The sequence below is a fragment of the Henckelia pumila genome, unplaced genomic scaffold, assembly GCF_033568475.1.
Source record: "Henckelia pumila isolate YLH828 unplaced genomic scaffold, ASM3356847v2 CTG_461:::fragment_3, whole genome shotgun sequence".
Taxonomy (NCBI): domain Eukaryota; kingdom Viridiplantae; phylum Streptophyta; class Magnoliopsida; order Lamiales; family Gesneriaceae; genus Henckelia; species Henckelia pumila.
This window is the reverse complement of record NW_027331831.1, coordinates 12737989-12810077: the sequence shown is the minus strand read 5'-3', so window position 1 is coordinate 12810077 and position 72089 is coordinate 12737989. Positions and strand designations below refer to the sequence as shown.

Genomic DNA, 72089 nt, shown 5'->3' with positions numbered 1-72089 from the left:
GTATTCGAATACATAATCAGCACTAGCTCAAGAACATATATAACCAATAATACTTGAATCCCATCTTCACATAAAAATTCAAAGTATTATAAAACTTAAGAAAACTTACACCAAAACGAAGCTCTCGAACAGGTGATCGCGAATATATGTTCAAATCTGAATTCTGACGGACGGACGTCGAAAAATCGGAGTTTGAAAAGCTTGAAAAAGGCGTGAATGGGGTTTATGAAATATATTGCTTTGCTGGTTCTAACTCACGTGAATGTAGTGGAAAAGAGAGTCAAAAAGATATATATAAGCCTATTTGTAATTTAATACCTGAATTCTTCAGTAATTGCAAATCAGCCCTCGGCCAATCTTTTTAATTCAATTTCAATCCTAAATAATTTAAGAATATTAGAATTTAAATCTAAACTAAAAAATTTTTAAATTAAATATTCTCGGATTAAAATTATAAAGATAAATTGCATTCTAGCCCTTGAAACTTTGATATTTGCAAAACAGTCCTTTCTCGAGTTTCACCTTCTCATAAAATCCTTTTTAATTCACGAAACTCGGAATTTAAATCTTAAATTCCAAAATATTCAATTCAAATCTTTAATCTTTTTTAAGAATCCCGGAATTTAAATCTCAAAATCTTTAAATTCTCAAATTAAATATTCTCAACTCGAAAATTAAATCTCTAATTTCCATAAATTATCCAATTGATATTTTTCAATATTCGGAATTTAAATCTCAAATTCCGTAATTCATAACTTAATATTTTCAAAGCCTTACAATTCGTCCCCTCTAAGGAATGATTTTGTCCTCGAAATCGCATTCACTCTTACTAATAAATCTCGTCAGTGTAAAGCTGACTGAAATAGTACTTACTTCAATTCTGTAAGTTCTGGATACCCTTTTCTGATATCTTTTCGTATTCTTTATTCTGATCGATTCTGATCATTTCTTCAATCATTTTGTAATCACCAAGCTATCTTACATCTAAGCTGCTTTTCATTGTGATCAAAATATGTATTGATCATTCTGATCAGTTCGAATCTTATTAACCTCACCTGATTGAAGTTCACAGGTAAATTTTTAGCTGAAGTAATTCTTACTTCAATCATACAACTCTGAATCTCTAATCTCTCATCTGAATCTACCTCTGCAAATTCTTCCTTAACGTTTGCGTCTATTCTATTGTCCTTAGTTAGCTGACCGAAATTTGATTTATCTCTGAGCTATTTCTCTTTCAGATTCAGTATCTATTTCAGATGCTTGAAGTAACTCAGGCTCTTATCAAATTCTACTTCTGCTGACTAAAGTACATCGGAAGAATCTAACTGATTCTTTAGAGTAGACACATAGATCACATCTGTTCTCTCTATAAATTCTGGAAGGACTATATCTTTCAATGAACTCATTAACTGTATTGAAAATCTCATACAGTAAAATTCAGCTTTTGTGACGACTTGTTTCTTTTTCCTATATTGTTATATGCTTGGCAAAAAACATATATCAAGTCTACTCTGTCATGCTGATTATCATTTCTGTGGGGACCTTGGGTTGATAATCTCATCTTAGGGTAATTAACAATTAATACACAATTAATCATGTATTTAAAAGAATACTCAAACCAAATAATTTTTTTTTAAATCCTGTACCTCGCTCGATCGGTTAAATCCTACCGATCGAGCGAGAAGAAAATCTCTCTTCTCGGGTCTGAGCATATTTTGATCTTGCTCGATCGATCAAATCCTGCCGATCGAGCGAGCAAGAAAAATCAAGTTTCTATTTAAGAAAAACAAGCTTCGCTCGATCGGTCAAATCCTGCCGATCGAGCGGGCTTCATTTCCAGAAAAACACAGCAGCTTCCTCTTGCTGTCAAAACCTGATACCATGGCAAGATCTTCACTATAAGTCAATTTCAAACCTGTTATAAAAGCTGAGAACATGAACATATACATATAACCAAGTTCAAGCATAATATACTAGCTTTTACAACCACTTCTAGATCACAAACTAATTAAAAGCATGATATTACACAACTTGTTCAAAAGTTCTACCAACATATCATGCTAAATTATTCTATCATGCTTGCCAAACTTCTAAGTACATCTACAACCCGAGTCTCACGTGCTAGACTCTCTCCCAGCTGTCAATGACGTCGATGACTAGCTTCTGCCCCATCTGTTGTCATGCACACATACAAAACAAGACAACAGCCGGATAAACTCCGGTGAGAAATCATTCTCAGTATAATCGACATATATATAAAGCGTTAACAAAATCATATCAACTCTATTCATACTCGACTCAAAATAGAGTAAATAATGCATATATCGATTAAGAATTGATTCATAAAACGTCACTGCCATCAAGATTCGTAACCGATCTTGACATGGATATCCATCTATCGTAGCCATCCAGGCTAGAAAATAAGGTTAACCGCAACCTTGGCATAGAATCAATTCAATATACTATCATATCGACTCAAACTCAAAGATCCACTACCTGAGATGGATCAAAAACATCAAACATAAATCAAAACATATCAAGTATGTGGTTTTTGCGGGCCAACTCAAGAATAGTCGTTCTTGAGTTTCAAAGTCCCTAACTCGCGATGTCGTCATTATACCTTCGAATATCTTGGTTCTGAATTCTTCAATCTGAAATATTACAATCAAAATACTCATATCAAACTTCATTCAAGCTTATTATATCAGAAATGAATCAAAACCATCAATATATCGTCAATCAATCTCATTTCAAACCTCAACTTTTTCTTATTCGATTCAACTCGGCGTCTTGTATCGTTAGCCTTCCAACTCAACTGAAACTGAAGAATAAAAATGCTATAACATTTATAACAACTAGATAAAGACTTCAGCTCAAACATAGGCTATCAAAACAGCTTCAAAACACGATTCGACGGCGTAGCGATTGAAAATCGGTAATCGACAAAATACGACATCAATTTTATCTTCAAAACCATTCATACGTGCATCTAACTCAATAAATCATCATCCAAATCAACCTAACATCAGCTATAAACTTCGAATCATAACTGAATTCAAGATTAAGAACAAATAGGATAAACTCTTTGATCCGGTTTCGAATATAGAATTGCATATACGTCGATAAACATGATCAAGAACTCAGAATCTGATACCTGTCAACTACTGATTTTGAAATCCATATAAAACAACACAAAAATTACACGAGATCGAAGCCCTCGTCAAAAGGATTCCAAAACACTTCTCGAAATTGAAATCGTACAATCGGATCAAAAGTTACGACAATTTGAAAATCAACGTTTCAAAGAAAATGGAAGAAGATCTCGGCTTCTTTTCAATTTTCTGAAAGTATATGCATATCACACGTATGCATGCTGATGAAGCAAATAATAATCCGATAACTTCAAGCCAATTCGCAATTTAGCCCCTCAATTCTTCAATATTTGCAATTTGGTCCTCGACCCTTATTTTAATTCAATTTCAATCCTAATTAATTTAAGAATATTAGAATTTAAATCAAAACTTTAAATATTCCCAAATTAAATATACTCGGATTAAAATTAAATTATCTCGGATTATATTAAATAATCCTGGATTAAATAAAATAATCCCGGGCCTTACATTTTTCCCCCACTAAGACATGAGTTCGTGCTCGAATTCATAAGAAGTATAGATATGCAGTCTGTATACTCATAAGAATAAAGAATAATAGAAAACTGAATAAGAGCTCACATCAGTGGAATAGATAAGAAAATCTCTGTCTCATGTCATCTTTAACTTCTCACGTCGCTTCTTTAACTCCGTGTCCATTGAATCTTCACCAATGGAATGGTCTTCGTCCGGAGTTGCTTTGTCTTCCTATCGAGAATCTGAATAGGTTGCTCGAAGTAGCTAAGAGTGCCATCCAACTCAGCTTCATCAGATCGAATCTCATGAGATGCATCAGATATATACTTCCTTAACATCGATACATGAAAGACATCATGTATTCCAGATAAAGACATAGGAAGAGCGAGTCAATAAGCTAGATTGCCTATCTTCTCGAGAATCTCGTACGGCCCAATATATCGCGGAGATAACTTTCCTCGTTTGCCAAATCGGATTGTGCCCCTGAACGGTGAATTCTTCAGAAACAATCTATCTCCCTGATCAAAAGATAATGGCAGTCGTCGTACATTCGCATATCTGGTTTGTCTGTGCTGTGCTGCGCTGTTCTCATTCTTTGTTGTATAAGCTTCACTTTCTCAGTCATCAGTCTGATCAAATCTGGACCTAATTTAGGTACCTCAAAAACATCATCCCAATACAGTGGCGATCGGCACTTCTTCCCATATAACGCTTCAAATGGAGCCATCTCGATACTCGTCTGATAACTATTGTTATAAGAAAATTCCACGAGTGGTATAGAATCTTGCCATGTAGTACCAAAATCAAGTACTACAGCTCTCAACATATCCTCAAGCGTCTGAATAGTTCGTTCAGATTGATCGTCAGTTTGAGGATGGTAAGCAGTACTTAAATGTAAGCGCGTACCTAGAGCTTCCTTTAGGCTATGCCAAAAGTGCGAAGTGAATCTCGGATCTCGGTCAGAAACTATTGACTTTGGCACACCGTGTAGTCTTACCACTTCTCGAATATAGAGATCTGCCATTTGATCATGACGATAAGTCATTCGGTAAGGAATAAATCATGCAGATTTTGTCAATATTTCGATGATCACCCAAACAGCATCGCATCCTCGAGATGATCGTGGCAATTTCGTCACAAAATCCATGGAAATGTGGTCCCATTTCCATTCAAGAATCGATAAACTCTGTAATAGGCCACCTGGTTTCTTTCTTTCAGCCTTCACCTGTTGGCAATTCAAACATTTGGATACAAATTCAGTCACGTCAGACTTCATTTGTTTCCACCAGTACTGATTCTTCAAAGTCGTTGTACATCTTTCTGCCTCCAGGGCGAACACTGAAGCGACTACAATGGGCTTCTTTCAAAATATTCTGTCTCAAGTCTGCAATATTGGGAACAACTATTCGATTATTCACATACAAGATATCATCGTCACTAACCTTGTACTCAGACTGATGTCCTGATCGGATCATTTCAATTGATTTCTATACATTCTGATCGGATTTTTGCGCTTCTTTGATACAAATTAGCAATTCTGGCTCAGCACTGATTGCATATACTCTCATCCTCCTTCTATCTGTCTCAAATATATACCCAGAAATACAACAATCCTCAATCAAATTAGATACACCTACCGTAGACAAGGATAGAGCACACACCTTTCTACTCAGGGCATCCGCTGCTACATTAGATTTCCCTGGATAGTATTTGATTTCACAATCAAAATCCTTCAATAAATCAAGTCATCGTCGTTGTCTCATATTCAATTCGGATTGTGAGAACAGATACTTTAGACTTTTGTGATCAGAAAATATTTCAAACTTCTCGCCGTATAAGTAATTTCTTCAGATCTTCAATGCAAAGACGATTGCAGCCAATTCAAGATCATGAATCAGATACCTGACTTCATGTGGTTTCAGTTGTCGAGAAGCATAAGCTACAACATGTCCTTTCTGCATTAAAATACATCCCAAACCCTGGTGAGAAGCATCACAATATACAACAAAATCACCAGTACATGTAGGGATTTTCAAAACCAGTGATGTAGTCAATCTCTTCTTTAGTTCGATAAAACTCCTTTCACACGCCTCAGACCAAATAAATGGTGAATTCTTCTATGTAAGCTGTGTAATAGGCTTCGTTGTCGATGAAAAATCTCGAATGAATCGACGGTAATAACCAGCTAAGCCCATAAAACTTTGAATTTCTGGCACAGATGTCGGTCTCTGCCAACTAATCACAGCTTCAACCTTACTTAGAACAACTGAAATGTCATCTCCTGAAATTATATGACCAAGAAAAACAACTCTTTGCAACCAAAATTCACATTTGGATAACTTGGCATACAATTTCTCTTCTCTTAATGTTCTCAATACATGTTCACACAGATTCTTAGAGTATATCAAAATATCATCGATAAAGATAATCACAAAGTCGTCTAAATATCTTTGAAATACTCTATTCATCAATCTCATAAAAACTGCTGGTGCATTCGTTAGACCAAAAGGCATGACTATGAATTCATAATGGCCATACCTGGTTCTAAATGCAGTCTTAGGGATATATTCATCTCTTACCCTCAGTTGATGATAGCCGGATCGCAAATCAATCTTTGAATATACTGACGAACCCTACAATTGATCAAATAAATCATCGATACGAGGTAAAGGATAACTATTCTTTACCGTTGCTTTGTTCAATTGCCGGTAGTCAATACATAATCTCATCGATCCGTCCTTCTTTCTTACAAATAATACTGGAGCACCCCATGGGGATACACTCGGTCTGATATATCCTTTGGCCAACAAATCTTCAAGTTGATCTTTCAGTTCTTTCAGTTCAATCGGTGCCATTCGGTACGGTGCTTTCGATATCGGCTGTGTACCTGGCATCAATTCAATACCGAAATCTACCTCTCTGAATGGTGGCAATCCCGGAATCTCGTCTGGGAATACATCGGCAAACTCATTTACCACTGGCAGATCAGTCAATTTTGGACTAGTCTTCAGTACATCAACTGCATAGATAAGAAATCCAGAATTTTAGATCTAGCACCCTTACCATAAAATTTCCATTCGTCAGCCATCACTGGTCTGAACCTCGCTATCTTCTGAAAACAGTCAACTGTTGCTCTGTACTTGGTTAACATATCAATACCTATTATACAGTCAAAATCAGACAAACCAAGAACGATACAGTCAAGCTCAACTTCATTACCTTCGTACTGTAGTACACAGTTTCTAACAGACTTCACTGATATTATACATTTTCCCAACGGTGAAGATATAGACACTACAGTAGTTAATGACTCAACATGCAATGAATACAATTAACAAATTGTTCAGAAACGAAGGTATGCGACGCACCAGTATCAAATAAGACATAGGCAGGATAACCATAAAGAGAACAGTTACCTGCAATCACATCGTCCGGTGCCGCTTGTGCTTGCTCCTCTGTCAATGCAAACACTCGTGCTTGTTGCCTCGGAGGTTGATTCACCGTCTGACCTCCTCCTCTACTCTGTGCTGCAGTCTGTGGTTGGAAAGAGTGTACTGAAGTTACTTGTCTATCAGTCTGAGCTACTGGTCTAGACGATCCAGTACCCTGAGCACCTTCAGAACCTCGTTGTGGACAGACTCTCGCAAAGTGTTCCATCTTGTTGCAAATATGACAACTTCCAAATACACCTCGGCATTGTTCATTGGTATGTAGACCACCACACTTGGTGCAATAAACAACTGACCTCTGTCCAGCTCTAGACTGTCGGGAACTATCTGAACTAGAAGAGCTACTACCACCTGATCTCTTGAACTGTTTGCTCTTACCCTTGAAGAAACTTTTCTTTCCACTGCTGCTACCTCCAGCTTCAAATCGAGGTGGCTGTGGAATCTGTGGCTGTTCTTGTGGTTGCTTCATAGGTTGGGGAACAAACTGAGCTCCTCTTTGTTTCAGTATTCCTGCTTCTGCACCCTTTGCACGATTCAGAGCATCGGCAAAGGTATTTGGTCTTCCCAAATTTACAAGAGTAAACACGTCAGGATTCAAGACATTTATAAATTGATCGTCTTGAGCTTCGTCACTGACAGCAACATATAGAGCAAACTTCATCAAACTCGTAAATTTTGCAACATAATCTTCGATATTCATTTGGCCCTGTTGCAAACTTGCGAATTCCGCTCCCTTGTCCTTCCGATAAGACACAGGAAAGAAACGCTGATAGAAAGAAGTTTTAAATACAACCCAAGTAATAATAGTACCTCGGTTTTCAAATGCTTTCTTTGTCGTTACCCACCAATTCTTCGCAAGGCCATGTAGTTGATGGATTACCAATCTCACTCGTCGTTCATCCGCATAATCAAGTGACTCAAATAACTATTCGATATCCTCCAGCCAATTCTCACAATCAACAGAGTTCTCAGTCCCTTGCAGTGTCGGTGGTTTGAAGGACTGAAATCGCTTCAAAAGCTTCTCCATCGGATTGGCATCACCAAACAGATCAACAGAAGTACTACTCTGTCCATGTTCAGTTGCTGTCACTGGGACCTGTGCAGCATTTTTCTGTTCTGGTTCATTCTCTGCCAATGTCTGTCTAACTCTCGGTGCTGGTCGGGGAGGCATATCTGATAAACAAACAGATTAGTGCACAGTTCATCATATCATAACACATTTCTGTTTTAGTTCCTCCTCTGATTAGCACAATTATGCCTTCTCAATAGATCGAGTTCTGATTCATACTCTTCAATCAGATAATCAGATAGCATGTAATTCAAAACATTGTACGGCATATTCTTCGCAAATTATCACAGCATCATGTGACAATTTAACATTTGTAATCAATGAATCATATACCATACAAGTATGAAAGCAATAAATAAATCAGAATAGATGACTCGATCTACCCCGCTCATTTATTCTCAGTCCGAGAAACTTATCGCTCTGATACCACCTGTTGTGGGTACCTCGAGTTGATAATCTCATCTTAGGGCAATTAACGATTAATACACAATTAATCATGTATTTAAAAGAATACTCAAACCAAATAATTTTTTTTTAAAATCCTGTGTCTCGCTCGATCGGTTAAATCCTACCGATCGAGCGAGAAGAAAAATCTCTCTTCTCGGGTCTGAGTATATTTTGGTCTCGCTCGATCGGTCAAGTCCTGCCGATCGAGCGAGCAAGAAAAATCAAGTTTCTGTTTAAGAAAAACAGGCCTCGCTCGATCGGTCAAATCCTGCCGATCGAGCGGGCTTCATTTCCAGAAAAACACAGCAGCTTCCTCTTGCTGTCAAAACCTGATACCATGGCAAGATCTTCACTATAAGTCAATTTCAAACCTGTTATAAAAGCTGAGAACATGAACATATACATATAACCAAGTTCAAGCATAATATACTAGCTTTTACAACCACTTCTAGATCACAAACTAATTAAAAGCATGAGATTACACAACTTGTTCAAAAGTTCTTCCAACATATCATGCTAAAGTATTCTATCATGCTTGCCAAACTTCTAAGTACATCTACAACCCGAGTCCTCACGTGCTAGACTCTCTCCTAGCTGTCAATGACGTCGATGACTAGCTTATGCCCCATCTGTTGGCATGCACACATACAAAACAAGACAACAACCGGATAAACTCCTGTGAGAAATCATTCTCAGTATAATCGACATATATATAAAGCGTTAACGAAATCATATCAACTCTATTAATACTCGACTCAAAAATAGAATAAATAACGCATATATCGATTAAGAATTGATTCATAAAATGTCACTGCCATCAAGATTCATAACCGATCTTGACATGGATATCCATCTATCGTAGCCATCCCGGCTAGAAAATAAGGTTAACCGCAACCTTGGCATAGAATCAATTCAATATACTATCATATCAACTCAAACTCAAAGATCCACTACCTGAGATGGATTGAAAACATCAAACATAAATCAAAACATATCAAGTATGTGGTTTTTGCGGGCCAACTCAAGAATAGTCGTTCTTGAGTTTCAAAGTCCCTAACTCGCGATGTCGTCATTATACCTTCGAATATCTCGGTTCTGAATTCTTCAATCTAAAATATTACAATCAAAATACTCATATCAAACTTCATTCAAGCTTATTATATCAGAAACGAATCAAAACCTTCAATATATCGTCAATCAATCTCATTTCAAAACTCAACTTTTTCTTATTCGATTCAACTCGGCGTATTGTATCGTTAGCCTTCCAACTCAACTGAAACTGAAGAATAAAAATGCTATAACATTCATAACAACTAGATAAAGACTTCAACTCAAACATAGGCTATCAAAATAGCTTCAAAACACGATTCGACGGCATAGCAATTGAAAATCGATAACCGACAAAATATCGACATCAATTCTATCTTCAAAACCATTCATACGTGCATCTAACTCAATAAATCATCATCCAAATCAACCTAATATCAGCTATAAACTTCGAATCATAACTGAATTCAAGATTAAGAACAAATATGATAAACTCTTCGATCTGGTTTCGAATATAGAATTGCATATACGTCGATAAACATGATCAAGAACTCAGAATCTGATACCTGTCAACTACTGATTTCAAAATCCATATAAAACAACACAAAACTTACATGCGATTGAATCCCTCGTCAAAAGGATTCCAAAACACTTTTCAGAATTGAAATCGGACAATCGGATCAAAAGTTACGACAATTTGAAAATCAACGTTTCAAAGAAAATGGAAGAAGATCTCGACTTCTTTTCAATTTTCTGAAAGTATATGCATATCACACGTATGCATGCTGATGAAGCAAATAATAATCCGATAACTTCAAGCCAATTCGCAATTTAGCCCCTCAATTCTTTAATATTTGCAATTTGGTCCTCGACTCTTATTTTAATTAAATTTCAATCCTAATTAATTTAAGAATATTAGAATTTAAATCAAAACTCTAAATATTCCTAAATTAAATATACTCGGATTAAAATTAAATTATCTCGAATTATATTAAATAATCCTGGATTAAATAAAATAATCCCGGGCCTTACAATTTCGAAACCTGTATGTATCATACACTGTTCGCCTTTCATTTTGTACACATCAATCTTCACATTTTCTGTCTTTCCTCAAATCACATCTGATTTGATATTTGATACTTCAGATATACTATCTCAACACAAGAACTTTGATTTTCTTCTCATCTACTAATCAACACACTATCTCTATATCTGTCAGATAGCTGTCACATGAATCATATTAATCAAGTGGAAAAATCAATCAGCTGGTACCGAATCAGGTACTAGAGTTCTGAGTCTCTCCTTGAAATCTGGATAGTCACCTCAAACAATCCATCGATCAGAGGATGATATAATGCAATCACATACAACCAACCACTCAGAATCACAATCTCTAAAAAAAATCTAAAGTTTCCATCTCAACAATAGATTTCAATAATTTCCGTCTTTTCAAACATCTCTGTCTTCCAAATTATATTTGTATTACCTCAAATACAACATATTCAAAAAGTTGTCGAACTCTATCTCAATTCACATCGCAAACTCGTGACAATTTAAATAGTTTCGAATTCCAAATCGTTCGAAAAATGTTCTTAGTTCGATTCTGAAGTAGCTAAATTGTAACATAAACCACTTGATCTCTTCTTTTCCATTTCTTCCATTGGAAATTTGGATATCGAAAATTCAATTATGTCATCTCTGCTTCTATTTTCTTTCATCAATAATGATTTCCAAAGTAGTTCATACATTTTTAAACAACTAGATGGATATTAAATCTGCTGTAGTGTGCCTCTTTCAAACGCTGATATTCTATATCTAGAATATCTGGCATAATCCAACGACTATTTACTACAAAATCCATCAATTCTGGTCTGTCGTCTTCAATTTATATCTTGATCTGGCATTCTCTATTGGATTCAAATTTCTTTCAGCTCAATTCTATCTGTCTTCTATCATCTTTACGCAATTCTATCTCATTATCAATTGAAAATTTCTGATTGAGAATGCCTTTGTCTGAAAAATTCAAGTCAGAACACATAGAAATATGTCATCAAATACTCATGTGTCCAACATATTCTCTCTTCCTGTTTCCCAAGTACTGACAAATCATCTAATCAACCCATAAATTCAGATGATACTCTAATATTTCTATCAGTTACGAGCCAACAAACTCAATTATGCTGAAATAACCATTGAAGGATCAATAATTCTCGAAATCAAAAGAAATAAATCAAGATTGAGAAAATCCCTCAATCAAGGTCATCCAAAATCAAATCTTCTGGATAACAAACTCTGCTAAGTGAAAACAACTCACTTGCATCTCATAACTCAGAACGAGTGAATCAACTCAGGCTCTATGAATAAGCAATGAGAGCCAATCAATATCAAATATTTCAAGAATCATATTTCCAATCTAATGTAATAACTTCAGCATAATCAAAGAAAAGACTCAACTGTAACTGATTTCCTTATCAACATTTATTCTATAAACTCTCAATCGCAATATCCACTTCAAAATCTTATCACTTATCTATTGTAGTCCAGTTCACAACTTAATCTAAAGTCGACAATTGCCTCTGGAACATATTTACAAATTCTTACCATTGGTATAACTACCAATTTTGGTTTAGTTCTAATGCACAGAATATCCTTATTTCGAAACTTTTCTGTAGTCACATACAGAAATAAAAGAAATCTGAATTCTAGATTCCATACCATATCATCATATTCATATGCACTTTTCTATTTTTATTAACCCAGCTTAATCATTTCAGAGAATCAATCTCCTGTTATTCTATACTTGAGTAGTGCATCATCATCTATCATGCAAACATCAATAAATAATCCCAAGTACAAACAAAATTCATGTTCAATCATATCTCTTCAAAACTGTAGCTCAATTCGTCACTCAAACTCACAGAGTCTCCCTTCTTATACAGAGATCATAACATGAAAAAGCTTTCAGTTATCAATATATATCGCTTGCACCAATAACATAAACAGGTTAACTAAAAAAAATAATCTGTTACCTGCAATCTCATTCTCAGGTGCAATTTTATGTCTGATCATCTGTATGCCTCTGAGATTAATCTTCATTCTGATTTCCTCTTAATTTGCTTCGATTAAAACACATTCTAGCAACATGTGTCATTTGCTTGCATCAATTACATCTTTCTGAATTTTTTTTTGTACTGATTGCTAGGATATCTCCCTCTACAATGAGTACAAAAAACAACAGCACACTCTGCATTCTGACCTAACTAATTTGTTTCGGTCCACTAGAGCTAAATGACTACTCCCATAACTCTTAAACTGTTGACTCTTAAGCTAAGGTTAATCTTTGCTGCTACTGCCACTATCTCTGATCTCAAATCTACTATGTTGTGGGAACTGTGGCTGAGGTTGTGAGTATCTCACATCCTGTGGCATGTCTAATTTTCTTTCTACGTCAGAAAACTAGCTTTAACCTTCTTGGCCCTGTCTATGGCTTCCATAAAATCTTTGGTTGCCATCATCTACTCAAACATAAATCTCCGGGTTCAGGTCTTTCATACACAACTCAACTTGAGTTTCTTCATTATCAACTACTCAAGGGACACATAACAACAAACTTGAGGATCTAATACCATATTCCTCAATAATCAAACATCTAATTAGCATATTTTGTTTTCTTGGCATATTCTATTCCCATATCTTTCCTATCTAAGACGGGAATAAATCGATGATAAAACAAATCTGTTCTCAACATAAGCCAAATAAATAACACACCTCGGCTCTCAACAAATTTATTCGTAAAAATCCCCCAGCTTTTTGCCAAATCTTGAAGTTGGAATGCAATCATCCCGAGTCTATGTTCATCTGAATATTTCAACGACTCAACAAATGATCAAGCTCCAAAAACCAACTTCTACATGCATTGGTATCATCTGTACCTTTCATAGTTGGCGGATGGTATGTCTGGAATCTCTTCAATACTACCTTCATCAAGGTATGCATAACATTCTTTCATTCATTCATAACAATTCTACTCAGTCTGAGACGCTTTCTTCATCTGAAGATTACTGTTCTGCTCTATCTGGGGTACTTTACCTTACTCGAAACAAAGCACTGTTCTGGGATGCTTACTTCACCCGGGGAAACCTTATAACAAAATCTATAAGAATTTAAAAAAAATCATAATTCAGTAAGACAGACATTTCTTTCAATAGTAATCATACTCGCATGCAATTCATCAAATCAAAGAAAGCATTAATCATGCAATACTATAAATGTATACGACTCAATCTACCCCGCTCACTCATATCTATCTTGGTCCAAGAGCAAACCACTGCTCTGATACCACATGTTGTGGGGCCTCGGGTTGCTAATCTCAAACTAGGGCAATAATTAGAAGCTTAAATAAAACATACAAGATTATTCAAGCAACTAATTTTTTTTAAAAAAACCGAGCAGATCTCGCTCGATCGGCTGAACATCGCCGATCGAGCGAGCAAAAAATGGCAACTCACTGTTTTGATCAAAAATGGCCTCGCTCAATCGGTGCAACTCTGCCGATCGAGCGAGCCAGCATCTGCTCGAAACTCTGCAGTTAAGCTCTTGATGTTGCTATAAAAAATATACAAGTCCAAGCATAAAATCAAGTCAGAAATATCATATAACCATGAACTAAATATTAGACATTATGTAAGGCCCAGAAATATTAAGTTATTAATTATGGAATGAGAGATTTTAATTTTGTATTTGGGAAAATATTAATTGAAGGATTTATGAAAATTAGAGATTTAATTTTCGAGTTAAAAATATTTAATTTGAGAATTTACGGATATTGAGATTTAAATTCCGAGATTTTTAAATTAAAAGATTGAAATAATTGAATTGAATATTTATGAGATTTAATATTTAATTTCAGAGTTTTGGGAATTAAAGAGGATGTAATTAGAAGATGAAACTCAAACAGGGACTGATTTGCAAATATCGAAGTTGCAAGGGCTAAAGTGCAATTGTTCTTTTAATTTTAATTCAAAAATATTAATTTTAGAATTTTTAGAGTTTAGATTTAATTTTAATATTCTTAAATTATTTAAGATTAAAATTGAATTAAATGATTGGCCGATAACTAAATCGCACTTAATGAAGAGTTGAGGGGCCAAAGTGAAATTTTCTTTTCAAGTGGGAAATCACACATGTGTGCTGTACATATATATGTGGAATTGAAGTATGATTCATCAAAATTCAGCAGCAAAAGTCGAGACCTTCACTACATTTCAGATTTCTAGCTTTCTTCTTCATTTTGCAAATTAGATATCTTTTGACCCGGCTAACTGATTTTAATTCCGAGCTTTGTTCCAGAATCCTTGCGACGAGGGCTAAAGATTGATGTGAGTATCTTGTTGATCCAACTGGTTTCAAAATTATGGTGGGAGAAATCAAAATTCAAGCATGACTTAGTGTTCTTAAGCTTATATATCTTGTTTATTCGAAACCTGATCGAAGAACGGATATCGTTTGCAACTCTTATGATTTCCAGCATATAATTCGAATTGTATAGCCTCGGATTATGTTGATAGTTGATGATGTTTTTTCTGATTTAAGATGTATTTTGAGTTGTAGTTGAATGATAGAATTGTTAGATTGAGTTTCGGTTACCGAATTTGTACCGTTACACCGCCGGTTCAAGAATTTGTTAGAAGTTTGATTGAACTGTGCTATATATGAGTTCTTGCTGATATAAATGGCTTGTGAACACTATATTTCAGATTAGAAGTGAAGGCCATCGAGCTCGAGAATTCAGAAATCAAACCGTGATAGAATTGAACAAGTTTTGAAGTTAATTCTTTGAAGCTTGAAGGATGAATTGAAGAGATTATGATACGAGAAGATTTGATAGAGTATCCAGAGTTGGAGTGCTTTACGAATCGAGATAAACAGGTATAATGGACATCGATTGAAAAGGGTTATGAAACTCAAGAACGGTGATTCTTGAGTTATCCCGACAAAAATCACATACGTGTTGTTTGTATGTTATTGCTTTCGAATTTGAATTGTTGATCCATCACAGGTAGTGAATCTTTAAATTATAATTGATGTTATATTGATGTCGTATCGGAGATGAACTATCAAATATGGATCCATCCAAGGTTCAGATGTGAATCTTGAGGCCTTGAGCAGCTTTAAAACCTTTATCCAAGATTAGATACGACTCTTGAGTACCTTGAGAGGCTTTAAATCTCAAAGCCAAGATTGTGCACAAATATTGAGGCCTAGAACGGCTTTAAATCTCAACAAACGAAGTTAGTTTACGAATTATGCAAGTTATCTCTTTATATCTTGAAATTGATATATGTGATCTTGCATGTATATGTCTTTTATACTGATAATCCTATTCTCACCGTAGTTATCTGGCTATTGTTTTGTTTGTATGTGTGCATTACAATAGGAAGGGCTGGATTGAGTCCAATACAACCCTGAGAGAAGATGATCGAGAGAGAAAAGTGCGGACTCGGGCTTGTAGCAGAAACGATGAAATTTAGAAACTTATCAAGCATGTTGAATTCCTTGTTTAGCTTACTCTTTTGATGAATTGTAAACTATTATATGGATGTAGGAAGTACTTGTAAACATGTTTGGAACTTGATTTGTATGTCAATACATGTTTTGAATTTGAATAACATGGAATAGAGGAGTTTGGAGGATCAGAAAAGACATGGCATAAAACAGAGCTGTTTCTGCACAGAGCAGTGCCCGAGCTGCATTTTATTGCAGTCCGAGCGCAGCCTCGTGCTCAGGGTTCTATTTTGGAAATTTGAGGGAGCGCTCGAGCGATGCTTTTTGACCGCTCGAGCGCACCCCTCATTGAATAAAAATAATAATTTGTTTTTGATTACTTCTGATCCATGACTCATTAATTATGTTTATTTATTAATTGCCCTAAGCATGAGTTAGCAACCCGAGACCTCACACATCATAACAAGCATCTCTACAACATCAAGTAGTCCAAAAGATATCAAAAAAAGCTAGACTACCTAAGATTCAACATGTACTTTAATCTCAATACAACATTGTTTTCTAACATGTTTGTCAATATCAAAAGTACAATGATTCTGCTACAACAACCCAAGTTCCACGTCTAAGTCTCTCTCTCGAGCTACCCATATCAGTTCTGGTCAGCTCCTGCCCTACCTGTTGCCATGCACACATACAAAACAAGACAACATCCAAAAATATCCTGTGAGAATATAATTCCCAATATAAAAGACATATACATAACAGTTCATATCAATTCAATTCTAAATACTTCGAATCAAAGCTTCGAATCAATACTTCAAATCAATAGATTTATATAGCGCGCTTTAAAGAAGAATTGATTCATAATAAATCACTGCCATCAATATTCTTATACGATCTTGACATGGATATCCATCTATCATAGTCACATCTGACTCGAAAATAAGATCATCTCTGACCTTGGTAAAAGAATCAATTCAATTTTTTTCATATCATATATAACTCAAATAAAGATCCATTACCTGAGATGGATTGACAACATCAAATTCTAAATCAAAAATAAAGAGTAACAAGTATGTAGTTTATCGGGACAACTCAAGAAGTTTCATTCTTGAGTTTCAAACCCCTGACTCTCGATGTCGTCTTATAATTTTTAATCGTTCAGTCGTGGTTGAGATGCTCCAAATCTGTACAATCAACACAACAAACTCCTCAATCAAAATCTGTTTACACTCTTCTCAATCTTTAAGGCTAACAAGTCACAACCCTTATTCTTTCGTCAATCGGTTTCGAAGTTGGTCTTCTTAACTTGAAATCCCCTGTTTTCAATCTGAAAACACAACATATATATCCAAGAATATCAGCAAGAACTCAAGCAATATCCAGCTCAATCAATCTAGACTCAAACACTTGCCAATTCTTGACTCGACGGCATAACGGTTAAAATTCGGCAACCGTAACTCATTTCGATCAACTCTATCATTCAAATAAATTTATATCCAATTCATATCTATCTCATATCACATCTAGGGGTGGGTTTTCGGTATACCGTATAAAAAATATTGGTATGAAAAAAATTCATAACGATACCGATATCGAAATTTTGAAATTTTGGTATGAAAATAATCCATACTAATACCATATAGATACCGAAAAAAAATTCGATATACCAAAAAAAATGTATATATATCGAAAAAATTTCGGTACGGTATCCCGAAAAGTCGGTATTTTGGTTCGGTTTCCCAGTTCTAAATTCACATCATACACATCCAAAATCAACAATTCAAAAATTAGGATTTTCGAAAACTCTTTAAAATTCATAATAAATCTAACCGATGTTCTTTTTCCGATCCGTATTCGAATACATAATCAACAGTAGCTCAAGAACATATATAACCTATAATACTTGAATCCCATCTTCACATCAAAATTCAAAATATTATAAAACTTAAGAAAACTTACACCAAAACGAAGCTCTCGAAGAGGTGATCGCGAATATATGTTCAAATCTGAATTCTGACAGACGGACGTCGAAAAATCGGAGTTTGAAAAGCTTGAACAAGGCGTGAATGGGGTTTCTGAAATCTCTTGCTTTGCTGCTGCTAACTCACGTGAATGTGGTGGAAAAGAGAGTAAAAAAGATATAGCCTATTTGCAATTTAGTTCCTGAATTTTTCAGTAATTGCAAATCAGCCATCGGCCAATCTTTTTAATTCAATTTCAATTCTAAATAATTTAAGAATATTAAAATTTAAATCTAAACTCCAAAATTTAAATATTCTGATTAAAATTAAAAAGATAAATTACATTCTAGCCCTTGAAACTTCGATATTTGCAAAATAGTATTTGCTCGAGTTTCACCTTCTCATAAAATCCTCTTTAATTCACGAAACTCGGAATTTAAATTTTAAATTCCAAAATATTCAATTCAAATATTTAATCTTTTAATTTAAGAATCCCGAAATTTAAATCTCAAAATCCGTAAATTCTCAAATTAAATATTCTCAACTCGAAAATTAAATCTCTAATTTTCATAAATTATCCAATTGATATTTTTCAATATTCGGAATTTAAATCTCAAATTTCGTAATTCATAACTTAATATTTTCAGAGCCTTACAACCAAATAAATCACAAATGTTTTTTTAAAAAAATTTAAAATAGACAAGATTTACGCATAGTTTTGAAATCTAAAGATTTTGTGTGATAGAAACGAATGGACAAAGTTGGATGCAAAGTCCATTTGTATGAATGAGTGAAAATTCCTTTATTTTTATTTCAAAAAAAAAAAAAAGAAAAGAAAGAAAATTCCTTCATTTTCTGCTGGGTTTGCCAGCTCAAAGAACGTGGTAATTGAATTTATATTACAAGATACTGGGAGTGGCTTTGCAAAATTCAAATTCCTGGATTTGTTTTAGAAAAAAAGGATCCTAGGATATGAGAGGAGATAACTCAAATGGAAACCGGTGAAAATGAAAATTAAGTAAACAACTCCGTCTATTTACTTAGCCTCGTGCATTGCAATATACGTTGCAAGTCTTTATTCAGCCGTCAATTCTAATTTTCTTGGTTTTGGATGCAATTTAACTGGAATTTGACTAGCAGAATAAAATAGGGAAACAATTTCGACAATGACTTAAAAATTAGATTAAGTCATTAAGAATTGAAATCAATATTTTAAAACCGAGGAAATAAAATGTTTCAACTGCGTAATCGGAAATATTGAACTAAAAAAAATAGAAATTTGCGGAGAATTGTTACGGATTTCTCCAAGCTAACAGAAATTTTTATGAATAATATTTTGCAAATATAATCCGGTTACGTTGAGAATATTTTTAGATTGAATTAGATCAATCTAGTTCAAGTTTATTTAACTCACCATAACAATTTGGGAAAATAATTTTTTTGGTCTAGTAACTTTACCCCTTTGGGTTTTGGTTCATTAATTTTTTCGACGTGAGTTTTGGTACACTAACTTTGCATTTTCAGTGTTTTTTGGTCCAACTGCATACGTGTCAACTTTTGATTGGTTCAAAATGATGACGTGAACCAATCAAAAGCTGACACGTATGCAGTTGAACCAAAAAACATTGAAAATGCAAAGTTAGTGTACCAAAACTCACATCGAAAAAGTTAATGAACCAAAACCCAAAGGGGTAAAGTAATTGGACAAAAAAACTTATTTTCCCTAACAATTTTGTAGATTATTGGGCCCAATTTAATTTAGAAATATTTGGGCCAGCTGCAATATTACTATATTACCCGGCCCATTAAAATTCTAGTCTAGAAAAAAGGAAAATATTTAAATTTGAAATCCGAGCTCCAACGGCAAATATCTCCTAGGATCTTCTTCCCCAGCGCAGGCTATATATATATATATAGTGTGTGAATTGTGAGGACACTTCATTTTTGCCGCTCATCAAAAAATTCAACCGATCATTTTTTCATTTACAAGCAATGGAATTTCAGACTCTTGCGAGGAGGGAGTTGCAATCTCTGTGCAAGAGGAATAACATTCCTGCCAACATCACCAATATCGCTATGGCTGACGCTCTCAAATCTCTTGAGATTGTAACATCAAATCTTTGATCTGTTTTTTTTCCCTTGTATGTTGTTGGATGTAAGATCGAAGATTCCATCTGTGTTCGTTGGTTATTCTCATGTAATCATTAGTAATTGTTGTTGAAATGAAATTAAAATCATTGAATTTGGGGCATCTGATCATTTCTAGGGAGAATATGAAAGGTCACTGAGTATTATCTGTTGATGATTAGAAGTTAAAAACTATAGTGAATTTTGATTTGATTGCTGAGTTAGTTCGCGTTTATCATTTCAATGAACAAATGCATATCTGTTAAAGACAGTTGAGATTTTGTCGATCACTGTGTGGTTCACTAAAAATGGTCATTGTCGATCCAGTTTATTTCACGTTCTAGCTGTTTATTCTTGGATTAAATTCGTTTTCTGAAAATGTCGGTGTACAATTGGTTGAAGGTTGAAGGGATTGAGGAGATCATCTCACAACCCAAGGAATCGGAATCAGCGGAATCATCAATTGAATCCCCTGCGAAATCAGAGGTAACTTCTCCATATGTTCCTCCAACTGGTGGAAGGACTACACGTCAGATAACTATTGCAAAAGAAGAGCCCCAAACTTTGGGACCAATGACTAGGACACGGGGAACAGCTAGAAAAACCCAGGCCAAAAACAAGGAGGAATCAAGAGCGGATGCAACCGAAACTCCAGCAGTGGTGGCCCAACATTCGAGGAGGAGGGTTCCATTTGCCTCAGCTTGTAAGAAAATGGAGTCGCAGTTAAAGGAATGTGCTGAGGAGGACGAAAAGAAGGTTGTTCCATTGACTCCAGTAGCATTGGAAGTTACTAGTCGGAGAATGGGATTAAAGAAGGCGAGTGAGGTTAGGCTAGTTTATAGCACTCGTCGATCAGCAAGGTTGGCAGAGAAGAATGTGGAGATAAGGAGTGGGGTGAAGAATGATAAGCCTGAGATTTTGAGGAGTGATTTGTTTATGAAAGAAGAAGGTGAAAACGTGGAGATGAACGTGAAAGAGATGTCAGATGGTGAGCCTGAAGGGCCAGAAATTACTGGTATTTTTTGTTCTTTCGGGTTTTTCAAATTCTCCTTTTCTTTTTATTAAGTACTGAATTAGTTCCTCGAGTTTAGTGACAACTGACAATAATGTAATGTTTAATGTTGAAGTAGAAACATCCTTGGATGAGAATTTTAAGAAAATGGATGGTACAGAAGTTTCTTCAGGTCGAAAACAAGATATACCAGATGAAAATGATGAAAGCAAACCAGAAAGCAATGTGGAAGAGATATTGGGCCAGCATTCTGAAATTGATGAACCTAACCCTGAGATGGAGCTGTGTGTTGATGCTGGAGTTGAACAATCAAGTCTCCTTTATGAGACAGAATCAGAGCTGAATGGAGAGAGAGCCGATGAAACAGAACTTTCTAATGGTGGAAATGTCTCAATGACACTGAATGAGAGCAGCAATGACTTTGAAGATGGCGATGGTATGCCAATTCCTAGTATTTTATTAGCTAAAATGCCACTACAGTGTCTAATGGTGTTTCTTTCCATATAATTTATAAGAAGGGTCACCTGATATTTCTACTTTTGAGAATACAACAGAATTGACTACTACCCATAAAGATGCAGATGAAGTTGATCTCAAAGATACTATTGATTATGGTGTCAAGAATATCTCACTTGAAAGCCTCGGTAAGATCAATGCCTGTGATGAGAATTTAGTCATCTAATGTTTTAGCATGTGCTTTTTGGAGTATTACAAGTTTCCAGTGGATTTATTTAGTTTTTTTTCTTTGGGACTCTAATATATATTTATAATTTTGCAATTGATTGATTCAATTTCACATGGTCGTCATACAAGCTATTTCATGTCTGAAGAATTTGCAGATCATGTGAAGCAAGATGAGGTAGGAGAAGAAAATGAAACGAACCCGAACCCCAACGGAGGGAAACAAGCCAGTGAAGAAGAGCCGGTGGGAAAATCTTTGACACTAACCAAGAAATCTGCGAGCAAGGCAAATGCTAAAGCGAAAAAGATTGCTGATATTTCGGCTGCCAAAGAGAACATTTGCAGTTGTGGTAGTAAACTGGTTCTTACAAAGGACGGAGTAAAAATAGCTAAAGAAGTTGCTGAGAATGTTGACAAAAACATGGAGAAACTACAGGTCACAAATAAATCGAGCAAAGATGAAAATGGCAATAAGGTGTGATCACAACCGTGTTATTATTCATTATTTCTTATTGTGATGTTGATTTGAAATCGAAACTTGCCTTGACTTGGTTTAGTCACCTGATCATACAGGCGATAATGAGGCCAGTTCTGCAAGCGCTTCCAGAGAACAAACAGACTGCGGAATGAAACCGAAAGGCTGAATGGGATTGCTTCTGCATTTTGATTTTGTGGTTCTCTTGAACTTTTTGGTTATTGCATAGGAGTTTTTTGAACCTTCTTGGTTTGCTCCTCTTTCAACTCAAGCTCCTATGATCATTAGTTTGTGGATTATGGCAAAGCCATCATTGCCTATTTGGTAATCAAATAATGGAGTTTTGTTTATTACACTTCTTAAAATGACAAGTTATCTGAAAATAAATTCCTGGTAATTATTTTTTCTCATGGATGGTTGTCTCAACCCATTCCTATGGGCAAATTCTCAGATTCAATAGATACGTTTTGGTATGAAAAACACGGGGTGTTCAAATTGGTAGAGCAAGTATTTTTGCCATGAATAATCATTTAAAACGTATGCGAAATAACAACATAGGAGAAATTGATATTTTTTTAATGTTACAACGTTTTAGCTTTGATATTTAATTTTTCAAACAAGAACACAAGTGAATGACTCTCCAATATCATTCTAAACTTGCATGATTTCTTACTTTTTAACCAATTTTGCCTAAAAAAGCATATTTTATACAGTAAAATCCTACATGTATTTGTTCAATGTGCTTAATTGAGAGCCTAAGAAAAAACATTTACGAGATCGAACCCACAAATTAAGAACATAAACCTCCAACTGAAACATGTATTGTTAAAACGGCGCATGAATTAATTAATTTGAATGTACCAAAAGTAATCTTTCAACTTCACCGTTTTTGTACTTTGTAATCGACTGATCTTCGAGCACTTTTATCCCCTCAAATTTATGCGTAAACTGAAGTTTAATGAACCTCTGGAATTGTCACCGTTAATTCATTTGCAGATGACAAAAATAAACTCGAAATATTTGATATTTTTCTCTCTGAAAACAATCTCGGTTTCTCTCTGAAAACAATCTTCTTGATCACCTATCTTACAAGTCGTTCATATAAGGAACACATTGGTTTTAAAGAAGAGAGATTATGACGATGTTCAGACAACAATATACGTGCTTCGTTCGGTCAAGTCGACAAAGCCTTCTACCTAAACTCCTATTAACAAGAGTCTTTAAGCGAACTGACGTCTCGTGTAAGTATCTTCATGCACGAAAACAGGACCTTGAGCATTTTGTTGGGGCGGAGGAAACTGTGGTTGTCCCATGGCAATGCCACCTTGACCAGGCGGTGCAGAAACGACCCATGGACCACTTCTGTTCTTTTCGGAAGTTAAGGTAAGGTAATAAACGATTCCAAGAAAGATGCTGGCAAGGGATAAGACGGCAGCTCCAGCAAAGACACCTGGTTTGACAACATAGCAGTAATAGTTGCCAAAGTACATGTTCTGTTCACCGCGTTGCTGGTTGAGTGCTGCACCCGTCAGCAACAGAAGGAATGCTATTACAAACGTAAACCTGCATAACTTCATGTCATAAACACGTTGCACTAAACAACATTAGAGTAGTGCCCCTCGTGCCATATGAGATGAGTCTCAAGGGGAAGCAAGCAGCAACGTGTGTAACAAATATGCAAAATATAAACCCCAGAAGTATTTTGAATTTAGGTATTACACAGCTAGCCTAGAAAACTAGAATAAGCATGAAGATTCTGTTGAAGTTTCAAGAGTTTGCACTTGAGCGCAAGTCATTTCACAGGTATAAAATTAGAGGGGGAAAAATTCTGATTATTACCAGGAGACAACGAAGCAAACAAGTGCTAAAGTCCAATTAGAGTTTGATTGATGTGGTCCTTTTCTACAACAAATGCATCCAGTGGCAACATTGATTATTATTTGAGCGATCATGAGAGAAACAGCCGCAGTTAGTCCAAGACCAAGAGCAGGACTTCTTGGATAAATGCATTCAGTGTCACGGGAAGAACTGACGTCAGAACTCTGTATAATGAACAAGGAACCAAATGATTACTCGACTAAAAACTTAGGGCACAAGACAGAGGTCAACACAACTACCTCTCTAGCAAGTAATAAATGGTCCGGAGGCGAAATATACCCTATAAACAGACTACAACAGAAATACACTGTGGTTCTTGCTACCCATGTATCACATTTGGAGAATTATGTGATATATAGAAGGAAATCAAACATACACTATATTTAATATTCATTAAAACCTCCATCATTCGACTTTTTTAGTTTTATGATGCAGAAACTGGGGTAAAGGTTAATCTTGAACCTAGTTTCAAATCTAGTTGTACAGGCGGAGTCTAACATTATAGCCTTTTACACATATTTCACTCAAGAAAAACTTCATAGTTCAAGAACAAATTAATGATGAAAAGATAGACTGAAAATTAAAATTGGGAAAAGCATTAAAACTTTAAAAGGAACAACAGGGGAGCTTCAACTATATTGGCAGAGCGTCACTCAAATTTCTAGTTACTCCTATTTGCTAAATTACACCAACTCCACTCTAGTTTTCAACTTTATTGTTTGCAAACGTGGACTAGTTAAAATCATTCGCGAGTCTACGAACCATGCATTCTAAAGACTCCAGAAAAGTAAAACATATCATAGTGAATCATTTAGATTTTAGAAAAACATATATGGCCCATTGTTGCAGCCTCGCAAACCAAAACTGCTCGCAAAAAAGGCTGGCAAAACAATATAATGGTTAACGTAGCCGTGGATCTGTCCTAGTAAGAAAGACTAACAAAATATTTAGTATCACAAGGCTCCTTGAGCACACGAGCTTCAACTACATATTACTCCATGACCCACGTAAGTAAAAAGTATGCACGGTACTCACCTAGCCCAGGGAGGTGCAACAATGGATACTCCTGGCCAGCACAATTATATACTGTGCAAGAATGCCAAAAGAACCACCATATGAAGAATAACCATAATGATGTTGACATAATTCTGTATTATTACCCATTCATCGCCAACCCAACTTACTGGATATGGTCAAAAGAGATTTAGATAACAAAAGCAGGGCTCAAGCCATAAAGACACAATCCATTTCTGTAGGATGATTTGGCCTGATTTTATGTCAATTTATGCTAATGATTAAATTAAACTTAGTTTGTGAAGGGATCTCTCATTCATAAAATAATAGTTTTTTTTCCCTTGGAAAGAAGGCAACATTAGAGCCTAACCAGACATGATTCACAAGTAGTTCATGCCCAACCTACAAAACTTCTACCAATTATAGTCATCCCAAAAACACATAATTCACCAACTAATCTGCAAAAGAGATCTAAGAATAAAACCAAAAACCAATCAATATAATCCAAAGCGAAATCGTATTAAAATGCTAATTCTGCTCCCTCCAACAAAGCAAGTAAAACCAAACATATTGACCCAACATTAAAAGCAGTCATTTCTTGAACAGATCTTTTCATTTTAACTATACCTTAAATTTAGAGTTTCCCCCTCTAACTGACAGCTTCCGAATCGTTAAAATAGATAAGATTAAACAAATAAATCAAGCAAGAAGACTGAAAAAAGACGCAAGGAAGCTACAAACAAAACCCACAAAAAAAAGAAAGAAGAAAAGAACAATCCAATCAAGAAAACTACAGAAACAAAATCTTCGGCTATAGTTAGTAAACAAATTCACATTTACCTTAATCCTCTTGGCCTCCGCAGCAAAGCCGGTAGCAGCAGAAAGCAAGCCCAAAAACCCTACAACACAGCATACTATCAACACTTTCCTCTCCATTTTCTTTAGCGAATCTCACTCTCAAAACCCTTTTATCTGCTCTCTGTAAAGTTGGTGCTGGAAATGCTGAAGTGACCCTTTATCTTCCTAAGAAAATTCGCAGAATAAAGTTTCAAAAAAAAATAATAATAATAAAAAAGAGAGAAGAAGGTAAAAATGGTGTACTTGGGGATTCTTGGTACGCGTGAAGTGTATTGATTGAAACGAGCTTAAAGATGAAAAAAATGCGAAACAAGGATGAATTGTGAAATCAATGGCGGGTGAGCTGAGAGAGAGGGAGAGGCTGAGGTGTTCATGTGCGTGGCTGTCGTGTAATAATCAGTGTAAATTTGAAGAAATAAAATTTTAAAAAATATAATTTTCTTTATGTTGATTAATTTCACGTTATGGTCGTAAAATCTCGCACTTCTTAGTTATCAACTCTCGAACATACACAATACACCGTTTCAAAAAAAAAAAAAAAAACTCGAACATACACTTTTATCTATATATTATTTCTTTCAAAAAAAATCTATATAATTATTTAAAGAATATGTCTCTTGACCTCTTGTAACACGATTTTACGTTATTTTTTTCTTTGAGATAAGTTGATATGTTTATATTTAAAATGAAAAGCAATTTTTACAAAATTAACCCACGACGTCTCATAAAATTTTCGTGTTTATTTAATTAACCCTTTTTATTTTAACAAGATTTCATATAATTTTCTTCAATTTTAGTTTCATCCGTCATTTGTTGTGTAATTGAGATATGAAAGATTATGATAAGGAAAAAACACAAGAACAAAAAAAAATTGTATTCTTCCGTTATGATATATTAAAAGATTCTGAAAATGTTCACATGATATGGACAAAATGGAAATTGACACTTGAAGTCCGTCGTCATTTCTATTTCCGTACTCGTTTCGTCATCTGAACACATTGTCTACTTTATTAAATTTGTGATCTAAATCTTATTAACAATTACGTACATAACTTAGTTAAATATAACATAATAATATACAGATAAATAATCTAATATAATAAAAAAATAAAAAATTATAGTTAATACTTAATATAATATTTGGTTCGATTGATAAATAATAGTTTGATTGATTCAATGATTAAATTTTGAAGAAGATGATAAATTACTATTTTGTAATTAATATGTTGGAAATACGGAGTTTTGATTTTGACAAATTCACAAGTCAACTAATCATGTCCAGATTTGAGCGCAAAAAGACGTAAATTGAACGAGTTTCTGAAGCTAAACTTAAGTCTCAGAGCTAAACTGCATACATCAACTGAGTTGACCATTGACCAAAGCTCAACGGAAGTGAATGAGGTAAACTGCATTTGGTATATGGTGCTAAACTGAATCAGTTTCATATATGCTAAGAATGTATGCGGAAAAGACAAACTAACAACCATTGATTTGAATTTGAAAGAGCCGTTGTACGCCAAGTATAAATACACATTCAAGATTCTTGAATAAAGATCCGACTCATTAATAATTCTCGTATATAAATTCAAGCTACCAGAGGTAAACTAAATTCCTTCATTTTACTCACTCAGTCGAGAAAACAAACAGAAGCACTTCAAAGCTTATTATCAAGAGCCGAAGAACACAAACACACTTCAAATATATCAGATCAGTGAGGATCATTTGTTGCCAAATGTTAAGTTTTAACAAGTGTTGTATCTGTAATATATCAGCAGGCCCCGACTCCAAGGGGAGGCAACCTAGGCATGTGCCTAGGGCCTCCCTTTTGGAGGGGCCTCTAAATTTTTTTTTTTATTTTTTATTTGAGTTTTTTTAAAAATTTTGGAAAAGCTTTTTAATTTTGTTGATGAAAATTTGCAACTGCTTTTTTATTTGTATTTTTTTTAAAGAGTTTTATTTTATTTGTATTTTTGCTTCTCCTTTCTTCTTTAATTTGCGTAAAATTTTTTTTTTTTTTTAAAAAAAAACACTCTTCTTTCGTTAAGTTGCTCTACTCAAATGAGTTAGGTTGCTCAAATTGGTTAAACTATCGTTTTGTTTTTTATTGAATTTAATTTTTTTTGTATGTTTGTGTGTTGTGGATGATATTTTATTTTTAATTGATTTGGTTATTGGACTTTGATCTCCAAAATTCTGAAATATTCTTTTAATTTGCTTATTAATCGGTTCTTGAACTCATTTAGTTTATATATATCATTTCTTATAATTTAATAAATTTAGATATTATATTAGTTTGTTAAATTTGATTAGGTGGTTATGTGCATTTAATTATCAGCTCGTATTTAATAATTTTATATTTAATAAAAAAAATCTATATAAAACTTTTCATTAAAAATTAGCATAGGGTCTCCAATTTTCTGGAGACGGCCCTGTATATCAGTTGAGGTGCTGCAAACATCGTTGTAACAAGAATCAGTCGTGAGCTGAGTTCCTGAGTGTCTAGGAGTTTTGAGATAACAATTATGTGTAAGTCCTAGTCTTGGAGTGGACTGTTGTAAGTTGATTGTAACAGTCAAAGAGTAAATCCTTCCGAGGTGGAAGAAGATGTGATGTAGAAGTATTTGAAATCTCTGAACATCCATAAACAAACTCGTGTTTCTTACTTTCAGACTATCATTCTCACCTACTCATGATTCCATTTGATCTCTGTTCTAATCTGTTAGTCGATCTCATTCCGCACTTTTCAAGTTAATTGATTAACATAGACACGCGAGAAGGAAAAGATTCAGTTGACCAACATCAACTCAACTCTATCTTAAAGATTGAGGGTCAATTGCTATAGTGCAAATTGATCATTTAGTACCTAACCGCTCATCCCCTCAACCGATCCTATCATAATAAATATGAACAATATTATTTATTAAGGTTAATATTGTAATTTAAATTCAATGATCTGATTGATTTAAGATAAATAAGTGGTAGATGGATAAATAATATGATCACATAAACATGAGATTAGATAAGATAAATTAACAATAAATTGATAATGTGTAACTTGAAATGGTGCGTTATGATATCATTTTGAAAAAATTATTATAAAAACGTTTTTATTGTTTTATATGTGAAAAGTATTTTTACTAAAAAAAAGTGAAAATTTTTAGACATATTTGTTTAGATAATTTTTTTGTAAAATATTTTTGAGAAACAATTTTTTAAAAAAAGTATTCTCCAAATATCATTTTAAATAACATTATATTTTTGTATTTTTATAATTGAAGAAAATGATAATAATCATAACATGTTACTTTTAAACTCTAAAAGCATTTTTATATAATAATTGTACGAACACATATTTATTCTTAAAATAATTTTTAAAATATTTTATAAAAATATTAAAAATATTTTTTAACGTCTCATATTTCTCATTGATGCTTATGAAAATTATCATATATCAAATGCAGGTAAAATAAAATGTAGCGAAAAATACTTTTATTTATTTGTAAAGACGGAAACAACATGTGTCGTGCTTGCAAGTGTAAAATATCATGCACAAGATTAAAATAATCCAAATGACTCAAATCTAGTATAAAATATCCTTGAACGAAAGAAAAATGCTAAACTTGGATTATCACATGATTCTCATACGGGAACACCAAAACTTCTTCATAAATGCAAAACATGAAACTATAAAACATTCGATCTTAAAATAATATTCTAAAACACGACTTCAAATAAAACATGCATAACATGAATAAAATGCATAAAACTTCTTAGCATGCTTGGCATAAGGTTCTCGGACAGTCGTGTCATGCAATCCTCTCGCCTCCTCAACTACTCAGCTTCATGCCCATCATTTTAAGTCATTAAATTCTTCATTTTCATCTGCATCATTCAAGCATAGTTAGTTTAAAGATTCAACAAACATATTCATATAATAATGAATGCATAATAAAATCATGAGATACGCGTGGGACGTGATGATAATATAAAGTATAACATTATTTTCTTTGGGTGATGTATTACGTGCAAATATGAGAATCATTCGAGCACATTCATTGAGTGTGATCATGTAAATAGTTGTGCAATCCAGGTAAATCATTTAGTCAACTCATATTAACAGAAGTCAATATGTGTACCGTCTCATACTAGCCAAAGTCAATATGCACATCTTTCGTTCTTAGTTTGGAAAGACCTTCGGAGCTCATTCTGGGACACCAGTCTCTTACTGTCACCACAAGTACACATAAACATCAAAATAACATTTTCATGTTCATCATGTCAATATCATTCAATTCATTCTCATTTTTTTCATGCTCGTAAAACTTTCATGTTTGAAAAACATTAATGCTCTTTAGAAATAAAGTAAACACATCAATTAACTTTTTATTAAATATCATGCTTTCATATGTAAAATAACTTTCATGGATATAAATACTTAGACCATCATGCATTATGTATAGTTAGCGATCCACGCAAGGGCGTGGTGAGAGATTTTAAAACTAGTGGGCAAAATTTGTCTCAATATACATGTATAAACACATAAAAGCAATATGTTGCATATTTATTACCTCGAGTTAAAAAATGAAAGTATCAAATATATACAATAAAAATATATTTAAATTCTATTTAAATCATATCTTACGATTATTCGGAATATCAAATTTGTCAATAATGAACTATGTATCAATATAAAGATCAATCTCCCTCTCAATATAAATAACCATGGAATTGGTTAGAAATTCATTCTCCATTTTATCGCCAATTGGTGTCTTGATGGGTTTCATTCCAGAAAAAAGTTCGCTCCATGGTTTCCGTAGAAACTGAAAGAGTCAACACCAATCAAATCAACCTATCAATCAAGGGATAATTAAACATGTGAATTTTGGTCATAGCCAATGTTTGACACAAGTAAAGAAGAGAATCAAGTTTCTAAAATTGTGTGTCATGAAACACATCAATCTTACAATGATCCAATTGTCTTTCCAAATCTTCTCTTTCTTCTTCAGTAAATTCTTTAAATAAAACTTATCAACCAGGTAATAATAACATGGGGTGAAAATGATTTGAACTCATCGACATAACTCAAATCATCACTAAGATCAAGAAATTCCATTGCATTTTATGAAAATTCTATCATTCAACTCCATCAACTGAAAATTTATAACAACATTGAATATATCAAAATGATAGTGATCGCATATTGTTATATTATTCTTTTGCTGATAATGGCGTTTTGTGCCTCTCATATAACGGTCATCTAAATCAGGCACATCAATATCATTAATTTCACAAAAGTTCACAACAGTCCAAAGAAAACTTCTCCATCTATCATCTCGCATCCCTTGAAGAACCGATTTGGTATAATAGACACCAAATTCACGGTACTCGAAATGTTTATATTATCTTTTTGTAATACTTGACATAACATATCCGATACTCCCAAAATTTCACGCATCAAAAGCAAGATAAACGTGAACGCAAATGATTTTATATCCAATTCACTACAAGAAAATTGTTAATTAGCAACACCCAAATGACAACCGTTTTATGCTAAAACCATTGTCTTTTACCCTATAACAACAGTTTTAATTAAAACAGTTGTATTTGAGTGTTTTTCATATAAAAAAAGATAATCATTTTACAAAAACCGTTGTCTATAAGCGGTTATTTTGGGGCTACTGTTGTCTTTGGGCTTTCTTTTAAAGAACACAACAACAATTTTTCAAATTACCGTTGTGTTTGGTTTTTTTTTTCTTTAAAAAAAATTGAAATAAGTATCTTATTTTTTTGGTCATATTCTTGTACATACACACTCACGCTCAACATACTTACTTCACGTTTCACGCTTCAGACAAATAGAATAAGGAACAAAAAGAGAAACCCTGCATCGACTGATTTCTCCCGCTGCTTGAGCATCGGCCTGTATCTAACCACAACCCAAAGCCCTAAATTCAATCTATGAAATTGTAAGTATTGAGCAGCTTCGGTGTCGTTCTTTTGCAGATCATCTTGTCTCATGGGTGAGTGTTTTCAATTTCCACTATTTCCAGTGTTAATATTGAGTGACAATGTAGTTCTTGCATTGGAGCCGTCAGCATTGATGATAGTGTTCCTTTGTTTTTTTTTCTATTCATTCGTGTGAATTTGAAGAATTTTTTCTGGGCATCGGGTCATAACAGAAATGTTTACCTTCTCATAGATCTCGTTAAGAAATTGATTATTTTTTCCTTCGTTCGGTAGAAAAGGATTTCTGCATTTGTGTTTGGGTCTGCGTTTTCTTTTGTTTTTTCTTCGCATTGCTCTAATTTTTTTGCTTGTGTTATCTGATGATGGTTTGGCGATGTCGATTCAAAGAAAGAACGTAGCTTTCTTCATTTTTTTCATGATCTAATTTTTTTTTTGAAATTTATTGATTTTTTGTTTCTCTATTATGTTTGTATGTGGAGAAATTGCATATATCACCCTTGTGAAATCTCGGATTTGCTGATAACCCCCTATAAAATTTTTTTAAGCTAATAACCCCCTGTGATTCTAGATTTATAGCATGCACACCCCTTTTGATTAAAAAATGACGAAAATACCTTTGACTTTTATGAACTCTTTAATTTATCATTTATTTTATGTAGGAGTATTTTCGTCATTTTTTATCTGAAAAGGTTGTAGATGCTACAAATTTAGAATTAGCTTAAAAAATTTTCATAGGGGGTTATCAGCAAACCCGAGATTTCACAAGGGTGATATATGCAATTTCTCCTTTGTATGTTGGTGTCTGCATTGTACCTTATTGATGAGAAATACATGTTCATGAACACAGTATTTGCGGTGACACATGGTTGTTATTTGTTTCATAGGATATAGTTTAGGAAAATTTATAATGAATTTTTTTTTAAAAAAAAATTTAGATTAATATTCTTGTCACTTTTATTCAAACGAGCTCTTGGCCATCTCATTAAATATTATTAGTTTGGGATGATAAGCTTAAGAACTCATTTTGTTGATAATTTTTAAATGAAATTATGCACACGCACACACAACTCGGCTTTTATTCTCGCTAATTAGAAGTTGTTTCGATTTGGATACTCAACAGATAACATGTGTTGATTTGATGTTCTTTGAAAATCAAACCCTCCAAGAAATTTGGAACTTGGAATATTAGAAGGATTTGAGGAGAGCAATGTGAAACGATTGATGGATGACATATTTGATTACTTCATTTATTATGGCCGAGATCACTGCCTCTTCACATGTTTCCATTTCAGAACTGCACTTGTCTGCCTCTTTCTAGTATTGAGATGTCATTTTCTTAGCCTCAAGTAGTGCCATATCTGCATGCTGATATTTTCTTAAAGTTTCAGCTTCAATGATCCTCAGATAGTAGCTCCAAGAAGTTCTCCGTGTGTCCTTACTTACTTCTGGATCGCGCTTTGCGCAATCTTTGAGACTCGAAGTGAAAAATAAAGTAAGGTGTTTAAGATAACAATCTTCACATATTTTTTATTCATACTGTTTCGACCCACTTGTGTTAGCTTTGAATTGAGGTGATTTAACTCGTTCCAAGTTTGTTTTTCATCAATTCATAGGAGTTATGGGTTTTTAATTGAAATTTAAATGAACACATTATTTGATCATTGAGATCTATCTTAATATCCTAATTATTTATGTAAAGTCGACACAAATTATTAATATTTACTTAACACGATTTTATTTACCATCATATTTGTTGATAATCAGTGTTTTATTATTCATTACTTGAATTATGTTTATGGTTTTTTTGATTGAATAATTAATTTACAATTTGGATATAAAAATTAAAGGCAAATAGATTGTTGCGGCATCTACGAATATCTCGGGTCAATAATGTGTAGTTGTGAAATCAGTACTAGCTCAAGCCCGATTTTAATCTATGTTAAAACGAGGGTTCCAAGTTTATCAAGATTAGTTCATATCTCTATTTTCTAGTGTGCATTGAATTAGAATTCGAATTTTGAGCGATTTGTATTTTGTAATACTGAAAAATTGTATATTAAATTTTATTTTTGAAATTTTAAATTTTGATTGATTAATGATATTGAAATTTTTTATATTAAATTTTTTTTATTTGAAAGAATACAATGGTTTTCTACCGTTGTCATATGTAGTTAAAAATTGTTGTTGCAGAATCTGTTGTTATTAAGACACACTCAAAGACAACTGTTAAAAATTGTTTTCTTTGAAAGAAAATATAACGGTTTTTCACCATTGAAAAATCGTTGTCTTTGAGCTCCCCTTTTAACAACACGGCCTTTAACAACAGTTTTAAACTGCCTAGCTAAGACGATGGTTTTTCACCGTTGTTGTAAGCCTTTTTCTTGTGATGGAAATACAAACCTCTAGCCTATCCACGAATGTTACTATTCAAACCTTCATCGATAAGATCTTGAATGAGTGTACAAATTGAACGAAACAAATCAATCAATCTTCGTACAGAATAATAATGTGAGCCACAGCAAGTAGCTCCATCTCGTATTAGAGAACATTCATGATTAGCTCCGGTACCAGTCCCAATTTCCCCCGATGTAATCAAATCATTAATTTTCACTTCTCGAAATGATGTCAAATGACAATGACGTTTCGCAGTAGAACCAACAAAATCGATAATTGAACTTAGTTTTGGGAAAAAAAACCACACATCATGTACTTCTTTAGAAACAGAATTAAAGCAATTTGTAGTCTGTGGTCAAAACAATGAACATAATAAGCATGAGGAAAATCTTTCAAAAACAAAGCTTGTAGCTCATTCTATTCTCCACGCATGTTGTTGGCACCATCATACCCCTGCCCCTGCCCTCTTAAATTTTCAACATAGAGATTGAATTGATTTAATACATTGCATATTTCTTTTTTCAAAGTCAATGCATTTGTATTTGCAACATTGATAACTTCATTAAAGTGTTCTTCTATAAATCCATTCTGATCAACATATCTTAAAATAATAGCCATTTTTTCTTTATTAGATCCATCAACGGATTCATCAACAAGAAAAAAAACCCGGCATCACCAATTTCTTCTTGAATATTGTCTCTAATAGTGTCAGCAATAAATTTCAAAATATCCCGTTGAATCAGTGGTGATGTATATTTGACATTTTTGGCTGATTTTTTCATAACAATTTCACCAATTTCTGGATTTATTCTGCCTAATAGCTTCATCAATTCAATATAGTTTCCACTATTTGAAGAGTTTATTGATTCACCCTGACCTTTAAAAGCACATTCTTTTGTTACTAGAAACTTCACACTTTCTATAGAAATCTTTAAAATTCTTATTTTGTGCAATTTCCTTTGAAGATTGTATATGTTGATTTAAAATTTTCAGATCTCCCCATTTTCTCATAGCGAAACCATGTCTTGAATTACCTTCTCCTCAATTTCGTTTGGAAGGATGTACAATTCTTACAATTGACTCGTTTCCAATTTTTGAATCCTTTGACAGTAAATGTATCAAACTGTGCTGAATTATTGTCAAAGACATAACACAGGAAAGAAAATGCATTTTCTTTCTGCAAAGAAAACTCGAGCCATGGATATTTTAGTAACCAAGAGGATCGAAATCTATGATTTTGACCGCTAATAAGTAGAAGGATAATTATATATAGGTTGGCTCGGTTCTTTATCAATGTATGATCTTCTCACCTCATCATGTATCTCAATCGAATATTGTAATATTGGAATAATTTTCCTATACGATCGGGTTTATGATTAAAGGAATTATTGTCAATTGGTCTAACATCAATTTCATTTTCAACACTGGGTCTTTTAATATTTGATTTCAATTTAGAATTCAAAACATAAGAGTCTTGTGGACCATTTGGATTAGTTTTTGATGCATCATCTTTCTTCTTGAAGACATCAATAATATTTCAATATTTCATTTTAATATACTTGTATTCGTAATGAATTATTATTTTTAGAATTAAAAAATAAATTCACTCAAATGAAATTAGTAGTATACGAATCAATCACAATATTTATATCATTCAAATCTAAGAATTTAAATTATATCACCGTTATATACAATTCAAGATTTTTTTTTAATTCATCTATGAAAAATGTGATATATATTTGTTACACCATTTGGATTACTTGTTGATGCATCATCTTCCTTCTTTAAAAAATCAATAATATTTCGATTTTTCATTTTAATGTACTTGTATTCATATTGAATTATAATTTTCTTAGAATTAAAAATAATTCGCTCAAATGAAATTAGTAGTATACGAATCAATCACAATATTTATATCATTCAAATCTAAGAAGTTAAATTATATCACTGTTATACACAATTCAAGATTTTTTTTTAATTCATCAAGAAATTTTATGAAAAATGTGATATCACCGTGTGCCCCTTTGCGTGGGTACCTTTTTCCCACGCTGGGGTACCCACATGGGTTGCCCAGCAACCTGCGGAACAGAAATTTCAGAAAAGTGCATGCACCCATGCCCGTTCAAATGCAAACCCACGCTTATACTAATCAACATCTAACAAGAAAAAAACTTCAAAAACACATCATAAAACCCTTCTAACAAATTATTCCAATGATTTTAATTTAAAAAAATGCATCAAATTCAACATCAAAATTCAGATTTTTTATTGCTAATGCATACACGCAAAAAAAAAAAAAAAAACATGATGTTCTCCATGAAATAGACCTTAAATACACATTAAAGCGTCATTCTAACAACTTGTACCCTTGAACATGATACCAAAATACATCAAAACTTCATAGCATCGTCAAAACATATTTTAAATCTTTTTAAAACCCTTACACACATACCATGATCCTAATTCATTGAGAATGACTTATACTCAAGGATGCATATCAGCATGCATTGTTCTTTCAAAAATATTGTGGCTCCTCGCAATAAAACATCATTGTTGGAATATTCATAGTTTCGGTGTTGACAAATCGCATAGGCAAAATCATCAGGAGACTAAATTTGTCACAACTGAAATTGAAGACATCAACCGGACAAGTCAACTGGAAAGAGCTAACCATTCTTTGATCCAAAACCAAGACTGGACTAGCAAAGCTTATTCATGAGTTCAGTCATGCAGAGCTAAACTGAATTATCAAGACTGGATAGCTACCAAGACTCATCAGTTAGAAAAACTGATCAGTTGACCAAGCTGAGACTAAAGTCATCGGTCTACCTCAACGAATGGATAAATTTTTCAGTACAAAGATTGACACCGTCGAACGAAGCAAAAACATCAGTTTACTTCGTGTCGAAAAAGGTACAAGGTAGCAGACAATATTTTCAAAGGCTAGAATTCAAATCAAGTTACCGTTGGAGTTGGAAGACTATAAATAGAAGATCAGTTGAAGCCAACGAAGAGAGAGAGTCGTGAGACGAAGTGTGAATACGATTGAGTGAACACAAGAAACATCAAGATCTCCACTAGTCAACTGATCAAGCACACACTTCATAGAATATATTTGATCAAGTGTAGGATCAATTGTGCTAAGTCTATCGAGGTATAATATCTTTGTAATAGATCAGTTGAAGTGCTGCAAATCTCCATGTAATGAATCAGTTGAGGTACTAAGATTTTTGGGATAGGAAGTTGAGTAAGTCCTAGTCTTAGATCGAGGTGTTGCAAAGTGTTTGTAATACTCAAAGTTTTCTAGTAGATCCTTTCGAGAACGGAAGAAGGGGTGACGTATGAGCAGTTCAGTCTCCGAACATCCATAAACAAACACTCGAATTCTTACATTTCAGTCATCTCCTCCCACACCAGTTTAATCATTTTTGAAACATTATTATAATCTGTAAGTTGACCTCATTCCGTACATTTACATATATTTGTTGGTCAATTGACATGAACAATCGAGAAAGAAGAAGTTCAGTTGTCAACCACAACTGAATTCAATTTAACAAAATTAGGCAGTGTTGTTCCTAAACCCGATCATATCAATCATATACATTAGGATACCCATTAGTATCAAAATACATAATATTACTTGGATAGTGGTTCAGATATTTAATAAAACTTGCCTTTTTCTTGCTTGGTATGGAAATTTGGACTCCGAGAATGCGATCCTAACCTTTTAACGATCGTAAAACACAACAATCTAGGAAAACTTTGAAGAAAAATTCGAAACCTAGGGAGAGGGGAATATGACGGCTGCAAAATGAAGAAATATGATTAGAAAATATTTGACTCTAAGTTTTTTACTACATTAAGTTTGGACTTTAACCTTTTTAATGGAAAAGCTTATGGGCCGAAGGTTGGTCCATGAAACTTAAACATACATCTTTTTAAAATATTCCTCCCTAAACTAACACTACAACAAATATAGTCATACACAACACTCTGAAAACCGTTGTCTTTTACTCTTTAACAACAGTTTTATTTAAAACCGTTGTCATATGTCCAAAAAACCCGCTCAAAGACAACGGTTTTTTAAAAATCGTTGTCTTTAATAGGTAAAAGACAACGGTTTTAAATAACCGTTGTCTATGAGCGGGTTTTTTTTCCTACGACAACGGTTTTTAATAATTGTTGTCTATGAACGTGTATTTGATGTTATACGACAACGGTTGTTTATATCCGTTGTTCTTTTGTTTTGATTTATGTCATCTAAGACCACACTTTACTCAATCCGTTGTGGTTTCATTTTAATTTTATTTTCATTTTAATTTTAAGAAATACACGTTCCTAATTCCTTTCTCTCACTCTCACAGCTAACTCACTCTTCTCTCCAAAACCCAACCCTAGTCGCCCTTCTCCTCAGAGCTCACGCCACTCTTCTCCGCCCCGCCCCTCTTCTCCGCTCCACTCCTTCCATTTCCTCCACCCGAGCTCAAATACCACCCACCCATCTCCACCCACTACCTCCCTTCCATTCACTGCCCCCCCTTGAATTCCCCCTCCTGTTTGCGCTTGAAGGTTATAGAATTTCCCCTTAAATGTTTGGGTAATAGTACGCTTGGGTTGTCATAACCATCGTGTTGACGCCAATGTATCAAGGAATGTCGACCTGAATCTTAAAATTCGACCCCTGTTAGTTGCGAGAATTTAGTGCTTTTAATTTTCTTTTCATTTATACTTTTCGTTCTTTTATGGAATCTTTTAAGGAACTCTAGCATGAATTTTTCTGGTCGCGTGGTCTTTAAATGTCAATAAGAAGAGGAAACTCAATCTGGGCAGAGGAAAAATGATTCCAACGACATAGATTTGAGGCCTCTCAGTTTTCTCTATATCTTTTCGATCTCTTCCTGCCAATTTTGTTGTGAATGTGAATGGATTAAAAAACCATGCCATAGCAGAGTAGTGGCAGAGTTTGGCAGGTACTCCACGAAACTTCAAACTATTTTGTTGCTATGCTTTATTTTGATGTGAAATTACTTGTCTAGTCGAGACTGCATTTTTGTCACAACTTAAATATCGAGGTTTTTTTATGTGAAATTTATTATTGATGTGAAAAATTGAAGATAGAGATACAGAGAGGGGCGAGAACTATACTGGATTTGTGCAGAGAGAGAATGGATGGTGTCGATCCTACGATGAGTAGGAAGAAGAGATTGAAAGAATGGCTGGGGTTCAACAGCTTGAGCTGTTGTGGAATCCCATCTTTTCTATCTCCTCTCTGCCCCTTGAGCTTGTCTTATTTCATGTACCTTACATTGCAGATCTTGTAGGACAGGAGCATTCAAGTTTCTTGATCTTTTTCTCCCAGGAAACATTCAAGTTTTATGCAAATCACTTTGACAATCTGGCCAGAGAGTATTTGATATATGAAGACTCCTAAAAAAAGGTGGTTTTCTTGTAGTTTTTTAGAGAACTTCAGCTCTTAATGAAATTCGATTTCGTCGCTTCAGTAAGTGGCTACCCGATTATCATATGGTAGATTTTTAGTTGACAAATGCTTTGCGGCTCAAGAAAATGTTGGGGCTACACAGGGAGAGTTCCAAAGAAAGGCAAAGACTGAAAATGTATGGGCTATTTAGGGAGGAACCTGAATAAAGGGAAATAGAGAATTATGGGGAAAAAGTAAGACAAAATAATGCAGCAAATGCGAAAAGTTGTACTTGATTCTTAACTTCATATAATCTTATTTTATGTTTGTTTCTTTGGATTCATTTCCTTTTACCCTGCCTCTGTCATATGATTATTTGGACAGTCCTTGAAGAAACAATAAACGAAGGGAAAATTTAATTAATTAGGCTGCAGAACTTCAGAAGCTGAAGCAAGGTGAAATGAGTCGTATCGAGCAGGCATGGCTGGCTGGCTCAAGAGACTGCCCTGGCACTTTCAGAGATGGAGAAATCAAAATGTAGAGCAGCCATTGAAGCAACAGAGAAAGCAAATAAAATAGCGATTGACTCTGTGTTGAACATCAGGCGATTCGTATGTTTTCTTCAGTTTTTAAGTTTAAACTTGCTTCAAATTCCCCAAGATCATTTTGCTTATTTTCTTTACATTATGTAATTTTTTGCAATTTGGACCCCAGTGGTGTGTGCTATTTTTTCCCCAACAAGTGAGGTTAAGATAACACCTTTTAGCATAGTACTTGATGCTATCTTTTTATCTAATGACATAAAAATCTGAATATCATTAAGTTGTTTCTTGTTTCAACTTGATAATTCCCCTGCTTTCTAATTGCTTCATTGTGCTAGATTTGTTGGTAGATATTTGAATTAAAGCACACGCTATTTAGTTGGACTGACCAATCATTGTTGGCTGCTAAATGTATAATATATAGTATTATTTCCTGGGATTAGTTTTGATTGCTTCGAACTTTGATCCTGCCAGTTTATGTCGTCTTAGTTTCTTGTTCTTGTAATTTTAGAAGCTCTACATCTATTCTTATGCTTTGAATAGTTTTTGTAACCTTATACTGCCAAAGGATGATGAATAGATTATGATCCTAAGATAGAAATCTTGAAGATTTTTCATGGGGCAGCCACAAGATTGAATCCTTTTGTGGCTGATCTTTATAAACCGGAGGAATTCGAGGAAGCGATTCAAGTTGTGAGTTTGTTTTCCATGTTGCGACACCATTGCTCCACTCTACGGGATTCAAGGTCTTTCCTTTAATTTTTGATTTATATATTTCAATATCCCATTTAATTTGTTTCAAGCAGAAAATTATATATATATATATATATATATATATATATATATATATATATATATATATATGATTGATTTGGACAGCACGACAATACGGTGGATGTGATTGTTGATTCAACTAAGAGCACTACAAGTCTTTGTATCGGATCAGGAACAGTGAGAAGGCTTATCTACACTGCCTCTGTGGTGGCTGCTTCACCCTTGAAGGAAGATGGGAGTAGATACAAAGAATTCATGGATGAAACCTGTTGGATCCCTCTCCATATCTCCAACCCTTACACCAATACTTATGTTCAGGTACTAGATGACTTAGCTTGTTACATAAGTACGACCTTTGAGTGAAATCTTTTAATTTAATTTTTAGGAATACACCCAGTTGAAGACATTGGCTGAAACATGAGAAGGCTTATCTACACTGCCTCTGTGGTGGCTGCTTCACCCTTGAAGGAAGATGGGAGTAGATACAAAGAATTCATGGATGAAACCTGTTGGATCCCTCTCCATATCTCCAACCCTTACACCAATACTTATGTTCAGGTACTAGATGACTTAGCTTGTTACATAAGTACGACCTTTGAGTGAAATCTTTTAATTTAATTTTTAGGAATACACCCAGTTGAAGACATTGGCTGAAACGTAAATTTTAATTTGTTATCATGTTTACATATTTATGAATAATTTTTTTTTAAATGCATTTTTCTTCAGAACCTTCTGTTGTATTATGGCTATTATGCATTAGATCTGTATAATTGTGGAAAGGAAATTGCAGAGGCTGCAAAGGCATTGAATTGTCCAGTGAATCTGTGTGATTTTTGCTTGCTGGTATTGAGGTGACGATTTACTATTTTTCTTGTGTTTTTTTTTCTGATAATTATTGCTTCCCGTTTTTGGAGTCGACGATCTGTTAGTATTTTTGTCTTTATTTCTTTTTTTTTGTATGCACTTTAATCTTTAGACAGTGGTGAAATTAGTAGATAAATTTTGTGAATTTAAATTTGTTTCTTGATTTTCTTTCTCTCCTAGTGATTTGAGATGTAAAATTTATGTTGTATTTTTGTTGAGTGAAACACCACTTTCTAAATGCTAAACTTGTTTTCATTTACTTGTAGGTTTTTTCTTTGTTATGAAGTTTTAACTTGTTGATTAATTTTAGAATCTACATAAGTTGTCTGAAGCTGATATTATGAATTTGGCTGCTGGAGTTGAATTCAATACCTTTCATCCAAATGGAAAAGCAATTGTGGAGGCTGGAAAGGCATTGAACTGTCCAGTAATGAAGGTATAAACCCTTCGAAGTCTTGTATAGGTTCTAACTTGGGTATTAGAGATATTTTAGTTTGTCATTACCGTTTTAATAAGGCGTATGATAAATTTTATGATGTCTACACCGCAACATGGTAAGCTATTACCAACTCGGCATCCGATTTTGTTCGGGTTTTAAGATTTAGTTTCTTCTTTCCCAGGAACGGTAGAGGTTTCTTTTCATTTAGACATATCTATTCCCGCTTGAGATAATTTTCAATGGAGTATCTTTCCGTCTGTTTTCCTACCTACAAGATTTTTATGTTTATGTTTTTGTGCTTTTACGAACATTATTATATTTTCATGATAGTATGCAGATGCACAATATAGCGTGTCTTTAGTTATTGCCTTCATCAATTTTTCAAATTTGGTAATGATGTTATTTTCACCAAGTAAAGGTGCTTTTTAGGCTTTTTAGTGATCATGTACTTTATAAGGGATGCAGGTAGCAATTTGGCGAGATCCCAGAACAAAAAAGATTGATAATAGCTTTTAGGGGAACAGAACAAGTAGGTTTGCTATTTTGCCGATCAGTACACCAAGTATTGTCTGTTTTCCTTGCTGATGTGCTGACATTTTTTCCATCCATACAAGCTGGAAGGATCTGAGGACATATTTGATGCTAGTTCCTGCGGGGTAATGCATCGATTTAAAAAAAAATCCTGCTTTCTTTTCTTTCAATCATGTATTTATTATGGCAAATGCTTCTCTTCAATCCATTAACATGAACCTGTTGTAAATAAATGTGAACCACTTACCCAAGAAATTTCCGATGAAGATGATGCCTTTAGAAGCACTATATTTGGATGCTTGCTTAAAGTTAATATTTCTGATCTTCTGTACGCTTCTACAGGATAAATCCTGAAAGGTTAGGTGGTGATTTTAAGCAAGAAGTATAGGTACTATTTAGGTTGTTAGCTTCAGTTTGGCAACTGCATTTATTGGACCCACGGTTATTAGCATGCAATTGCTTCTTAAATCTGCTGATTCATAGTGGCTTCTTGAGTGCTTATGATTTAGTTAGAACAAGATTGATCTCACTCATTAAACAGGCTATTGACTATCGGTATATCCCATTTTTTTATCTGGAGCGTTCTCTTTTATAGACCCAAACTTCTGATCTGCCAACCAAATTTCTGTCGAATTAATTATGTTAACTTTTATAGGCAACTTGCAAAAAAGCATAATTAAGGATTGCCTCTTTTGAATTAGTAGTAGAGGAAAAAAAACATAAGTCTTAAATGTTGCTCCTGTTCTGAATAACTATATCATCTTACTTGTGCTATATGTTAGAGGTGATTCTTTGGAAGTAGAGGAAAAAATCATAGCTCTTAAAGTTATGCTTTTGATCAGAGAAGTGCTAATAGGTGTCATGGTTTTATTTATTGAAGGAACAAGTGAATTTTTGTAGATTAAAATGGAAATGACTTGTGTCTGAAATATTTTACAGATATTGCTCTTGTGAAATTCGAAGGTGACAAGAAGTTGTCGTAGGCTTGGGAGGAAAATTAAAAAAGCAAAGTGGAGAACAAGTAAGTCTCTGATTTCTCCGGATATCACTTCTAAATTTCTTGTGAAAAATTGTATGAACTCGTGTTTCAGCTATGAAATATGAGAAAGAATGGATTCCGATGGGGTGAATTCTTGCTTTGAGCGATTTATGTAAATTTTTTTTGTATGAAATTACTTGGATTTGTTTGAGATTGTGATCACAATTTAGTGTGATGGAACAGGGCTCAATAGAAGGTAGCAGATATAGCTTCATGGGAGAACACCAAGAAGACATCTTTTGACGCCCAATTAAGAAAACTTGAGGTAAAAACATTCAACTTCGATTTGGTTGTTTTCATATATCTTCAAATTCGCGTGTGTTCTAATGTAAATATTTTGGCTATAAAGCTATTCATGATCATCACTTTTGGTTTACATGAAATCCTGAACAAAATTTGAAAGTTATAAATATAAAATATTGAGCCAGACTTTTAATCTACAGGAAAAACTAGAGAAGAAGGAATATTATGCAGAAAGTGTGAAAAACAAGGCGGCACTAATACACACAGCAAAAGAGAAGAGAGACACGGTTGAAGCTACACATAAAGATGAGATATTCAAGGCAACGGAGGCGGCTAATACATGCATACCGTGCAACCAAGCAGATTCCTGAGAAATCTTTTCGATGCTTTTAAGGTGAAGTGTCTTGTACGTGTTTAGCAAAGAATGAACTGCGAAGTTTCAGGATTCTATTGTAAAGTTTGTTGTTTTGATATGATGTTTTGTAATATTGAAAAATTGTATATTAAATTTTATTTTGAAAATTTTAAATTTTGATTGATTTATAATATTGAAAATTTGTATATTAATTTTTTTTTAATTTAAGAAACGACAACGGATTTAACCTGTTGCAAAACTGTTGTCGTAAGTCTCAAAAGACAACGGATTTAAACTGTTGCAGAACTATTTTCGTACACCTACTTAAGACAACGGTTATAAACCATGGTCAAATAGTGTGTACGACAACAGATATTAACTGTTGCATATCCGTTGTCATATGTTGGAATCCACAACGGATATAAACCGTTGTTGTATGTTATATTTTCGACAACACCTAAAAGTACAACGGTTTTTTGACCCCTATATCCGTTGTCGTATCCCTTTTTTCTTGTAGTGTGCTATCATGACATGTTTAATCTAAATAAATCAATGAAACTAGGTTTAACAATTGCAGCTATCTCGATTGTTAGATTTTAGGATTAACTGTTTTCACAAATCTAACAGCTATTTTTAATCAATATGGAACGTTATCGTGCTCAGTTGGTTATTGATAAGTTTTGACTAGATGCTGGGTTTGGTCAATTAAAATAGGAGAACATAAAAATTTTAGTGGCTATCCCTTTGATTTTAAGGTTAATTGTTAGAAACTGCATGAATAAATTATTTGTCAGCCGATGACCAGTGATATGATTGGAATATGGAAATTCCTTGAATCAGAATTTGGTAAAGTAATAAAATTTCTCTTTTAATTATTTGCTTTTCTCATTTATTAAATTCTCACATTATTTTTAATTTGTTATTTTTATTCAAAACCAAAAAACCCCCTTTTTTAGTTATATTTACTTGAAATAAATAAATACTCATTCCCTGTGGATTCGATCCTGCTCATTACTATACTCGTTTTGTTAGGGAGTAGGAATTTTAAGTTTGTTAGTTGACGACAGGCATATCAAATTTTTGGCGCCGTTGCCGGGGAACGGTGTTTATAATTATTTCTTTTAAGTTCTTGTTATTTAATTATTTTGGATACAGAGAAAATTTTCAAAGTGAATGGACATCGATTGAAGGTGTTCTGTGAAGATGAAAGTGTGTCACAGATGAAGATCGAGTTAACAAATCCTGATTATTCCACAACTTGAGGGGATTGGTAACGTCAAGCATAACGACGCTAAAAAATTGCGCTTTTGGGAGGAAACCCAACGTTTTTTTTTGTTATTCTTATTTATCATCTTTTTTATCTTGTTTTTGAAAAAAAAAATTCAGAAAAAGATTTTTCACAAGGTGTGCCCACGAGTCACGCCCTATGAAAAATCCTCTACTATGCAAAAAGTTAGAATTTTTTTGTGATTTTTCTTATAAATTTTTAGAAAATGTTTTTCAACAAGGCGTGTTCACGCGCTATGGAAAAACATCTTCTGCCTCAAGTTTTGTTTAGATTTTAGAAAAAAAAAATTAAATAATAATAATAATAATAAGGAATAAGCATGAAGCCCTTTCTTTTCTTTCTCCCTATTCATGTTTATTGTATCTCTTCTACAGGCGCCTATTACTCCCTCTTCTCGTCTTCTTATCGGCGCCGCCTGCCGTCTCCACCATCTTCCCTCCGCCGGCCGCCGTTTGCTCAACTCCAGTGTCGTTCACTGCCTTTCTTTCTTCTATGTCCCACCTTCACACAATATTCATCTTCCTCTCAACACCAGTCACCGTCTGCCGTTCCTTTCTCTCACAGACCACCATAGCCGCAGCCTGCCGCCTCATCCCTCACTCTGAATCACTATGCCTCACTCCGTCGATTTTCACCATCACAGTTCGCCACCGCCTGTCATTCTCACTCCGATCACGGTTGCCGTCTGATATTTCGCTGCTGTTTGCATATCTCTCTACTCTTAGATCATCATTGTTTGATTGTTATTTTTGGTTCGGTGTGCACTATGTGCTCTTTAGTTCGCCAAGGTTTTATTCCTTCGTAGTAGCTGCTACTGTGATTTTGGCGGGTGATTGCTGAAATATTTTGTGGAGCGTTGTTTGATTTGAATGAATTTCATCGATCGTGGTTTGATCCAAAGTTGCCTCAACTCAAGTTTCCCCCACCTCAGCAGTAGATGGCACTTTCGTCGATGCTCAAAACTGTCAGGAGAGTTCTCTAACTATCCTTATGCTTTGTTTTTATTTGAGAATTTATTTATGTCATTGAGGACAATGCCAGATTTAGATGAGGGAGGGTTTAAGTTGTTTGTGTCATTCTTATAGGTGGTTAATTTTTGCTATTTTTTTTCATTCTTTTAATTCAATTTTGTGAGTTTCAGTCCAAGAGGTATTTAGTTCATGCTTATTGTTTCTCTCTTCTGAGTCCTGGATACTTCTGACACTGATCCTTTTTGAAAAAAAAATATATATTTTTCTATTCTCTTTGCTGCATTGCGGGTAGTTGCTCTTGATAATTGGTTGAAAGGACAAATGTATGGGTCTAACACATAGCCATCTTCTGTGGTGAGATTTGGGCCAATGAGCAGTCACTAAATCATGCTCTGTTTTCTTGATTGTGTGTTTGTCATGTATTGTTGATTTTTCTAGAACTTGCATTGTTATACATGTTCTCATTAACCTCTTTTGGTGGATTGAATGCACTCTGTTTTCTTGATTGTGTGTTTGTCATGTATTATTGATTTTTCTAGAACTTGCATTGTTATACATGTTCTCATTAACCTCTTTTGGTGGATTGAATGCATTGTTCAAAAATTAAGGGACCTAGGTTAAAACCATTTTTTTCATATGCCCCAGCTTTGAGCCTACATTTATGCATATACCTTTGATTTTAAGGTTAATTGTTAGAAGCTACACGAATAAATTATTTGTTAGCTGATGACCAGTGATATGATTGGAATACGGAAATTCTTTGAATCAGAATTTGGTAAAGTAATAAATTTTCTCTTTTAATAATTTGCTTTACTCATTTATTAAATTCTCACATTATTTTTAATTTGTTATTTTTATTCAAAACCAAAAAACCCCATTTTTTAGTTATTTTACTTGAAAGAAATAAATACTCGTTCCCTGTAGATTCGACCCTGCTCATTACTATACTTGTTTTGTTAGGGAGTAGGAATTTTAAGTTTGTTTGCTGACGATAGGCATATCATAATCGGATATTTGATATTAACTCTAGTATAATAGATTGATCATTTTAATTTTAATGAAAAACTATAGCTAGTAGTGGTATGTCCCATCCCATAAATTTTACGCAGAAACTGACGGTTTTACAGGTCAATTTCGTGAGACGGAATTTCTTATTTGGTAACTCATAAAAAAATATTATTTGTTATGCTAAAATATTATTTTTTTATTATAAATATAAATAAAATTAACTCGTCTTACTCACAATTAAAGATTTATGAGACGTCTCACAATAAACTTACTCTAAAATTTTAAAGCATATTATGACTCAAGTATTATGTTTGAACTATTATTCCAAAGATGTGTAATTATTGCTCCTAATAATAGAAAATATTTAATTGGATAGAGCTATATAAGAAACCAACAAGAGTGAGACATATCGTCATAGATGTAAAAGACTCTCTTCATGATCCATGACCACAATATGAAATATGAAACGTGTGGGGACCTCGGGTGCTAATCTCCATTATTAAACATCATCAATAATAATGTGCACAAGTATACATAAGAATCAAACAACTAAATTTTTTTTTTCTACACAAGGTGCCTCGCTCGAGCGCCCTCTACATGCGCTCGAGCGAGAGCAGATCTGGCCGAACACATGCACACAGAATTTCGAAACATTCTCAACGAAAAGTTGTAGATCTCTGTCTTAGCTTTCCAATGCCGCCAACCTCACTCTAATCGGAATTTTCAGTAAAAAGTTATGAGCATTCTCCCAAGATGGGTCGGTGCAGAAATTTACAAAAATTACCAAAGACTACAACAAGTTCAAAGTTACTAACATGTTAAATAGAGCTGTCTCATGCATTTCTGATGTGTACCAACATTTAATCATCTCAAATCAAATCTAAAATGATCTTTATACAAGAAACAAAGTAGAGCATGCTTCTTAAAGTATAAACATCTTATACATGTTTGCGAAGTACAATATAACAAGATCAAGTCTAGATCTAAGTTCTCAAACCATTCTAATGCTTGAAGATCACAAGGTTATCAGCACAATCTACTTCTTAAACCCGAGTCACCACGTTCTAAATCTCTCAATCTCGAGCTATCCAAGCCACATCTGACTCGCTCATGCACAAACCTGATGCAATACACACATACAAACAAACCAACAGCCGGATAACTCCGGTGAGAATAAATCTCAGTATGAACGACATGCATATACATCATTTAAGCATATTGACTCTATATGCTATAACAATCTTAAATCATCAAAACATGTAATAACATGTAAATCATGAAAGTACAATCAATTCTTAACTTCTTAAAGCATAACTGTTCATCAACAACAATATATAAACACATTCATATCTTGAATGACATATAATAGCACGCTAGCATTTATAACTGCATATTCTAAACCATAGAACTCTCTAGATTAATGCATAAATGCAATGCATGTTTCAAGGAATAGGTTATCAAGTCTGACAACAAAAAAATCTTAGCTCTTGGGATCCCGGGGAATAAAATCTTTAACCGACCACCAACTTACCCAATCGAGGTAGCGTTAAATATCTCAATTCCCCTGACTTTGGTGCAACTATAGTGAGTCTTCTAGCTCTAGAAGTAAATCTACATTCCGTGTCACTCACCTATAGCCCTCCAAATATCATTTCGCAATCTAGGCCAATCAGCCCTCTATGCTTTTCGAGGTAGGGTTCAAGATGAATGCAACATAATCTTGATGCATTAAATCATACAAATACTGATAAATATTTTGAACACACAATTCAATAATCATTCAAGGCAACAATAACAAGTAAATCACATAAAAGCACTTAAACATATACGTATGTGATTTTAGAAAACTCGATAATCAAAACGATCTCAAGTTGCTCTTCCCATAATATCTAATGTCTAATCATACCTTTCGATCTCGAGTATTAGATGATCCAATTCTGGACAAATGACATCAAAGAACTTCTATCAAAATCTACTCAAATCATTACAATCATTCAAGGCAAACTAGCTTCAAACCTTATTCAGTCTTTCTCGATTCAAAGGCTAACCGACTCGAAATCGATCTCTTGCAGTTCAAATCTGAAATGCATTGATATACAACTCAATATCATCTTTTCAATATCATTTCAATCTTATTTAGACTCATTAAACTTCTCCAATGGATCCAATAACAGTAATTCAAATCGGCGGCGTAACGGTTCGAAACCGGCAATTCTAAAAGCATAAGCATCATCAATACCACCATCTCAACACTATATCATCACCAATTCCACAATATAATTTCGAAATATACAGCCCCATATTTTCAGAAATTTCAACAATTCTTTCAAAAATCGAAAACATGTCCAAACGACGATCTTTTCTCGATCTGTCTTAGAAATGCTATCGTCGTATATACTAAAACACGTTTATACAATCAAATCTTAATTCTAACAATATCTTAAAATTCAAACATGGTAGAACTTCATAAAACTTACGTCAAAACGTAGCACTCGAAGCTATAATCGCAAATATACGATCAATCGAAAATTCTATCGGGCGGATCAAAAGAGCCAAGCTTCAAAGTGAAATAATCGACCCTGAACTTCTTATTTCTGATTTCTCACGTATAAATCTGATAAGGAAGGTGATATACACGTTTTCAATGTATAAAAATCTATCTAATGCCACTTGCATGCATTAATTACATTTTAGTCCCTCAACTTTTGGGAAATTGCAATGTGGTCCTTCTTCAATCTTTTGCTTCTACTTGAATCCTTTTTAATACTCAAATTCATAGTTTAAATCTTAAATCCCATAAATAATAAATTCAAATATTCTAATCTTTTAATTTAAGAATTTCGGATATTAAAATCTTAAAATCCGTAAATTCTCAAATTAAATATTTTCGACCCGAAATTTAAATCTTTACTTCCGTAAATTCTCACATTAATATTTTCTCATATTTGGAATTTAAATATCAAATTCCGTAATTACTTAATATTTTCGGGCCTTACAATTCCTCCCCTCTAAGAAATGATTTTGTCCTCGAAATCGCATTCGATCTTACTGTTGAATCTCGTAAGCTGTATAGTTGACTGACTTAATATGTTCTTCAATTATGTGAGCTATTCTGATATCTTCTCTTCTATCGTATCTTATTCTTTGGTCTGATTGCTTCTGCAATCATATCTATCCATTGTGTTGTTGTAAGGCCTTGAAATTATTATTTCTCGTGATTAACAGAATTGATTATTAATTATTTTAGAGATTTATTGAGCCGGGATTGAATCGAATTAAATTGAGAGTTTCAAGGACCGAAATGCAAAAGTTGGATTTTATTATTATCTCATGCAAGTTGTTCTCCCCATCACTTCAACATCACTTCACCCTCTCCTCTCCTCCTCCTTTCGTACGTACTAAAGCGAGAAGCCATGGGAGACACTTCTTCAAGCTTTTCTTCCGTCTGATTCGCTCGAGCCGACCGTTAGATTTTTATTCCGAGTTGAGTTTCACGATCACTGCAACGAGGGCTTCGTTCTGACGTAAGTTTTGCTACGATCTTCGAACTTTGATTTTTGTTGGGTTGTCAGAATTTGATAATCTTCGAGTATGATGTTATTCAGTTAGCTTAGATCGTGTATTCGAAGTCTGTTTGGAAAAAGAACGAAGTTTGGATTTTATATGATTTTTTAGGTATATTTCGAAAATGGGGTGTTGGATTTTAGTTGGATTTTGATTGATTTGTTGGTTGAGAAGTTGATATGGATGGTATAGAATGGTTTGATGATGTTGTTGATTTTTGGTTTGACCGATTATTGCCGTTATGCCGTCGAAATCGAGTTTTGGTTTATCGGTTGTTTGTTTGGTTCAATTCCGGGTTTGTTTGAGTTGTTGGATTGACACCGAATCCGTATAATCTTCATTTTCAGATTTGAATTGGAGTTTTGGGTTTGGATCGAACTTGGGAGTTGATCGAATTGAGAATCGAAGACGGTATATTGATTGAGTTTTCCTTGTTTCGATTTGTTGTGATTCGATTGATTATTTATTTGAGTTCGTTGTTATTTTCATATTTGAATCCTCGACGGACTTGAAAGGTAAAAATCGACATTGATACGAATGGGGTAGAATACTTGAGTTCGATTTACTCTCGAGTCCCGAAAATCACATACTGCATGTTAATTGCTTGTGTGAACTTGATTGATTAATTGTTTACACTTGCATTCATATTGAGCCGATTATTCGATTCGTTTTGAAGATAGACGTTTTAGGAAGCTATATTGAAGTGGCTTTGGATTTCGAGTTTTTCCAAGTGCCAGAATACTTCTTATAGTTGCTCTGAAGTCTAGGGGTTTGAGTTGTGCGACATCCACCTGAAAGGGTGTGTAGGTGTGTTATTGTAATGACTTGACTCCGGGATCCCAACCGAGTACCGATCGATATTTTGATTATCTGACTTGATAATCCCGAGTTTTTAAGTCATGCATACATTCATTATCATTTTGAATTGTTATTGATTGATACTTTTCGTTATGAGATGTTTATCTGATATTGCATGTCTGTCTCTTTTACTTAAAAATTATATTTCTAACCGGTTTATCCGGCTGTTGTCTTTGTTTGTATGTGTACTTGGCAACAGGAGGATCAGGAGCAGGACCGAGTCATTTGGGTTAGCTCGAGCTGAGAATGATAGAAGTGAGACACCGTGTGTCGTAGGGCTGTGCCTTTTGGAATTTTATTGTTTTGATTAGTCAATCGAATTATGTCGTCGAACTTGTATTGTTAACCTCATTTTGTTGGTGTTTCAAGCTCATGATTTAATGCTTAAGCTATGGTTGGAACCTTGGTTGTTTGGAGTGTTGTATTGAGCTTGTGGAGTTAATATTTCTGGTCCAGGTTTCAGGAACCCGAGAGGCACGCGCGGGCGCGCAAATTTGACGCGCGGGCATGCCTCATTGTGCAGCAAAAGGGATTTCTGCCCGAGGGCTGTGCGCGGGTGCGCGTGGCCGGCAGAGTGTCATGCGCGGGTGCGCCTGAGGTTGGCGCGGGCTCGCGTGTTTAAAAGAAAAAAATTTTGATTTGTTTTTTTTGCGGCTCTTCTTGTTCGATTTTGTTGAATTATTCGAGATTAATGGATTAGAAACGGGGTCTCACATTAAGTTGTATCAGAGCGATAAGATTCTTGGATTTGAACTAGAGAGAGCGAGGTAGATCGAGTACGCATGAATTGAATTCTCGCATGTGATTGATTTATTTAAATGATTACTTTAAATGCGTGCGAGCATGCTTTATCGATTCTTGAATTAATTGAATTACATGATTTGTGATTTAATTTATAAAGCATGAATTACGTGATATATATCTGTAAATGTGATATTATCTGTCATTGGATATCATTGAGATTCATGAGTACTCAGAGCAGAGTTTGGACACCGAGGTTTGAGATTGAGGTTGAGTTTGAGATATTGTGTCCTAACCTTTGATATCAGATGGCACCTCTACGATCTGTGAGAAGGAATCCACCACCTTTGACTCCTCCTTCTACTGAGAATCCGCCGCCAGTAATAAATCTTCCGAATGATCAGGGTAGTACTGGAGTGGATCAGTTTGATGCAACCGCGACCCCGATGGAGACTCTATTGAAGAGATTTCGATCTTTCCGACCGCCTACCTTGACTGGTACCAAGAACTCTGTTGACTGTGAGAGTTGGCTAGAGGACATCGATCATCTCTTTGATTCCCTTGACTATACTGATGACCGCAGAATCAGGTTAGTCATTCATCAGCTTCAGGGTGTTGCCAAGAATTGGTGGACCACAACCAAGAGGGCAAATGAGAATCGAGGCACCATTGTTACTTGGGATTTATTCAAGACTGAGTTCTACAAGCGATTCTTTCCTCAGCAGTAGCAGAGATCTTTCCAGAATCATTCTGTTCAATTTCAGCCTCAGCAGTCCCAGTATCTGTACCAACCTTCTCAGCAGTCGAATCAGTCTCAGAGGGTTGAGGGAGGCAACAGTGGCAGAAACAGGCGAGATCAGTATAGACCGAAGGGGAAGCAATTCAAGAAGTCTGGGAGCAGTTCATCGAGCTCTGGTGGCTCTAGACAGTTTAGTTCCGGATAGAATTCAGGGTTTTCGAGAGCATCGTGTATCAAGTGTGGAGGACACCACCCAAGTGATCAGTGTCGAGGCATGTTTGGTAGTTGCAATATTTGCCAGCAGCCGGGTCACTTTGCTAGAGTATGTCCTTAGCGAGGATCTGATAGAGCTCAGAGCGGCAGTTCTTCTAGACCACCAGCTCAGCCCGAGAGATCAGCTTCTGCAGTCCATTTCTTCCAGCCCCAGCAACAATCTCGTCAGGGAGGTAATCAGAATCAGAACCAACCTCCTTGACAGCAGGCGAGGACGTGATAGCAGGTAACTATTCAGTATTTGGTTATCCTGCGTTTGTTTTGATTGATACGGGTGCTTCTCACTGTTTTATTTCTGAAATATTTGTCGTGATGCATGATTTATTTGCTGAGCCATTATCTGATGTCGTTTCTATCACTTCACCTTTGGGTGGGGAAACTGTGTCGGTGAGATTGATCCGTAATTGTGTATTAGAATCCGAAGGAAATTCGATTGAGATTGACTGCATTGTACTTGGATTATCTAATTTTGACTGTATTGTCGGGATTGATGCTCTGACCAAGTATAGGGCGACAGTAGATTGCTTTCAGAAAGTGGTTCGTTTCAAACCTGAGATGGCAGATGATTGGAAGTTTTTCGGTAAGGGTTCTCGATCCAGGATTCCTTTGATTTCTGCGTTGTCCATGTCTCGTTTGCTTCAGAGAGGAGCAGAAGGATTCCTGATTTTTGTAGTAGATGTTCAGAGGTCTAGTCCTGAGTTGACTGAGATATCGGTGGTTAGCGAATTTCCTGATGTTTTTCCAGACGAGATTCCTGGTTTGCCGCCGATTCGAGAGATCGAATTCAACGTCGAACTTGCACCAGGTACTCAACCTATTTCGAAAGCACCTTATCGAATGGCTCCGTTGAAATTGAAAGAGTTGAAGGAGCAGTTAGAATATTTGATTTTCAAGGGATACATCCGACCTAGTGTATCGCCTTGGGGTGCTCCAGTGCTCTTTGTGAGGAAGAAAGACGGTTCTATGCGACTCTGCATAGACTATCGACAGTTGAATCAAGCGACGGTCAAGAACAAGTATCTTCTACATAGGATCGATGATCTTTTTGATCAACTGCAGGGTTCTTCAGTGTATTCGAAGATAGATCTGAGATCGGGGTATCATCAGCTGAGAGTTCGCGACAAGGATGTGCCTAAGACAATTTTCAAAACCAGATATGGGCATTTCGAGTTCATAGTCATGCCGTTTGGTTTGACCAATGCTCCAGCAGTTTTTATGGATCTGATGAATCGTATCTTTCAGCGGTATTTAGATGAGTTCGTTATTATCTTCATTGACGATATTCTGATCTATTCGAAGAACCGTTCAGATCATGCCGAGCATTTGAGGATTGTATTGCAGACTTTGCGAGCCAAACAGTTGTATGCTAAGCTATCGAAGTGCGAGTTCTGGTTGGACCGAGTGGTTTTCTTAGGCCACATTGTATCAGGAGATGGAATTTCTGTTGACCCTAATAAGATTGAGGCTAGGGGTGGGCACGGGTCGGGTTTTTCGGGTTTCGGGTTATTCGGGTCGGGTACCCGATTAGTCGGGTAGTGTTTTACACTACCCGAAACCGAACCGAGATGGTCGGGTACCCGACTAGTCGGTTACCCGATTAAATCGGGTTCGGTTTGGTTCGGTTTCGGTTTTCCGCTTAAAAAAAAAATGAAAAAATAGATACAACCTACAGATTAATGTAATAAGAAAGAAACTCAAATGTTAGACCCGAAAAACCCGACCCGATTGCCCACCCCTAATTGAGGCAGTTATGAATTTTCCGAGACCAAAATCAGTGCCAGAGATCCTAAGCTTTATGGGTTTAGCAGGGTATTATCGCTGATTTATCGAGGGTTTCTCTTCAATTGCAAAGCCGATTACTCAGTTGACCCAGAAGAATGCACCGTTTGTTTGGTCCGAGGATTGTAAGGCCAGTTTCATTGAACTGAAGAAGAGGTTGATCAGCGCTCCGATCTTGTCTATTCCATCAGGTACGGGAGGTTTCTCCGTGTACTGCGATGCTTCTCACCGTGGTCTTGGATGCATTCTTATGCAGAAGAAGCACGTCATAGCTTATGCTTCGAGGCAGCTGAAGCCGCACGAGACTCGTTATCCGATCCATGACCTTGATCTTGCGGCGATTGTGTTTGCTTTGAGGACCTGGCGCCATTATCTTTATGGTGAGTTATTTGAGATATTTTCTGACCATAAGAGCCTGAAATACTTGTTTTCACAGTCCGAGCTGAGCATGAGACAGAGGAGATGGATGGATTTGCTTAAGGATTTTGACTGTGAGATCAAGTATTACCCTGGAAAGTCGAATGCAGCTGCAGACGCTCTTAGTCGGAAGCTTTGTTCATTATCTCTTTCTACGAGGGGTGTCTCTCAGTTGATTGAAGACTGTTGTACTTCTGGTTTGGAGTTCGAGACCGATAGGAGATCCATCAGAGTTTTTGCGATTCAGGCCGAGCCAGAGTTATTTCAGTTGATTAGAGAGGCTCAGAGATCTAATCCGAGCATTCAAAGTTCGATAAAGAGGGTCAGATCAGGTCACCAGTCAGAGTTTCAGGTCAGGGATGAAGTGCTATTTGTGAATAACCGTATTGTCGTGCCCGATGTTTCTGAGTTGAGACAACGTATTCTTTGAGAGGCGCATTTTAGTCGGTTCAGTGTCCATCCTGGAGGGCGAAAGATGTATAACGACTTGAAGACTCAGTTCTGGTGGAAGCAGTTGAAAGGAGATGTCACGAGGTTTGTGTCCCGTTGTCTGAATTGTCAACAGGTGAAAGCCGAGAGGAAGAAACCAGGTGGATTATTGCACAGTTTACCTGTCCCGGATTGAAAGTGGGATCATATCTCTATGGATTTTGTCACGAAGCTACCGCGTTCAATCAGAGGTTGTGATGCGATTTGGGTAGTGATTGGCCGGTTGACGAAATCTGCTTGTTTCATTCCATACCGTATGACATACCATCACGATCAGATGGCCGAGTTTTATGTTAGAGAGGTTGTGAGATTGCACGGCGTGCCGAAGTCGATAGTATCAGACAGAGATCCGAGGTTTACTTCTCACTTTTGGCACAGTCTACAGGGGGCATTGGGTACTGGTTTGCACTTGAGCACAGCGTATCACCCTCAGACCGACGGTCAGTCCGAGCGTACGATCCAGACTTTGGAGGATATGCATCGCGCGGTAGTACTTGACTTTGGCTCAGGTTGGCAGTATTCTTTGCCTCTAGTGGAGTTTTCGTACAATAACAACTTCCAAGCGAGTATTGGCATGGCACCTTTTGAAGCTTTGTACGAGAGGAAGTGCAGATCTCCATTATTTTGGGATGAGATTTCAGAATCACCTGAGTTGGGTCCAGATATGATTTGCGACATGGCAGAGCAGGTGAAGTTGATTTGAATCAGGATGAAGACAGCCCAAAATAGACAGGCCAAGTACGCGAATGTCAGACGCAGATCACTATTTTTTATCAGGGGGACCGTGTGTTTCTGAAGATTTCTCCATTTAGAGGCACTGTCAGATTCGGGAAAAGAGGAAAGTTGTCTCCGAGATTCATTGGTCCGTATGAAATTCTGGAGAAGATAGGCGATCTTGCCTATAGGATTGATCTTCCTCCGTCTCTTTCAGGCATCCACGATGTGTTTCACGTCTCGATGTTGCGGAAATATCATCCGGATCCGTCCCACATTCTTCAGCCAGACGAGGCCGAACTTGATGAGACTCTGAGTTACTTCGAGCGACCGATTCAGATTCTCGACAGAAAAGAGAAGCAACTCAGAAACAAGTCGATTCCGTTAGTGAAGATTTAGTGGAGTTGTCACGGAGTTGAAGAAGCAACTTGGGAGACCGAATATGATATGAGGCAGCGATTTCCAGAATTGTTCGATTGAGGTGAGTTCTTTTTCAGTATGGTTCTTTCTTGTTTCAGTCTGTGATCTGTCAGATTTCGAGGACGAAATCGAATCTTAGAGGGAGAGAATTGTAAGGCCCTGAAATTATTATTTCTCGTGATTAACTGAATTGATTATTAATTATTTTAGAGATTTATTGAGCCGGGATTGAATCGAATTAAATTGGGAGTTTCAGGGACCGAAATGCAAAAGTTGGATTTTATTATTATCTCATGCAAGTTGTTCTCCCCATCACTTCACCATCACTTCACCCTCTCCTCTCCTCCTCCTTTCGTACGTACTGAAGCGAGAAGCCATGGGAGACGCTTCTTCAAGCTTTTCTTCCGTCTGATTAGCTCGATCCGACCGTTAGATTTTTATTCCGAGTTGAGTTTCACGATCACTGCAACGAGGGATTCATTCTGACGTAAGTTTTGCTATGATATTCGAACTTTGATTTTTGTTGGGTTGTCAGAATTTGATAATCTTCGAGTATGTTGTTATTAAGTTAGCTTAGATCGTGTATTCGAAGTCGGTTTGGAAAAAGAACGAAGTTTGGATTTTATATGATTTTTGAGGTATATTTCAAAAATGGGGTATTGTATTTTGGTTGGATTTTGATTGATTTGTTGGTTGAGAAGTTGATATGGATGGTATAGAATGGTTTGATGATGTTGATGATTTTTTGTTTGACCGATTATAGCCGTTATGCTGTCGAAATCGAGTTTTGGTTTATCGGTTGTTTGTTTGGTTCAATTCCGGGTTTGTTTGAGTTGTTGGATTGACACTGAATCCGTATAATCTTCATTTTCAGATTTGGATTGGAGTTTCGGGTTTGGATCGAACTTGGGAGTTGATCGAATTGAGAATCGAAGACAGTATATTGATTGAGTTTTCCTTGTTTCGATTTGTTGTGATTTGATTGATTATTTATTTGAGTTCGTTGTTATTTTCAGATTTGAATCCTCGACGGACTTGAAAGGTAAAAGTCGACATTGATACGAATGGGGTAGAATACTCGAGTTCGATTTATTCTCGAGTCCTGAAAATCACATATTGCATGTTAATTGCTTGTGTGAACTTGATTGATTAATTGTTTACACTTGCATTCATATTGAGCCGATTATTCGATTCGTTTTGAAGATAGACGTTTTAGGAAGCTATATTGAAGTGGCTTTGGATTTCGAGTTTTTTCAAGTGCCAGAATACTTCTTATAGTTGCTCTGAAGTCTAGGGGTTTGAGTTGTGCGACATCCACTCCGAAAAGGTGTGTAGGTGTGTTGTTGTAATGACTTGACCCCGAGATCCCAACCGAGTACCGATCGATATTTTGATTATCTGAATTGATAATCCCGAGTTTTTAAGTCATGCATACATTCATTCTCATTTTGAATTGTTATTGTTTGATACTTTTCGTTATGAGATGTTTATCTGATATTGCATGCCTGTCTCTTTTACTTAGAAATTATATTTCTAACCGGTTTATCCAGCTGTTGTCTTTGTTTGTATGTGTACTTGGCAACAAGAGGATCAGGAGCAGGACCGAGTCGTTTGGGTTAGCTCGGGGTGAGAATGATAGAAGTGAGACACCGTGTGTCCTAGGGCTGTGCCTTTTGGACTTGTATTGTTTTGATTAGTCGATCGAATTATGTCTTCGAACTTGTATTGTTAACCTCATTTTGTTGGTGTTTCAAGCTCATGATTTCATGTTTAAGCTATGGTTGGAACCTTGGTTGTTTGGAGTGTTGTATTGAGCTTGTGGAGTTAATATTTCTTGTCCAGGTTTCAGCAACCCGATAGGCACGCGCGGGCGCGCCTCATTGTGCAGCAAAAGGGATTTCTGCCCGAGGGCTGTGCGCGGGCGCACGTGGTCGGCAGAGTGTCATGCGCAGGCGTGCCTGAGGTTGGCGCGGGCGCGCGTGTTTAAAAGAAAAAAAAAATTTGATTCGTTTTTTTTTGCGGCTCTTCTTGTTCGATTTTGTTGAATTATTCGAGATTAGTGGATTAGAAACGGGGTCTCACAGTTGTAATCACTGCGTCAATGAATAGATGAGCTACTCTTCCTCTAATTTGCATCGGTTATACTACTTAGTTTATCTTACCAGCTGCTTCATCTGATTGAATTCACATAACATATTTTAGCTAATGTTCGTCAGCTTACGCGTATGGATCATATTTCGACTATCTGATGAGTAGTAATCAATAAGCTAGATTAAATACTCACAAGAATCAAGTATTGATTCACTTCTGAAATCTCTCTCTGAATTGGATAATGCTCTAACACAAATTTTCTTGCAGATCATTCTGTTCACAGATCAAAATCTTTATCTGTTATTCTTCTGCTATCTCTGTTGATTATGCTTTGTTCTTGTTTTGTTCGAATAAATCGTCACATTCTCTATCTTTTCTTGAATCATATCTGATCTGAAAGCTGATACTTCTGAAATATCATTTCAATATAAAGACAATTCTGTTTTTCTTATCATCTGATAAATAAAATAGTGTCTCTATATCTATCAGCTAGTTGTCACAGGAATTTTAGTAATCAAGTGACAAATAATCAATCAACTAGTACCGAATCTAGTACTATAGTTCTGAGTATATCCTCGAAAATCTGGATAGTCAAATCTGACAGTCCATCGATCGAATAATGGTATAATGAAATCTCATACAACCAAACACTCAGAACATCTGACAATCAGTGCCACAATCTAGCAAATAACTCTAAAGTCTCTATCTCGACAATAGCCTTCAATAATTCCTGTAATCTCATAACATTACTCATTTCTTAACACTTATCTCATCAATATTTGTATCGCATCTAATACAGCATATTCTTGAATATGTCGAAATCTACCACAATCTAAATCGCAAAATCATGACGATTTGAGTAGTTTCGAACTAAAATCTTTCAAAAAGTTGATCTTATTTCAGCTCTTAAGTAACTAATATGTTACATATACCACTTTGTCTCTTCTTTTCAGCTTCTTGTACTGGAAATTTAGTATTGGTAATTTCAATTATGTCGTATCTTCTTTCATTTTCTTTCACCAATACTCCTTTCCAAGTAATTCATACAATTTAAAATAACTGGATGGATATGAAATCTGTTGTAGTATGCCTCTTTCAAAATCTGATATTCCATTTCTGAAATATCTGACATAAGCAAACTACTTATTTACTTCATAATCCATCTACTCTGATCTGATTTCTTGTCACATATCTGAATCTAGCATTCTCAATCGAATTTTCATTGCTTGATCTCATATCAATGTTGCTTTAATCTTTCCAAACTAATCTAGCTTAGCTGGATTGCAACAATTCTGATTGTTTGAGTATCTATCTAGAAACTCAAATACAAAAACACAGATCTGTACTCAATCGATCAAGCATTCATCTAATTTCTTCTTTCTATTTCTTACTGAATGAAAAATCATGCAATCAATCCATAAATCTTTCTGGTACTCTTTATCCAAATTTTTATCAATTACGAGCCAAAAACTTCAAATTATACTGAATATATACATTAAATGATCAACAATTCTCGAATCTCGACTCAAAGAAATGTGTAATTCTGGATGACAAAGTGATACCAACTCACTTGCATCATAAAACTAAAAAAAGTGAATGAAATCAAACTCTAGCAAATAAATAAGAGTCAATCAAGATCGATCGAGGTCGAATACAAAAACCTCATAATCGATATCAAGAGATTCAAGAATCATGATTTCTATAATGTAATAGCTTCAGCAAAATTGAAGAGAAAGCTCAACTGTAACTGATTTTTCTTATGTTCTATTGATATGAGTTTATCTATTAATTCTCAATAGACAACTGTCGAATATCATCTTTTTGCCTTAACTTGAATTAATAAGCATTATGTCGGTACTAGGATAATTCTTCTCTACGTACTATTCTAGCTATTTCTGGAGTTCTTCATTTTAAGTAGTGCTCTTCTATACGAGTTGTCATAAGACCTTCGTACTAAACACCACTCTATCTCAAACTTCTTTCATTTCGTAGAAAGTTCGGACTCTTTCATCTGAATAAGTGCTGTTGAATCGAACCACTGACAATCTGTCAATTCTAGGTTAGTTCGATACTAATGCAGTACATCGACTAGAATTCTTTCGACATTCTTATACGTTCATCTTGATATAACCAGTACCGAATAAAAGGAATTGTACTGTCTAAAACTCATATCATAAATCTTTAGTCATTTCTATTGCTGATCTAACTGAATCACTGCAGGTATTGCATTAATATCGATAATGCATGCTAGCTTAGTACCCTAAATTTTTAATTATTGAATTCAATCTTATTTCCTCAAATCTGTCTTGTATCTTTTCTGACTAATCTTATAAATGCATTCCATCTACTCAAAGGCAAAATCTCAGCAAATACTATTAATAAAGGCTCATCAGATAAGGATTGTAGCATAACAAATCACTGATCTATGAATGTATGCCATGCAATCAATATATAAGCAGGTTAACTAGAAGTAACTCACTTACTTGCAATATTCTTATCTGATACAACTTGAGTCCAATATTCTGTACTCGCTTAGTGCCTATGAGATTATCTGCCATTCAAATTTTCTCTTGATCTGTTTTAGCTAGGGGAGCTATGCTTATATTTCTTCATCTGCTGGCGTTTAGGCTGAATCTATCTTTGCTGTTGTTGTCACTATCTCTTGCTTCATAACTATACTGCTATAGAAGTTGTAGTGGAGGTGATGATCATAGTTTTTCACAATTACAAAGGCGTGAATAAAATTCTACTCTGCTTTATACAATCGGTTTGTAGATTCTTTATTCTATCTCTGGCTTCAATCAAGTCATTCAAGTTGATATGCTTCTGTTTGGCACGTTTTGCTTTTCCATGTCTTCTAGTACATAGAGAAAGACACAATTATGTTTACTTACCTGCCAAACCATTTCAATACGTCTGCTCTTCCATAAGTTCTTCTGGCAAATTTACCAACTTCTTGCTAAGACATGGAGTTAATATAAAATCAGGCTGGTTATATGTTCAGCTGAATATTCTTCACTTGAACAACTGATCCAGCTTTTCAAATCAACTCCTTTCTAGACATAGCATATTCTGTATCTTTTTGAGTTGGTGATTAATAGCTCTAGAGTTGTTCAACTAACATACTCAACAGGGCAATCATCATATCGATCGGCTCAAAACCTTACCTCAACACTGTTTTGTTCTGTCTGAGGTTCTCATGCTATCTGCACAATCTGTCTTATTCGATAACAGAAGCAAAATATAATGCAGAGATTATAAAATACAATTCAGTATACAACATATAATCTCATGCTTCTTAATCTAACCCATGCTTGCAAATTCTCATGTTTTTTCACATATTACATGCTTACAACGAATTCACTTATTCTACTGAATTCAATAAATCAAGCATACGTATCAGCATAGAAGCATGTAATTCTCATATCAGTAAAGCAAGCAGTTTTTAAACAAGAAATCATATTCGCATACAATTCTTTAAATCAAGTAAATCATAATCATGCAATACTATAAATGCATGCGACTCAATCAACCCCGCTCAACTTCTATCTTAGTTCAAGACTTTATGCACTGATACCACCTGTTGTGGGGACCTCGGGTGCTAATCTCCATTATTAAACATCATCAATAATAATGTGCACAAGTATACACAAGAATCAAACAACTAATTTTTTTTTTCTACACAAGGTGGCTCGCTCGAGCGCCCTCTACATGCGCTCGAGAGAGAGCAGCTCTGGCCGAACACATGCACACATAATTTCGAAACATGCTCAACATAAAAGATGTAGATCTCTGTCTTATATTTCCAATGCCGCCAACCTCACTCTAATCAAAATTTCCAGTAAAAGGTTATGAACATTCTCCCAAGATGGGTCGGTGCAGAAATTTACAAAAATTACCAAAGACTACAACAAGTTCAAAGTTACTAGCATGTTAAATAGAGCTGTCTCATGCATTTCTGATGTGTACCAACATTTAATCATCTCAAATCAAATCTAAAATGATCTTTATACAAGAAACAAAGTAGAGCATGCTTCTTAAAGTATAAACATCTTATACATGTTTGCGAAGTACAATATAACAAGATCAAGTCTAGATCTAAGTTCTCAAACCATTCTAATGCTTCAAGATCACAAGGTTATCAGCACAATCTACTTTTTAAACCCGAGTCACCACGTGCTAAATTTCTCAATCTCGAGCTATCCAAGCCACATCTGACTCGCTCATGCCCAAACCTGATGCAATGCACACATACAAACAAAGCAACAGCCGGATAACTCTGGTGAGAATAAATCGTAGTATGAACGACATGCATATACATCATTTAAGCATATTGACTCTATATGCTATAACAATCTTAAATCATCAAAACATGTAATAACATGTAAATCATGAAAGCATAATCAATTCTTAACTTCTTAAAGCATAATTGTTCATTAACAACAATATATAAACACAATCATATCTTGAATGACATATAATAGCACGCTAGCATTTATAACTGCATATTTTAAATCATAGAACTCTCTAGGTTAATGCATAAATGTAATGCATGTTTCAAGGAATAGGTTATCAAGTCTGACAGCAACAAATCTTAGCTCTTGGGATCCCGGGGAATAAAATCTTTAACCGACCACCAACTTACCCAATCGAGGTGGCGTTAAATATCTCAATTCCCCTGACTTTGGTGCAATTATAGTGAGTCTTATAGCTCTGAAAGTAAATCTACATTCCGTGTCACTCACCTATAGCCCTCCAAACGTCATTTCGCAATCTAGGCCAATCAGTCCTCTATGCTTTTCGAGGTAGGGTTCAAGATGAATGCAACATAATATTGATACATTAAATCATACATATACTGATAAACATTTTGAACACACAATTCAATAATCATTCAAGGCAACAATAACAAGTAAATCACATAAAAGCACTTAAACAGATACGTATGTGATTTTAGGAAACTCGATAATCAAAACGATCTCGAGTTGTTCTTTTCATAATATCTAATGTCTAATCATACCTTTCGATCTCGAGTATTAGATGATCCAAGTCTGGACAAATGACTTCAAAGAACTTCTATCAAAATCTGCTCAAATCATTACAATCATTCAAGGCAAACTAGTTTCAAACCTTCTTCAGTCTTTCTCGGTTCAAAGGCTAACCGACTCGAAATCGATTTCTTGCAATTCAAATGTGAAATGCATTGATATACAACTCAATATCATCTTTTCAATATCATTTCAATCTTATTTAGACTCATTAAACTTCTCCAATGGATCCAATAACCATAATTCAAATCGGCGGCATAACGGTTCGAAACCGGCAATTCTAAAAAAATAAGTATCATTAATACCACCATCTCAACACTATATCATCACCAATTCCACAATATAATTTCGAAATATACAGCCCCATATTTTCAGAATTTCAACAATTCTTTCAAAAATCGAAAACATGTCCAAACGACGATCTTTTCTCGATCTGTCTTAGATATGCTATCGTCGTATATACTAAAATATGTTTATACAACCAAATCTTAATTCTAACAATATCTTAAAATTCAAACATGGTAGAATTTCATAAAATTTACGTTAAAACGTAGCACTCGGAGCTGTGATCGCAAATATACTATCAATCGGAAAATTCTACCGGGCGGATCAAAAGAGCCAAGCTTCAAAGTGAAATAATCGACCCTGAACTTCTTCTTTCTGATTTCTCACGTATAAATCTGACAAGGAAGGTGATATACACGTTTTCCATGTATAAAAATCTATATAATGCCACTTGCATGCATTAATTGCTTTTTGGTCCCTCAACTTTTGTGAAATTGCAATGTGGTCCTTCTTCAATCTTTTGCTTCTACTTGAATCCTTTTTAATACTCAAATTCATAGTTTAAATCTTAAATCCCATAAATAATAAATTCAAATATTCTAATCTTTTAATTTAAGAATTTCGGATATTAAAATCTTAAAATCCGTAAATCCTCAAATTAAATATTTTCGACCCGAAATTTAAATCACTACTTCCGTAAATTCTCACATTAATATTTTCTCATATTTGGAATTTAAATATCAAATTCCGTAATTACTTAATATTTTCGGGCCTTACAAAACGAGTCTATCTTTTTATTTGTTTAAATTTAAATTAAAAAATAGTTTTGTTTCTTGAATTTATTGAGTTAATTAAAAGTCATATCTTTCCTCCACTTGTCAAAGTCTCATTCAAAAATTATTATCTTAATCACTTGAATGAATGAAAAGCTCCATATGCCGTACATATGTGAATTAACTGATGTGACTATGAAACAATGATGAAATATGCAATTTGAAATTTTTGAAAATATTTTATTTGAGATACTCAATACTCATCTTTATTTCCTACGCTTCCATAACGTCTGCTCAAAATACCAGTAAAAAAAAAAATAAAAATTAAAAAAATAAAAATTAAATAATAATAATAATAATAATAATAATAATAATAATAATAATAATAATAATAATAATAATAATAATAACCACCTAAATAGTCTACAACTCAACTCAAACCCGATTATCTTTCAAAATAGGGGGATACACGAGAGGAAGTAAAATGTGTATTTTTGTTTAATATCATGTCCTGGTGCACAGGATGAATGCATACATAATATATAATTGGAACGCTTATTATTAATTTTTTAGTTTTTTATTAGTAATGATATCTATAAATTTAATGATATACTAGCGTGTTTATACATAAATTTTTTTTATGCTAGATTTATTTTCATGTTATTTTGAGAACTCATATGATGAATTAAATATTAAAAATTTTAAGCGTGATAACTATCTAATCTAAAAATTTAAAAATACAAACAAAAATATTGAGTGTCATTGTAGTAGCCCGACTCTTAATTGAGTTAATATATTGCCTAAACATGATTAAGAGATCCTCATTTGAGTTTGAGGAGTTGAAAATCGGACAAAGTATGAGTTTTGATTGGGTGATATATATCATCCGAGTTTCTGACTTTAGATTGATCCACAAATTCAAATTTCTAGCACTCATCAAAAACATAAAATTGTCCACACTACTTAAATTCTACAAATAATCTAAGCACTTTTTCAATAGTTCTCCCAACCATGCGAACTTCTCCCCACCCCACAATTCTATATCTCTTCCAACTGCACTTCTCAATATGACTATCATAGAAACTAGAGTCAGAAATTGAGTGATTGGACTTGAGAAAGTTCGGAAGCTCTGATCTTGTGTCAGTCAGACAGGGTATGAGTTTTGATTGGGTGTTTGGACTTGAGAGAGTTCGAAAGTTTCGAACTAGAGTTCGGCAGATCTGAACTGTGTCGGTAGCAGTATGTTGTCCAATCAGAGATACTCGTTTGGTAGAGGGAATTCGGAAGGAATATCGGTAGTTTTGAAGCGCGTTTGGGAGCTCCGAACTAGGGATCGAAAGTTTCGATCGTGGTCTATAAATAGAGATCGAGAGCTTCATTTTTCTTCACTCATTCCTTCAGATCCTCTTTCGTTTCTAGTTAGATTTAAGGGTTTTTGGGAGACGTATTCGGGGGCTAGGAGGTGACGAAGCTGCCGGGATCGTAGCGAAGTTGTGCCTAGGTTTTGAGGTCATCGTTGCCAAAGAGCTGACTACAGACGCATGTATATCGCTAGACTCTGATTAGATTCAGTGAGTAGTTATTAGTCTAGTTGACGTTTTTAGTAAATGTTTAGTGATACGGTGATTGTCTGCTTATAGGCTTGGACTAGAGAGTCAGTATCTCTATGTTGCTTATTCTGAGGTGCAAACGTATTATTAGAGATATTCTGGTTGAGTATGCATGTTTTATGTTTGCATGGTTTATATGACATGACTTATGTACATTTATTATGTCATGATTATTATGTTGCATGTATTATCACGTTGAGCCTACACCTTAATATTACTAGAGATGTCAGATGGTCCAACCCACGGCGGGGCGGCCCACAAAAAACCCACCATTTGGTGGGTCAAGGGCGGGCCGGACCACCATCCCGGCGGGCTGAAAATCCTCAACCCAACCCAACCCAAAGTGAGCTGCGGGTTAAGCGGGCCGGCACGCGGGTTGACTCATTACAAATAAAAAAAATAAAAATAAAAATCATTATAATTAATTATAAATTTCATTTTATAAATAAATATTAATAGAAACATATTAATAAAATTTCTAATTATTGATTTCACACGTGTAAATTTTATATAAAATAATTAATACAATAGAAATCGCAAATTTCATTAAAAAAATACATGTATATATCACCATAAATGTAAAAAAATAAAATAAAAAATCAGGCCTGCCGCGGGTTGGCTCGCCTAGGCCCGCGACCCACGTGGGTTGGCCCGCCTTTAGTTGAATTGAAATTTTTCAACCCAACCCACTTAAATTATATGGCAGGGCTGACCTAATCCAAATTGACGGCTCTAGATATTACCTGTAGAGGGGTTTGCTCAGCCCCAAGGTTTTTGTGGATGGATGTCATGGATTTGGGTCCGGATATTCCACTTATTTCTTAGGATAAGTTTGGTAGGTGTGATGAGATTAATAATATTGCGGACTATTAATGAGAAAGTAAAGGATAAATTTTAAGTAATGATAATCTTATTTTTTTTGTTTGGTAGTATATATTGATGTGGGAATAAAAGTGTGTCCAATATTTGTTTGACCATTTTACCCCTGTTGAATAGTCAACCTTCACATGACACAAAAGAGAACCCATATCTCTATCAGTCATGGCTTCTAAAGCTCTCCCGACAAAATCCCGAATTCCACAATTAAGTGAAGACGAATCCATTGAAAGAAATCTTACATCTGGGTCGTGAAGAGATCATCTCCGAACATATTTCATACATCTATTGTTCAAGTACTGGTAGGTATTTTTCAAATTTTTTGAAGATATGTGAACCTTAAAATTGAGATCCAGTTTGTGTGCCTTCGTATTTTTTTGCCTTCTAAATCGTGTAACACACATCATGGTTACCAAATAATTTCTCCATGTATCGACATCTTTATTTGTTTTCCCGTTCTATTTTTCAAACGCGATCACACCACTAGCTTCGATCTTCAGTTTTCATCGCACATTCGAAAGAACAGCACGCATATGTAGGACTTCGCAGAGACATAAGATCTATCGTTTAAAAGATGTTCATTCCGAAACGGAAGGGGACGAGTGTCATACCTTCACGAAGAACATAGCTACGGCCGCCATGGAGAAATGACTAGTTTGGGGAATGTCAAATTTCTTTTGTAGGGCGAATGGTAGAATTGTCCAATGAAGGGTAATCTATCGCACTGTACAAGTTAGGCTTATTAATACAAGGGGTATAGAGTAGATTATAGTATGGAATTTTCCAAATGGTACTGTGCCATAATGACGGGCCCTTGGTATTCCCAAATTCATAAAAAAATCATACCAAACGCATGACAAATAAATTTATTTGTCCTAATCAGGGATATCAAACGCAGCCTTATGATATGGGAGTACCTCTTGATGCAACGGCTCAGTGTGTTACATACCATGACACCATTTGTTGAGCAAAAGTTTATATCGTGATAGGTTCCCGGTACCCGTTCATTTGCATTTAGCATTCATAGCATGTGTATACTCATACTTTCGTACTGAGCGTTGTTAGCTCATGTACTTGGTTTTGATTCTGGACACTCCATTCTACGGGGCAGGACTTAGGTTGGACGAACCGGAAGGTAGCGGTCGTTGAGAAACATCAACATGGTGGATTGTACTGTACCAGGTTTGCTTTTGTGGAGTTTTAGTATTACTTCGATTGGGTTCTATAACATTTATTGATAATCGTTTTGGGCCGGTTGTATTTATGTCGGTAGTTTTAATTGAATTATTAAGTTTCCGTTTTTTTAATTGATTGTTGTGTTTAAGTTAATTTGCATGCTTAAGCTTTGATTTGTTAGTGATTTTGGGACGTGTCACTACATTTTTGGTAAATAAGCTTGTGTATAATGGCTAAAAAAAGAGGAGACCATATAAAATGACTAATTTGTCTAATAATTTTGATTTTGTTGGGAATTAAGTTAGGATATAATCGTAATTTCATCTCAAACTTCACCAATTAATTGAGATTTAGTTAATTAGAGAGTCTCTACCATAATAAGATAGTAAGATATAGATAAATATAAATAAGAATTTGTATAAATTTAAAAAACTTTCGAAAGAACATGATTATATACAAAATTTAGTTTGTCTAAGTTTATCATATTTTACACAAAAACTCATGTTAAACGGTGATACAAGTCAATTTTGTGACTCAAATCTTTTATTCGGATCAACAATTGAAAAGTACTATTTTTATTCAAAAAAATATTACTTTTGATTATAAATATGAGCGAGATTGACCCGTCTCACGTATAATAATACGCAAGACCTTCTTATAAGATACCTGCTCTTTTAATAATATACTAGTATCATTTGCACGTAATACATGCATATACATAATTTTTTAATATTAATTTTAGGATGATATGATGTATTAAATATTCAAAAGTCTAAATTTTATATGCATGCCTATTTATACAGTAGTGATCCGAGATTTGTTTTGTGAAATTAATAGTAAAACATGATTAAAGGGTCATTGTAAATGAAAAATAACTTACAAATCAACTCTGGAACATCCGGAAATGGTTTCAAAAACAGAGGGATAGTTCGGACCTTCTTAACTCCAGCAGGCACGCCCACAAATGCGGTGTCAAAAAATGGTTGATAAATGACAAGATCGGACTATCCAAAGAAGATCGAAACGTCCGAACAGCGGGAGCCAGTGAGGAGTCAAAGTGCCATTGACACATGAGATGCATGTGATATCGGAGCATCCAAAGTATGTGATCAGACCGTCCGAAAATGATATGAGCTTCCAAATTAAGGTTCGGATCTTCCGAAGACAGGTGTCCAGATATATGTCAAGATATACGAGATTGGACCTTACGAACTTTTCCTATAAATAAGCCATCGGATTTCATATTTTTAATTGTGAAATGTGTGTGTGAGTCTCGGTTTTGGTGTGTTTTGAATGATCTTAGTCATATGCTCGAGGGTCGGGTGATAATGAGACGCTTCGGACGTCGTAGTGGAGTTGTGCCTGAGTTTGGAGCCTTCAATAGTGAGATGACGACAGACGTAGGTACAAGTCTGGACTCTTAGTAGCTTTTGGGAGTAACTATTAGCTTAGTTACAACTTTTAGTTAAGTAATAGTAATATGGTATTCACTTGACTTAGACTTGGACCTTAGACCTGGTGTTTTCTAGGCTTGCTTTATAGAATTATGAAAATACTATCCGAGATATCTTGGTTTAGTATGCATTTTCTATGTGTTGAAATTTATATGACATGTTTTTATGTGCATTATCTTATGTTAAGAATATTATGCTCCGTACATATCATTTTGAGCTTACACCTTTGTGATAGCTCGTAGCGGGGAACCTCAGCCCCTATTTCTTTGAGTGGACTGCTCCTCTCGTTCAATCGGTGAAATGCTGCAGATCGAGCGAGAAAACTTCTGGTCCAATTTATCTTTAAAATGTCTTTTCTTACACAATAAACCCGAAAACATGTAATGTAGATATTATGCATGAAATATGAACAAAATACTTAATTAAAACATATATATAAATGCATGCAAAACAACAACAGAATGATATTAAAATATGCAACAAAAACACAAATATCATGGACGATCGAAATCGTTAGTACGTAGTTAGGTCACCATTATCCACAGCTTTTATGGTGTGGGAGCCACCTTCCGAATGACGACACAGAATGCTACATGACATGACGCCATCTGATTGGGCAGAATATCTTGATCTCGACCATTGGTATCTCGTTCACTTGCATTGACTTGTATAATCATAATCTCGTATTGAGCATTTTCAAGGATGACGCCCTCAGTTTTTTGTCTTGGACGCCCCATTTCACGGGGAAAGCCTTAGGTTGGATGGACCCATCGAGAGTAATCGCTGAGATGACATGA

General features: G+C 35.0%; 2 protein-coding genes, 1 long non-coding RNA gene and 1 pseudogene across 7 annotated transcripts; 3 read left to right on the top strand and 1 right to left on the bottom strand.

Annotated features, from left to right (window-relative positions):
* The first annotated feature begins 14884 nt into the window (after positions 1-14884).
* On the top strand, positions 14885-22760 carry LOC140872175 (uncharacterized). 5 transcript variants are annotated; one of them, XM_073274960.1, is made up of 8 exons: positions 14885-15016; positions 15395-15566; positions 16075-16375; positions 20787-21248; positions 21364-21681; positions 21800-21889; positions 22076-22401; positions 22484-22760. In XM_073274960.1, exons 4-8 carry the CDS (start codon positions 20807-20809, stop codon positions 22568-22570), a joined length of 1263 nt encoding a protein of 420 aa, XP_073131061.1. In that variant the 5' UTR covers positions 14885-15016; positions 15395-15566; positions 16075-16375; positions 20787-20806; the 3' UTR covers positions 22571-22760. The 5 variants fall into 5 exon arrangements, with proteins under 5 accessions (XP_073131061.1, XP_073131062.1, XP_073131063.1 ...); XM_073274961.1 differs by having other exon boundaries at positions 21361-21681; positions 22085-22401; XM_073274962.1 differs by having other exon boundaries at positions 21361-21681; positions 22500-22760.
* A 638-nt stretch (positions 22761-23398) lies between these two features.
* On the bottom strand, positions 23399-26533 carry LOC140872118 (protein VASCULATURE COMPLEXITY AND CONNECTIVITY). The gene is made up of 4 exons (XM_073274875.1): positions 26395-26533; positions 26134-26316; positions 24241-24443; positions 23399-23964 (listed from the first exon to the last, which is right to left on the bottom strand). The coding sequence occupies exons 2-4, from the start codon at positions 26227-26229 to the stop codon at positions 23622-23624; spliced, it is 642 nt and encodes a 213-aa protein (XP_073130976.1). The 5' UTR covers positions 26230-26316; positions 26395-26533; the 3' UTR covers positions 23399-23621.
* Positions 26534-39724: 13191 nt separating this feature from the next.
* LOC140872026 (NADPH HC-toxin reductase 1-like) lies at positions 39725-41668 on the top strand (annotated as a pseudogene).
* Positions 41669-44060: 2392 nt separating this feature from the next.
* Positions 44061-44717, top strand: LOC140871292 (uncharacterized). Its single transcript, XR_012147673.1, has 3 exons — positions 44061-44102; positions 44314-44385; positions 44564-44717. It is a non-coding gene; the product is annotated as an uncharacterized lncRNA (long non-coding RNA).
* The last annotated feature ends 27372 nt before the right edge of the window (positions 44718-72089 follow it).

Bases quoted from the DNA above. Each gene is read 5' to 3' on its own strand.
- LOC140872118 (XM_073274875.1), bottom strand. From the start codon at position 26,229: ATGGAGAGGAAAGTGTTGATAGTATGCTGTGTTGTAGGGTTTTTGGGC. The intron at 24,444-26,133 runs GTAAATGTGAAT...TTCATTATACAG, and splicing joins CGGAGGCCAAGAGGATTAAG to AGTTCTGACGTCAGTTCTTC. The intron at 23,965-24,240 runs GTAATAATCAGA...GAAGTTATGCAG, and splicing joins GTTTGCTTCGTTGTCTCCTG to GTTTACGTTTGTAATAGCAT.
- LOC140872175 (XM_073274958.1), top strand. From the start codon at position 20,807: ATGACTAGGACACGGGGAACAGCTAGAAAAACCCAGGCCAAAAACAAG. The intron at 21,249-21,360 runs GTATTTTTTGTT...TTAATGTTGAAG, and splicing joins TGAAGGGCCAGAAATTACTG to TAGAAACATCCTTGGATGAG. The intron at 21,890-22,075 runs GTAAGATCAATG...TCATGTCTGAAG, and splicing joins TATCTCACTTGAAAGCCTCG to AATTTGCAGATCATGTGAAG.